General features: G+C 38.8%; 1 long non-coding RNA gene across 1 annotated transcript; it reads right to left on the bottom strand.

The window, feature by feature from the left end:
- Window positions 1-12790: 12790 nt before the first annotated feature.
- LOC309832359 lies at window positions 12791-64441 on the bottom strand. The gene is made up of 3 exons (XR_014297680.1): window positions 64319-64441; window positions 51328-51431; window positions 12791-13000 (listed from the first exon to the last, which is right to left on the bottom strand). It is a non-coding gene; the product is annotated as an uncharacterized lncRNA (long non-coding RNA).
- Window positions 64442-72089: the final 7648 nt, after the last annotated feature.

Raw genomic sequence — 72089 nt, 5'->3', positions numbered from 1 at the left:
TGGGGACTGGTTGCCAAGAGAATCAACCATGTGATTGATTGTAGGAACCTCTGATTTATAGCCAGTCAGCTAGAAGCACGGGTAGCAACCTGGACTTTTGATTGGCATCTGAAAGGGAGAGCAATCTTGTAGGTCTGAGCCCTTAACCTGTGGAATCTGATGGTATCTCTACATAGATGGTGTCAGAATTGAGTTGAATTGTCGGACACCCAGTTGTTGTATGAAAATTGCTTGGTGGTGTGGGGAAAAAAACACACTGAAATTGGTGACGAGAACTTTTATGTATAAACTCATGAGTAATAAAAGACGCTTATTGTTCTGAGCCCTTGAGTTTTGAGGTGGTTTGTTATACAGTAATACTTAATTAATACAAATATTTTAAAAAGGTATCATTTTCAGCATCACTGTTACATCCATGGAGGTAAGGAAGTGAAGACATCAGCATCCTTACTACGTAGATGAAGATACCAAGTGGAACACTGGTCAGTAATGGCCAAATGTGTAATGGAAACCTATGAAATTAGAGACAGTTATTCCAGGATCTGGGAACAAAGTAGGAAACCCAATAGACATGGTACTGGTCCTTGGAGATCTTAGAATCCAATAGAGATAGCAGATATTTCAAATTATTGAAATTGAAATGGCAGCGAGAAAAAAAAAGAACTGTGCTTCTCAATCCTTGCAGCACATTAGTATCATCTGGAGAGATGTAACAGTATCACCAACAGTGGGTCTGATCACAAACTAATTCAATCAGAATCTCTGTGCATAGTGCTTAGACATGAGGATTGAGAATTACTGGTCTGCAGTGCTTTTCAAAGAGCGGTCTGTAGACCAGCAGCATCAGCATCACGCAGGATCTTGTTAGAAAATGAGAATCTCAGGTCCCACCCCTGATATGCTGAATCAGAATCTGAGGATGAGACGTGGGAGAAGGAACCTGTCTTCTAACAAATCCTCTGTGTGATTCTCTTTTTTTTCCTCACATCTTTATTGGAGTATAATTGCTTTACAATGTTGTGTTAGTTTCTGCTTTACCACAAAGTGAATCAGCTATATGTATACATATATCACCATATATCCCCTCCCTCTTGCGTCTCCCTCCCACCCTCTCTATCCAAACCCTCTAGGTGGTCAAAAAACACCGAGCTGATCTCCCTGTGTGATGCAGCTGCTTCCCAGTAGCTATCTATTTTAAACTTGGTAGTGTATATATGTCAATGCTACTCTTTCACTTCATCCCAGTTTAACCTTCCGCCTCCCCGTGTCCTCAAGTTCATTCTCTATGTCTACATCTTTATTCCTGTCCTGCCCTAGGTTCATCAGAAACTTTTTTTTTTAGATTCCATATATACATGTTAGCATACAGTATTTGTTTTTCTCTTTCTGACTTCACTCTGTATGACAGAGGTCCATCCACCTCACTACAAATAACTCAATTTCTTTTTTTTATCGCTGAGTAATATTCCATTGTATATATGTGTCATATCTTCTTCATACATTCATCCATTGATGGACTCTTAGGTTGTTTCTATGCCCTGGTTATTGTAAATAGTGCTGCAATGAACATTATGGTACATGTCTCTCTTTTTTTTTTTTCGGTACACGGGTCTCTCAGTGTTGTGGCCTCTCCCGTTGTGGAACACAGGCTCCAGACGCACAGGCTCAGTGGCCATGGCTCACGGACACAGCCGCTCCACGGTATGGGGGATCTTCCCAGACCAGGGCACGAACCCGTGTCCCCTGCATCAGCAGGCGGACTCTCAACCACTGCACCACCAGGGAAGCCCCATGTCTCTTTTTGAATTATGGTTTTCTCAGGGTATATGCCCAGTAGTAGGACTGCTGGGTCATATGGTAGTTCTATTTTTAGTTTGTTAAGGAACCTCCATACTGTTCTCCATAGTGGCTGTATCAATTTACATTCCCACCAATGGTGTAAGAGGGTTCCCTTTTCTCCACACTCTCGCCAGCATTTATTGTTTGTAGATTTTTTCATGATGCCCATTATGACCGGTGTGAAGTGATACCTCATTGTAGTTTTGATTTGCATTTCTCTAATGATTAGGGATGTTGAGCATCCTTTCATGTGTTTGTTGGCCATCTGTATGACTTCTTTGGAGAAGTGTCTATTTAGGTCTTCTGCCCATTTATAGATTGGGTTGCTTTTTTTTTTGGACATTGAGCTGGATGAACTGCTTGTATATTTGGAGATTAATCCTTTGTCAGTTGCTTCATTTGCAAATATTTTCTCCCATTCTGAGGGTTGTCTTTTTGTCTTGTTTATGGTTTCTTTGCTGCGCAAAAGCTTTTAAGTTTAATTAGGTACCATTTGTTTATTTTTTATTTCCATTTCTCTCAGAGGTGGGTCAAAAAGGATCTTGCTGTGTTTTATGTCAAAGAGTGTTCTTCCTATGTTTTCTTCTAAGAGTTTTATAGTGTCTAGCCTTACATTTAGGCCTTTAATCCATTTTGAGTTTATTTTTGTGTATGGTGTTAGGGAGTGTTCTAATTTCATTCTTTTATATGTAGCTGTCCAGTTTTCACAGCACCACTTATTGAAGAGGCTGTCTTTTCTCCATTGTATATTGTTCCCTCTTTTATCAAAGATAAGGTGACCATATGTACGTGGGTTTATCTCTGGGCTTTTTATCCCATACCATTGATCTATGTTTCTGTTTTTGTGCCAGTACCATATTGTCTTGATTACCATAGCTTTGTAGTATAGTCTGAAGTCAGGGAGCCTGATTCCTCCAGCTGTGTTTTTCTTTCTCAAGATTGCTTTGGCTGTTTGGGGTCTTTTGTGTTTCCATACAAATTGTAAAATTTATTGTTCTAGTTCTGTGAAAAATGCCATTGGTAGTTTGATAGGGATTGCATCGAATCTGTAGATTGCTTTGGGTAGTATAGTCATTTTCACAATGTTGATTCTTCCAATCCAAGAACATGGTATATCTCTCCATCTGTTTATATCATCTTTAATTTCTTTCATCAGTGTCTTATAGTTTTCTGCATACAGGTCTTTTGTCTCCTTAGGCAGGTTTATTCCTAGGTATTTTATTCTTTTTGTGGCAATGGTAAATGGGAGTGCTTCCTGAATTTCTCTTTCAGATTTTTCGACATTAGTGCATAGGAATGCAAGAGATTTCTGTGCATTAATTTTGTATCCTGCTACTCTACCAAATTCCTTGATTAGCTCTAGTAGTCTTCTGGTAGCATCTATAGGATTCTATATGTTTAGTATTATGTCATCTGCAAACAGTGACAGTTTTACTTCTTCTTTCCCAGTCTGGATTCCTTTTATTTCTTTTTCTTCTCTGATTGCTGCGGCTAAAACTTCCAAAACTATGTTGAATAATAGTGGTGAGAGTGGGCAACCTTGTCTTTTTCCTGATCTTAGAGGAAATGGTTTCAGTTTTTCACCATTGAGAACGATGTTGGCTGTAGGTTTGTCATTTATGGCCTTTATTATGTTGAGGTAGGTTCCCTCTATGCCTACTTTCTGGAGAGTTTTTTTTATCATAAATGGGTGTTGAATTTTGTAGACAGGCTTTTCTGCATCTATTGAGATGATCATATGGTTTTTCTCCTTCAATTTGTTAATATGGTGTATCACATTGATTGATTTGCATATATTGAAGAATCCTTGCATTCCTGGGATAAACTCCACTTGATCATGGTGTATGATCCTTTTAATGTGCTGTTGGATTCTGTTTGCTAGTATTTTGTTGAGGATTTTTGCATCTATGTTCATCAGTGATATTGGCCTGTAGTTTTCTTTTTATGTGACATCTTTGTCTGGTTTTGGTATCAGGGTGATGGTGGCCTCATAGAATGAGTTTGGGAGTGTTCCTCACTCTGTTATATTGTAGAAGAGTTTGAGAAGGATGGGTGTTAGCTCTTCTCTAAATGTTTGATAGAATTCTCCTGTGAATCCATCTGGTCCTGGGCTTTTGTTTGTTGGAAGATTTTTAATCACAGTGTCAATTTCAGTGCTTGTTATTGGACTGTTTATATTTTCTCTTTCTTCCTCTTTCAGTCTCAGAAGGTTGTGCTTTTCTAAGAATTTGTCCATTTCTTCCAGGTTGTCCATTTTATTGGCATATAGTTGCCTATATTAATCTCTCATGATCCTTTGTATTTCTGCAGTGTCAGTTGTTACTTCTCATTTTTCATTTCTAATTCTGTTGATTTGAGTCTTCTCCTGTCTTTTCTTGATGAGGCTGACTAATATTTTATCAATTTTATCTTCTCAAAGAACCAGCTTTTACTTTTACTGATCTTTGATATTGTTTCCTTCATTTCTTTTTCATTTATTTCTCATCTGATCTTTATGATGTTTTTCTTCCTGCTAACTTTGGGGTTTCTTTGTTCTTCTTTCTCTAATTGCTTTAGGTATAAGTTTAGGTTGTTTGTTTGAGATTTTTCTTGTTTCTTGAGGTAGGATTATATTGCTGTAAACTTCCCTCTTAAAACTGCTTTTGCTGCATCCCATAGGTTTTGGGTCATTGTGCTATCATTGTTATTTGTTTCTCGGTATTTTTTTTTATTTCCTCTTTGATTTCTTCAGTGATCTCTTGGTTATTTAGAAATGTATTGTTTAGCCTCCATGTGTTGTATTTTTTACAGTTTTTTCCCTGTACTTAATATCTAGCCTCATAGCACTGTGGTTGGAAAAGATACTTGATACAATTTCAATTTTCTTAAATTTTCCAAGGCTTGATTTGTGTTCCAAGATATGATCTATCCTGGAGAATGTTCCACGAGTATTTGAGAAGAAAATGTAGTCTGTTGTTTTCGGATGGAATGTCCTATAAATATCAATTAAGTCCATCTTGTTTAATGTGTCATTTAAAGCTTGTGTTTCCTTATTTATTTCCATTTTGGATGATATGCCCATAGGTGAAAGTGGGGTGTTAAAATCCCCTACTATTATTGCGTTACTGTCGATTTCCCCTTTTATGGCTGTTAGGATTTGCCTTATGTGTTGAGGTGCTGCTATGTTGGATGCATAAATATTTACAATTGTTATATCTTCTTCTTGGATTGATTCCTTGATCATTATGTAGTGTCCTTCTTTGTCTCTTCTAATAGTCTTTATTTTAAAGTCTATTTTGTCTGATATGAGAATTGCTACTCCAGCCTTCTTTTAATTTCCATTTGCATGGTATATCTTTTTCTATCCCTTCATTTTCAGTCTGTATGTGTCCCTAGGTCTGAAGTGGGTCTCCTGTAGACAGCATATATACCGGGTCTTGTTTTTGTATCTATTCAGCCAGTCTATGTCATTTGGTTGGAGCACTGAATCCATTTACAGTTAAGGTAATTATCAATATGTATGTTCCTATTATCATTTTCTTAATTGTTTTGGGTTTGTTTTGTAGGTCTTTTCCTTCTCTTGTGTTTCCTGCCTAGAGAAGTTCCTTTGGCATTTGTTGTAAAGCTGGTTTGGTGGTGCTGAATTCTCTTCCCTTTTGCTTGTCTGTAAAGGTTTTAATTTCTCCATCAAATCTGAATGAGATCTTTGCTGGGTAGAGTAATCTTGGTTGTAGGTTTTTCCCTTTCATCACTTTAAATATGTCCTGCCACTCCCTTCTGTCTTGCAGAATTTCTGCTGAAAGATCAGCTGTTAACCCTATGAGGGATCCCTTGTATGTTATTTGTTTCTTTTCCCTTGCTGCTTTTAATATTTTTTCTTTGTATTTAATTTTTGATAGTTTGATTAATATGTGTTTTGGCATGTTTTTCCTTGGATTTATCCTGCATGGGAGTCTCGACTTGATTGACTATTTCCTTTCCCAAGTTAGGGAAGTTTTGAACAATAATCTCTTCAAATATTTTCTCAGACCATTCCTTTTTTCTCTTTTTCTTTTGAGATCCCTATACATCGAATGTTGGTGTGTTTAATGTTGTCCCAGAAGTCTCTGAGACCATCCTCAATTCTTTTCATTCTTTTTTCTTTATTCTGCTCTGTGGTAGTTATTTCCACTATTTTACCTTCCAGGTCATGTATCTGTTCTTCTGCCTCAGTTATTCTGTTATTGATTCCTTCTAGAAAATTTTTAATTTCATTTATGTGTTGTTAATTATTGTTTGTTTGCTCTTATTTCTTCTAGGTCCTTGTTAAATGTTTCTTGTATTTTCTGCATTCTATTTCCAAGATTTTGTAACATCTTTATTGTCATTACTCTGAATTCTTTTTCAGGTAGACTGCCTGTTTCCTCTTCATTTGTTTGGTCTGGTGGGTTTTTACCTTGCTCCGTCATCTGCTGCATATTTCTCTGTCTTCTCGTTTTGTTTAATTTACTGTGTTTGGGTTCTCCTTTACACAGGCTGCATGTTCGTACTTCCCACTGTTTTTGGTGTCTGCCCCCAGTGGGTAAGGTTGGTTCACTGGGTTGTGTAGGCTTCCTGGTAGAGGGGACTCATGCCTGTCTTCTGGTGGGTGGGGTTGGATCTTACCTTTCTGGTGGGCAGGGCCACATCTGGTGGTGTGTTTTGGGGTGTCTGTGAACTTACTAAGATTTTAGGTAGCCTCTCTGCTAATGGGTGGGGTTGTGGTCCTGTCTTGCTAGTTGTTTGGCATGGGGCATTCAGCACTGGAGATTACTGGCCATTGGGTGGAGCCAGGTCTTAGTGTTGAGATCTCTGGGAGAGTTCTCACCAATTGATATCATGTGGGGTCAGGAGGTCTCTGGTAGCCCAATGTCCTGAACTCGGCTCTCTCACCTCAGAGGCTCAGGCCTGACACCAGGCCGGAGCACCAAGACCCTGTCAGCCACACGGCTCAGAAGAAATGGGAGAAAAAAGGAAAGAAAAATAATGATAAATAAAAAAAAATTAATTACTAAAATAAAAAAATTAACAGAATTATTAAAATAAAAAAATTTTTTAAAGTAATAATAATTAAAAAAGAGAGCAACCAAACCAATAAACAAATCCACCAATGATAACAAGTGCTAAAATGTATACTAAGATAAACAAAAATCAGAAACAAGTCAGTCACAGACAGCAAACCCCAGGTCTACAGTTGCTCCCAAAGTCCACTGCCTCAATTTTGGGATGATTCGTTGTCTATTCAGGTATTCCACAGATGCAGGGTACATCAAGTTGATCGTGGGGATTTAATCCGCTGCTCCTGAGGCTGCATGGAAAAATTTCCTTTTCTCTTTTTTGTTCGCACAGTTCCTGGGGTTCAGCTTTGGTTTTGGCCCCACCTCTGCATGTAGGTCACCCTCAGGCCTCTGTTCCCGCCCAGAGAGGATAGGGTTAAAGCAGCAGCTGATTGCGGGCTCTGGCTCACACATGCTTGGCGGAGGGAGGGGTATGGTAGTTATAATTGGAATGCAGGGTAGCCTGTGGTGGCAGAGGCCAGTGTGATGTTGCAACAGCCTGAGGCGTGCTGTGTGTCCTCCTGGGGAAGTTGTCCCTGAATCACAGGACCCTCGCAGTGGCGGGCTGCACAGGCTCCCAGGGTTGGGGTGTGTGGATAGTGACCTGTGCTTGCACACAGGATTCTTGGTGGCTGCAGCAGCAGGGTTAGCGTTTCATGCCCATCTCTGTTGTCCAATCTGATAGCCGAGGCTTGTGTCAGTCTCTGGAGCTCATTTAGGTGGTGCTCTGCCTTCTGTGGGCACACAGGGAAGGAATCCCCTCTCCTCGTGCACCCCGAAACAACGGTCTCTTGCCTCTCCAACAGGTCCAGCGCTTTCCCCAGACTCCCTCCCAGCTAGCTGTGGTGTACTAGGCCCCCTCAGGCTGTGTTCACGCAGTCAACCCCTGTACTCTCCCTGGGATCTGACCTCCAAAGCCTAAGCCTCAGCTCCCAGCCCCTATACACCCCAGTGGGTGAGCAGACAAGCCTCTCAGGCTGCTGAGTGCTTGTCAGCACCGATCCTCTGTGTGGGAATCTCTTTGCTTTGTCCTCTGCACCCCTGTTGTTGCACTCTCCTCTGTGGCTCCAAAGCTTCCCCCCCCCCCACCCCTATCTCCACCTGCGAAGGGGCTTCCTAGTGTGTGGAAACTTTTCCTCCTTCACAGCTCCCTCCCAGAGTTGCAGGTCCCATCCCTATTCTTTTGTCTCTGTTTTTTCTTTTTTCTTTTGCCATACCCAGGTATGTGGGGATTTTCTTGCCTTTTGGGAAGTCTGAAGTCTTCTGCCAGCGTTCAGTAAGTGTTCTGTAGGAGTTGTTCCACATGTAGATGTATTTCTGATGTATTTGTGGGGAGGAAGGTGATCTCCACGTTTTACTCCTCTGCCATCTTGAAGGTCCCCTCCCCGTGTGATGCTTATACCAGCTAAATGTTGAGAGGCACCAGCTGAGAGTTGTAAGGCAGTAAAATCTGACATTAACCATTGACAACTTGGAGCAATTACACACAGCAACACACACACACAAATACTGTAAGAAGAAAGTAAATTGTTGGGGTTGTTTTCCTAGACCTAAAGGTGAGACTTTCACGTACGAAGATTTCAGCTCTTGATATGGGTGATCTATACAACAAAAGCTCATATGACACTTATTTTAACTTTGTTCATGATTGAAATATTCTATGACCTACTCTGTTTAAATTCCCAGAAATGTTTTTCCCTAATACCAGAGTCTATAACTTTATTTAGTACAGTAGCCTAAAGATGCTATGTCTATAGTTTTCAGTTCCATTTGTTATATAATATTTTAAGACTTGCCCTTGTTTCTGCAAAGACTTAGAGGCAAATTCAGATTCAGTTTTCTTTGAGAGGGTCTCTCGCCCAAATTAATGTGATCATATGCCCTTATTTCCCTGGGACAGTCCTAGTTTATGCCTGTTGTTCTAGCATCACCTTTCACTCTCAAAAGGGTCCCAATTTAGACAATAACTTATATGATCACTCGAGCTAAGAGCTGTAACAACACTTTCTTTTGGAAGAAAGTAAAGATGCCACCTGTTAGCTATGCCTTTCAGTGCTCCATCAAAGTTGCATTTTACTTCTGGTGCAGTTGCTGTAATTTCATTACCATATTTTATAATAGCTAAGATGCCTTTAATAATAAAAGTCATATGCATCCCAATGTTCATAGCAGCATTATTTACAACTGCCAGGATATGGAAGCAACCTAAGTGTCCATCGACAGATGAATGGGTAAAGAAGATGTGGTATATATATATATATATATATATATATATATATATATATATATATATATATATATATATATATATATATGATGGAGTACTACTCAGCCATAAAAAAGAATAAAATTTTGCCAAGTGAAATAAGTCAGAGAAAGACAAATACTATATTATATCACTTATAATGTGGAATCTAAAAAGTACAACTAGTGAATATAACAAAAAAGGATTAAGAAGTGCAAACTATTACGTATAAAATAAGCTACAAAGATATATCATATATACACAGAGAAGGTAGCCAATAATTTATAATAACTATAAATGGAATACATCCTTTAAAAATTGTGAATTACTATATTGTACACCTGTAACATATAATACTGTACCTCAACTATACTTCAATTAAAAAAAATTTTTAAAGTCAGTGGCCTCTCCCGTTGCGGAGCATAGGCTCTGGACGTGCAGGCTCAGCGGCCATGGCTCATGGGCCCAGCCGCTCCACGGCATGTGGGATCTTCCCAGACCGGGGCACGAACCCGTGTCCCCTGCATCAGCAGGCGGACTCTCAACCACTGCACCACCAGGGAAGCCCAGGAGAAACTACTTCTAATTAAGCTATAACACAATGATTTCTTATCTTTGATCTTGGTATGTAATAGGTAATTGCAGTAATAAAACTTTCTGTCATGTTCAATGATAAACTTAGCTATTGCTTTGTAAATACATAAGGAACTGGTAATTCCTCCAATAATGAATATTTATTATCAAATTTACATCCTGCTCTTCTATCTCCATGCCTTTGGGGGTATTTAATAACTTTTTTAAAATGATGAATCCTAGCTTAATCTTTTCTAAAGATATTTTAAAGAGCAGTTAAAGTCAACATTTGTAATCCAACAATGCAAAGAACTCGAGCAATGTAAAGACAACAGGACCTAGTTTAAACATTTGCAGGCAGGTACCATATGTACCCGTTGGCTGGCAAATAAATAAATAGATAGGTAAATAGAAACCATCAATTAAAACTGATGCAGTCCAATTTCAGTTATAGTAAAATATGAAAAAAATGTGTGCATTAGTCTAAATGAAAAATGACATTTAGGAAACCACCAATTCCAGTTTTCAAGAATTCAGCCAGGCTACCCTGGAATCTAAATGTTGTGGGAGAAAAAATAGACCACAGACTTTAAAAGTAAGGCTTTGTCATTATGAGACGTGCACCACAGGATGAATGAAGCGGGGTAGGCGGTCAGCAGCACTCAGGGGCTGATGATCGCACACAAACCCCATCCTTTCAAACACCAAAATTACATTCTTTTGTACCCAAGTGCAACCAAAGCCCTCTCCAAGCCCTGGTGTGTGGTCAGCGGGGTAAGACGGAGCACAGACCTCATAATAATGGAGCTGGGGGGAGCTTTTGAAAGTAGCAGATTTTATAAAAAGATTATGTGAAAGAGGCATTGGTAACATTTTTCAGAAAAGGGTCAGTGTTTGCACGGTAACATATTAAGAGTCTATATTTTATTGAGAATTTAACTTTCTCTAACCAAAGACCACAACACATCCTATTATAGGGGGTGTTATTTCCTCATCAAAATACAAAAAGAATATGCAAAGCACAAAGCAAACTGAGTATGGAGAAAGTGCGTTTCTCTCTGAAACAGGAAATCTCTTCTTGTGCTTATTGCAGGTGCTAAACGGTGAATATTAAACAGTGAAAATGTCCATTGTTTATTTAGAAATAAACTGTTCATTTCTATTATTTAAAAATGAACCCCAAGTAATAAGAGGGTACCTCTCCTTTCTGTGTCTGCCAGCAGAAATAATGGTGGGCATCTGAAAAAAATACAGCATAATTTCCTTAAAAATATTCTGTAACTTTTCGACTCTGACTGATCTTTTCTTGAATTACATAAAATAGTGCAGTTTCATCCTTTCTCTGCTTTACGTTCTTCCTCTCCCTTGCAAATTTTGCATTCTTACTTGTGGCTGGTTTCATTTTCTTTAGTCTGTTACTTTTTCTAACAGATTTTACTGTAACATCTCTGCAAAAATCAATCAATACTTCAAAATTCTCTGAGAGAACATTATGTCCTCTGAAGGAAAAGTCTAACTGTTTATATGGTTGCTAACATTGACTATCATGAGATTTTGGTTAGACATAATCTGTAAGTTTGCTTAATACCAGCCTCATTTTATGGATAAAATGTCCCTATATTTTTAAAAGTCTGGACTTCCCTGGTGGTCCAGAAGTTTAGACTCCACGTTCCCAATGTAGGGGGCCCAGGTTTGATCCATGGTCAGGGAACTAGATCCCGCATGCCTGCACCTAAAGATCCCACACGCTGCAACGAAGATGCCGTGTGTCGCAACGAGGATCCCTCGTGCTGCAACTAAGACTAGGCACAGCCAAATAAATTTTAAAAAAGGTCTGCATTTGCTGATTAAAATTGGCTTCCATTTTTCTTTTTATTGATCTTCATTAGCTTGTTTTGATCAGTACATGTTTAATTGGTATGAGTGGCAGCTGTGATTTTCATAGGTACTGTGGAAAGAAGTTAGACACACAATAATAATGCTGTTTGATTCTACCTATGTGACATTCTAGAAAACACAAACTAATATATGGTGACAGAGAGATCAGTGGTCTCATGGGGCCAAGAGTAAAGGTAGGGAGGGATTGCAAAGGACAAAGGAAACTTTTGGATATAATGGGAGCGTTCTGAATCTTGATTGTGGGGGTGGTTACAGGGTTTACACATTTGTCAAAACATAACAAATAGTATCATTTGAATGAGTACAGTTTGTTGTATTTAATTGTATCTTAAACTTGATAAAAATGTACTGTAGAATACTATAATAAGGATATGCTTAAATAATGTTTTCTTAACAGCTAGAAGCACAGTTGGAAAAGAATCATCTTCGACATATTGCATGAGATGAAACTAAGCCTTCATCCTCAGATTAAAAGCATCTCCTTTAAAATACCTTCATTTTAAAGCCCATCCATTATTCTGGAGATACCAGGGTGTCTAATAGGCTTGCTGGCAGCCATTCTATTCTATTTGGGAGTTAAGACTGAAGTGAGCAAATAATGCCTGGGTTTTCAGAGGTGATCGTTGTGGATGAACATGTTATCTCCTGTAGTAATCAGTCCTGTCTGAGGTTTAACCCGATTCAAGCAATGCCCCTTCCCCCTCCTTGCCCAGGTGAGCAGTTTCTCCATGTCAGCTGTTCAATGGATCAGGCTGAGTTGGGGTAAGGTGTCAGACAATTCCAGTGGGATTGGAACTCCTGACATTATAAAGCAAGAGGGCTCACAATCTCAAAAAACAACATCAAATAAAATACCACATATACTCACACACAAATGTGATGTTCAGCATCCCCAAACTAACACTTGTTTATAAATACAAGTGTCCCAAATGTTTAAAGACAAGTCATGCTCTCTTTTTAAACACCTTTACGTTTTAAATATGTTTTAAAGTTCATTTTGAGGTACAATATACGTACAGCAAAATGCAAAAATAGAATTGTTGCAGAACCAAACTTGGGTCTGCTCGCCCATGTGCAGTAAAGCCAATTTACCGACACTGGGTTGTGGTGAAGAAAATCACAGTGTTTATTGTAGGGCACCAAGCAAGGAGTCCAGGCAGCTAGTGCTTAAAAGACCCCAAATCCTCAAAGGCTTTCAGGGAAAGGTTTTTAAAGACAGGGTGAGGGAGGGGATTGTGAGGTGTGTGATCAGCTCGGGACAGTGATCTGATTGGTGGGTGGTGAGGTAATCAGGAATCAAAATCATCAGTTCTGGTTCCAGCTGGTCTGAGGTCTATGTGCCTGTGGTCATCATACAGTTAACTTTTTCCACCTGGTGGGTGTTCAGTATCTGCAAAACAGCACAATGGACATGGCTCAGAATATTACCTATAGCCCTTGAGGAGGAACTAAAGGCCCTTAACTTTGTTTAGTGGCTTAACTATTATTATTTGTTTTGCTTGACTGTTTTCCTTTCTGCATTTTCTCACTTCTTGATTAAATTTATTCTTTGGAACTCGGGGAAGGCCTAGGAGATCAAAGTTTTTCTATAGACAAGAGGCAGGTGGAAGACATGGGGGCAGGTGTCTGTCCTAGGAAGGCCCTATAGGACCTGTGTATTTACAGAAGTGTAGAATTTATTGATTTTTGACAAATGGAAATATTCATATAAACCATACCCCTATAGATTTAGGACTGTTTGATATGGTATAACTTTTACAATTACATTTTAACTGATTGCTCCTGGCTATAAAAGTGCATTTGGTTCCTGCCATTCTTTTGGTAGCCAACAACATGGCAAACCCTCCTATTTATTCTAAAAATGCATCCTTAAGCTGCTGAATTTTCTCAGTAGGCATTTATGTCATCTTCAATGACACTGTTTTGTTTCATTCCAAGTCCTAATTCCTTTTCTTTCTTTTTCTGGTATAACTACACCAATAGTGAACAGATGTAGTTCACCAAAGATGAAAAATGTCCATATTTTTCCAGAAATTGATCCAGTTAGTGGATCAATAACTTTTCACATTAGTTATAATATTTACTACAAGCTGTTTTTAAAGTTTTTTTTAAAGATATCATTTATCTGGCTAAGGAAACTCTTTTTTCCTATTATTAGTTTTTAAAGTTCCTTTTTTCAACCACAAATGGATATTGAATTTTATCCAATACTCTTTTCTGTATCTATTTAGATAATCCTATATAGTTTTTCTCCTTTTATATGTTAATAATGTGAGCAATGTAATCTTATTTTCTAATGTTAAATCAAATTTGTATCCTTGGGGTAAATCCAATTTGATCAAAATAGTTTACTTTTTAATTGTGGAATTTAGTTTGATAAAATATTTAATATTTTATATTACTGTTCATGAATGGTATTGGACTATAAATTTTCTATTTTATAACATCCTTAATTGGTTTTGGTATCAAGAGTATGTTATGCCCAAAAAATGAGTTGGAGGATGTTTCCTCTTTGTCTATATTCTGAAGTCATTCTTGTAGGACTGAAGTTATCAGTTTATGAAATTTGTAGTAGAATTTGTCCTTTAGTATTTAGTAAAACTTGTTACATTTTTGTTGTTTATTTTTGTTTTATAAATAAACTTTATCTTTAAAAAGTTCTTTTAAGTTGAAAATATAGTATAGAGTTGCCATAAGCTTCATACCCAGCTTCCCCTATTATTATTAACATCTTATAATAGTAAGGCATATTTGTTGCAACTAATGAACTGATATTAATACTTTATTGTTAATTAAGGTCCATAGTTTATTCAGATTATCTTAGCTTTTACCTAATGCCCTTTTTCTCTTCCATCCAGGATACCATATTTAGTCATCATGACTCCTTTGGCTGTGACAATTTCTCAGACTTTCCTTGTGACCTTGTCAGTTTGAGGAGTACTGCTTAGGCATTTTGTAGAATGTTTCTCAGGGGAAGTTGTGTGATGTTTTTTTCATGATTAGACCAGGGTTATGGGTTTGGGGGAGGAAGACCACAAGGTACAACACAGAGGTACAACGCTGTTCTAATAATGTCATAACAAGGGTACATGCTAGCCACATGATTTATTCACTGTTGACATTGATCTTCATCATCTGGCTGAGGTAGTGTTTATCAGCTGTGTTCTTTTCTTTCTTTAAAAAGTAGAAGGGTCCTTTACCTCCTTTACTACTCAAAGTGTGGACCACAGATCAGCAGCACTCACATCATCTGGTAGTTTGTTAGAATCACAGTATCTCAAATTCCATCCCAGAAAGAATGAATCAGGATCTGCTAGTTAAAAAGATTCCTAGGTGATTCATATTCTTCTCAACATTTGAAAGCACTGCTTTAAGATAATCTAGCACAGACTCCAGCAATTTTTTTTTTCTGTGAAGGGCCAAATAGTAAATATTTTCAGCTTTGTGGGCTATATAGTCTCTGTCACAATGACTCAACTCTGCCTTTGTAGCAGAAAGCAGTCATTGACAATACATAAACACATAGGTGTGTTGGCATATTTTTAAAATTTACTTATAGACACTGAAATGGAAAAAGGAAAGATGATCATACATTAGACTCAAGTGGTGGTGACGGTGGAGAATACAAAGAAAATTAGTGTATTCTGGAGATGTCAGGAAGTAAAATCAAGTGGATTTGGTGAAGGATTGGATGTGGGAGATGATGGAGAGGAGATGGTAGTTTCAAGAGTAAGTCTAAGGTTCTGGGTTACAAAACTGGAGGAAGAGCCCTGCTATTAATGGACACATGTCACTGGAAGAGGCCATCCAGGTGAGGAAGATCTTGATTTACTTATGGTCATGTTGAGTTTTAAGTGCCTTTAACATCCTTGGTTTTAACTAGTCAGTTAGCTCTGTAGGACTTGAACTTGAAAGAGAGATCAGTTAAGCAATCTGGGCTACAGCGTCTTCATCTTCTTGTAGGAATAATAAAATATTACTTACAGACCATTGTAAGAATAGAAAATATGTAGTAAAGGAATGCAAGATGCAACAGAATTCATAGTAGTAGTTGTTATAATGCACAAAAATAGCGTCAAGCTTTCTGCCACTGGCTTTTGGCTTGTTTGATTGACTAAACGTTTGCCAGCATTTTAATGGGCACTAAATTGTCCATGTGATATATTCCAGGCCATATAGTTTTGACAGGAAACCTTTGGAAGCAATAAATTGACCTCAAACCACTGCAAGTACAGGATTTTAGCCATAGTTATAAAATAATGAGTACGATTTCTTTACACAGGACTCTTTCAGACCATATCTTCAAAGCCTCCGGTTCTCAATTTTCCCTGCCCACTAGAATTATCTGGGGAGCTTCCAAGAATCCCAGTACATGGGCCAGTTAGATTATAATCCCGATACTCAGTCCTATTAAATCAGGATTTCTAGAGGGTGGCAACTAGATATTGTTATTTTTTTCAAGCCCCCAGATGGATCTGATATGCAGTCAAAATTGAAAACCACTGGTAGAGGTGACAGTCTTTGTGTGAGTCCAAGCTTGATGGCCAAGCCATCCAGGGAGACATTTAAAATTTTCTTCCATGGTTCAGGACTATGGACTATGGAACAGAATTAGTAGCTTTGAATTTTTCTTCTTTCTCTCTGTTGGGATCTAGTCATCAGGAAGAACGGAGGAACAGTTTCTTTGTTCATGCTGTTTTAGGCTGTCCCTGAAGAATCCTGCTAGACATAGCCGTTGGGGGTTGGCATTGCTCCAGACTCCAGCTAATATTTGAGGACACTCCTCTTTTCCTATATTCCTCACCTGAAGATTATGAATCAAGAGGATAAAGGTGGGAATCTGAAATCTGTGTTTTGAACAGAATGGGCAGATTCTTAAGACAAGGCAGGTTTGGGAAACAATGTCCTAACCATCGTTACTGCAAGTGTGGTACTTGGACCACCAGAAAAAGCATCACTGAGGAGGGAAACACAATCTCACGCATTCCAGGTCTATGAATCAGAATACATTTTAAGACAATCCTAAGGTAATTCATATGCCTATTAAAGTTTGAGAAGCACTGCCCTAAAACAGTGTTTCCCAAAGAGATCTTCCAGACCACCTACAACATAACAACTTGGAGTGCTAATTAACAATGGTCTACTCCAAACCTTACCAATCAGAATCTCTGGTTGGGGGAGGGGACTAGAAATCTTCATGTTTAACAAGATCAACTACTGACTCTTATGACAACAACTACAGTTTGAGAATCTTAGATCTAGAACTGGTTTAGTGAACATTTGCTCAGGCCACTCCAAGGAGCTGGACCAACATCACAGGGTAAAATGTTGTGAGTTGGGTTATTGGCTCCAATACTCAAATGTGGACTAGAGCTAGAAACAACTCACTATAGACTTTTATTTTTGTTACCATACCTACCACATATTGGTCAACATGTGTGGGCCCAGAAAGTCTTACTCATGGATCAACATGTTAAACATGCATGACTCAGAGGATGTGATCATAAAAGGAGCTTTATTTTTCTTTTCCACTGTCCCTTGAAACATGCTTGGGGATGGGGAGTGGTGAATACTTCCTCTGCCTTCAGGTGAAAATCCAGGTGACCATCATGATTTTATAGGTACAGTAATACAAACTCTGAGCTAGATAGAATATTAACATATGTTGAACTAGATTGAATATTAACATATGTTTCCTCCTTGGCTGGGGTTGGCTATAGATGGGCCACCTGCTTTTGGAGAGAAGATATGGTCTTCCTCATTTTCCCTTTTCCTTCTCTTACTCACTAGCTATGCCACTGACATCTTCTGGAATAAGCAAGGAGAGTCAAGAAGAAGAACAATGGGAGCAGACAATTATTATTTGACTGATAACTATCACAAATTCACTTTCTTTGGGCCTGGTGTAGATTTAAAGTATGGACACTTTCATAGGTTTTTGTTGGTTATCCTACTGGACTTCACTAACTCACCTCCCATGATGCGGATGACACATTCTATTCATCAAGCTGCCACTCTTCCCTCAGCCACTAGTTTTCTGGACACTCATTCAACACAGACACTCTTGGATTCCCAACAGCTGACAAAGTAGTCACCTTAGACGAGAATCAAAGTAGTTTTAGGCTCATATCCTTCAGTTTGATGCAAATACAGGTCATCAAAGACATGGGCATCCTTTGTCCCACTTTGTCCTTCTTCCATTGGAAGTATGGTAATTTCCTAAACTTGGCCCTCAACTCTCACTCCTTCTTACTCTGCCTTCTTGATCTGAAAGCCACAGACTCTTGACCTTGGAATACTCAAATGGAGGTCAGACTCCAGTCACTGTACTTGTCTTACCATGAGGACCAACACTTACCATGTTCTTCAAGTGGTCATGATGAAGCCACTCCCATTTGACTTGAGGAGCAGGAAAATGCATACTCTTCCTTCCTCAATAGGGCCTGGTCCTTACAGCACAACAACTCTCACTAAAGAAACTCTATCACCAAATCCAAACACCTGACTCTTTATCCTTTATTTTTGTGACACATTCAAAGTCATTGAAATGGTTCTCAGTCATTTCTTTTAAATTTTTTGCCTATAGTATGGCACCTCCATTGGAATCTGATATCTGCCATATATTGCTACATCAGATGAAACTTCCAATTTAACATCTTGTTACAGTATGAAGAATACACATTTTCCTTTTCTAAGCAAAGAAAAGTTGGATGAATTTTAAAGGAATGAGTTGTAAGATTAGTGGTAAATTCAGTCTATCAGCAAATTTTTATAGGAAGCTGATTAATACATTAAGATTGAGATAATCTTTGAAACCTTAGAAAGTATAAAAAATTGATTATCCTTTTCTGTTACTTACTATATGAATGACTACATAAAAACAAGCAAGTGTACAGTTTGGGAAGGAAGAAGTAAAACTGTCTTTGTTCATGGGAAGGAAGAAACAAAACTGTCTTTGTTCACAGATGACATGATTGTCTTTACAGAAAATCTGAAAGAATTGACAAAAAAAGAAAACTTCTTGGAACGAATTAGTGATATCGCAAAGTTGCAGGATACAAGGTTAACATAACAAAAGTCAATCACTTTCCTATGTACCAGCAATAAACAAGTAAATTTGAAATTAAAAGCAATATTATTTACATTAGCACCCCCCCCTTAAAAAATACTTAGTCTAACAAAATATGTACAAGATCTATATAGGAAAACTACAAAACTCTGATAAAAGAAATTTTTTAAAGAATTAAATAAGAGATATCCCATGTTCATGAATAGGAAGACTAAATATTGTCAAGATGTCAGTTCATCCCAACTTGATTTATAAATTCAATGCAATCCCAATCAACATCTCAGCAAGTTATTTTGAGGATATTGACAAACTGATTCCAAAGTTTATTTGGAGAGGCAAAAGACTCAGAATAGCTAACACAATATTGAAGGAAAAGAACAAAGTTAGAGGGCTGAAACTGTTTGACTTGAAGACTTTCTATACAGTTACAGTAATCAAGCCAAGTGTGGTATTGGCAAAAGAATAGACAGATAAATGAATGGAACTGTACAGAGAGCTTGGATATGGATCTACATAAACATAGTCAATTGATCTTTGACAAAGGAGTAAAGGGAATGCAATGGAGAAAAGATAATCTCTTTAGCAAATGGTGCTGGAACAATTGAAGGTGCACATGCAAAAATAAATAAATAAGAATCTAGACACAGACCTTACACATTTCACAAAAATTAACTCAAAATGGATCATAGACCTAAATGTGAAAGGCAAAACTATAAAATTCCTAGAAGCTAACATAACAGAAAACCTACATGACCTTGGGTATGGTGATGACTTTTTAGATAAAACACCAAAGGCATGATCCATGAAAGAAATAATTGATAATCTTGTCTTCTTTAAAGTTAAAAACTTTTGCTCAGCAAAAGACACTGTCAAGAGAATGAGAAGACAAGCCACAGACAGGTAGAAAATATTTGCAAAAAAACCACATCTAATAAAGGACTAGCATCCAAAATATACAAAAAACTCTGTAAAACTCAGCAATAAGAAAACTAACAACCTTATTTTAAAAATGGGCAAAAGACCTAAACAGATACATTACCAAAGAAGATATACAGATGGTAAATAAGCATATGAAAAGATGCTCCTCACCATATATCATCAGAGAAATGCAAATTGAAATAAGGAGATACCACTCTGCACCTATTAGAATGTCACCACCATTGCTGACAAGGATGTAGAACAAGAGGAGCTCTCATTCATTGCTGGTGGGGATGCAAGATAGTAAAGCCACTTTGGTAGACAGTTTGGAAATTTCTTACAAAACTATACCTACTCTTACAAGCAATCACACTCCTTGGTATTTACTCAAATGAGTTGAAAACTTATGTCCACACAAAAATGTGCACACAGATGTTTATAGCAGCTTTATTCATAATTGCAATAACTTAGAAGCAGCCAAGATGTCCTTCAGTAGGTGAATGAATAAACCATGGTATATCCAGACAATGGGATATTATTCAGCCCAAAAAGAAATGAACTATCAAGCCATGAAAAGACACAGAGGAGCCTTAAATATATACTATTCAGTAAAAGAAGCCAATCTGAAAAGGCTACATACTGAATGATTCAAGTTGACCCTTGAACAACTCAGAGGTTAATCCACATATAACTTAGAGTCAGCCCTCCATATCCAGGTTCTTCTGCATGTGCAGATTCAACCAACTGCAGACAGGGTAGTACTGTAGTATTTGCTATTGAAAAATATCTTATGTATAAATGGACCTGTGCAGTTCAAACTCTTGTTGTTCAGGGGTCAACTTGTATATACATTCTGGAAAAGGCAAAACCATGGAAACAGTAAAAATATTAGTAATTTATAAGTGTTAGGAGGGAGGGAGATGAATAGGCAAAACACAAAGGATTTTTAGGGCAATGAAACTATTCTAATGATACTATACAGTGGATACGTGTCATGCCATATTTGTCAGAACCCACAGAATGTACAACACCAAGAGTGACCCCTAATGTAATTTATGGACTTGGGGTGATAATGATGCAGATTCACTGACTATAACAAATGTACCACTCTGATATGGTTGTGGATAGTGAGGGTGGAGGGAAAACGTGTATATAGAAACTCTCTATACTTCGCATTCAATTTTGCTGTGAACCTAAAACCATTCTAAAAAAGAGTCTATTTAAAATATTTTTTAAAAAACCCAACAATATCAAGCAACTTGTCAATAAATAACAGAAGTTATACCAAGAAACACTCACAATCAAGTTCTCTGTTTGGCCATATCTCAGAAAATACTTTAGAGGATGCAGTTAATGATAAAAGCAAGCAATGGGAAACAAACTATAACAAAGTAGATACAATGACAAGGATCTATATCTCAACTGATTTTATTAGCATTGCTCAGGACTCCAGGTATTTGGCTCACATATACTTGGGCAATATTTTAAGACCGACTCAACTGTGTGCATTGACCATGCAGGGTCTGGATGAGGGACAATAAGCATTCCAAAGGGTCAGAAAATAATTTTGTTTTCATGATAATCAAATGACAGAAGGAATATAAAGCATTTAATATTGTCCTCAAAACTGTTTAAACATATTTTCACTGCCTCTTAAAACTTACAACCAGTTCTCCTTCAGCATTCTTGATCACCATTACCTATGCCATTTTTTTTGCCAAAGTACTGATTATCTTCTAACTACAACATAATTTACACATTACGTTGTTTATAATTTTTCCACCCTCCACCCCTTCCCCATTATCATATAAACACTATGTGAGCAGGATCTTTGTCATTTTTGTTCCCTGATCTATCCTAAGTACCTAGAACAATGCGTGGCACTTAGTAAATGCTCAATAAGTATATTTAATTGAATTTAAATGTGTGTGTTGACTATTTGCCTTGAAGGTGATAATTCTGCCGTTTCTTTCAAAGGAACACTTCTCCCTGCATTTATTTTATTCCTCCAAGTTGCCTTAACTTCCCTTACCTCCTGAACATTGAAAAGTAATGGAATTGAGGCAGAAAAAAAGAGGCAGGAGTTTGAAGTATTAACCTCATCACTGAGGAAGTCACTTTTCCTCTGTATTTTCTTTTTAAGCTTTAAACTGAAGAGTAAATAATGAAAAGAGTATACACTATATGCATAAAACTTAATGAATGCTCACATTCTGAACACCCCTGTGAACTCAGCTGTCAGACATTACCTGTTCCCAGAAGTAAATCCTATCTTGAATGTTATCACCAATGATTAGTACTGTCTGATTTAGGACTTGTAATACATGGAATCATATAGTTTGTGCTCTTTTGTGTCTGGTTTCTTTTACTCAACACTGTATTGTGGAAGCTATTCATACTACTGTGTGCAGTTGTAGTTTGTCTGTTCTCAGTGTACATAATACTCTATCATGTGAATATACCACAGTTAATTTACCTATTCCACTGCTGACCAGGTAGCCTTCTTCTCTACATTTTACACTTGAAGCATGTTGATTGGGATTCCCCTGACTCTTGCAGTTAGCGGTCAGTTAAGCTCAAAACTCAAATTAAACTTCATGATGAAGGCCAACTCCTTCCTCTGTCCCCATAAACAATGCAAAGTGGTAAAGATGGATTTAGGTGCAAAAAGAAAACTGGGATGAAAAACCAACACGCGTTAATTATAGATCATATCTCTTTGTTTCAGGTAGGAGGTGCGTCTGGTCTTGTCTGGTCCCATTCATGTGTCTGTGGTTGTCTGTGAGTTGGGGAGGGTGATTTTGGCTGGATTCTTCATTGTCCTGTGGTGCTGGTCTGGGCTTGTTCATGCAGTGGTGGAAAGATTATGAGAGAGCGTGGAAGTACACAAGCTTTCCGAGGTCTAGACTCAAAATAAAACATCACTTCCTCCACATTCTATTGGCCAAGGCAAGTCACAAGAACAGCCAAGACACGACTTGGGTCATGGTGTAGGGAGGGAGACAAGGTTTCAAACAATAAATTGTTTCCTGATGGAAGGGTTTCAAAGTCACGTTGCAAAGGGCATGAAGCACTGAGGACATTTTTGCTACTGTACTACCACACTATGTCTTAAGATAAGATTATCTCACAATAGATCAGATCATCTCATCTTTATGACAATTCTTGATATGCTTCTATTTCAAACCACGATTTTCTGTTTTCACTCATTCATATATTAACAAATATTTAAATGTCTTAACTATTCTAGACACTTGATCTACCTTTCTGGAGCTTACAATTTTATCTCATAATCACAAGTAAAATTGCTGGATTCCTTTTTTTTTTTTTTTTTGCAGTACGCGGGCCTCTCACTGTTGTGGCCTCTCCCGTTGCAGAGCACAGGCTCCAGACGCGCAGGCTCAGCGGCCATGGCTCACGGGCCCAGTCGCTCCACGGCATGTGGGATCTTCCCGGACCGGGGCATGAACCCTTGTCCCCTGCATCGGCAGGCGGACTCTTAACCACTGCGCCACCAGGGAAGCCCTGCTAGATTCCTTTAGCTTGAAAATCTGTATTTTTGAAGGCATATGTCTAGGGAGCCAGCCACAATTCATTAATTTTTTTTCTATGCCCCTTAAATCATACTAGATATTTTGGTATAAATTCCAACTAGTATAGCTTCAGAAATAGCTATAGAAAAAATTTAGTTACTAACCATCTGACATATGCACCATGTGAGTATTTGTAGGCCCACCACCTACAATGGGTGGGCCATGGACCATTAATAAGTTTTACCAGGGAGCTTGTGAGAAATGCAGAATATCAGACCCTGATTCAGACCTGCTGAATCAGAATCCCTAGTGGTGGAGCCCAGGAATCTGCCTATTTCCTAGTTTTTCAGGTGATATCAGGTGATGATAAGTGAAAGTTTGTGAACCATTGATTTAGGGGCCAGTTTTTCAAGGCTTTTCACCATTAAGAATAAAAGGAGTTTGATGTTTCTATATCATAGTTGGAATGAAGTAGTGACTTTGACATATCAAAGTCATATTTTTCAATCAAAATTTATTCTCATTCTATTGTATTCTGGATATTAGATTTTTGGTTTATTTTTTTTTCCTACAGAATATATTTGGTCTGGATGTTATACAATGGCTTTTGAGTGGAAGAAACAAAGATTTGACCTTGACTTTGACATACCATTAAAGTATAAAATTCATTGTGGATACTACTTTTTTCATATTATTAATGTTACTCCTTTTAAACTATTTGATAGATTCTTTTTCTAATTATTTATATTGTTTACTATTAATAATATGGAATTTTATTAGATTTTTTTCTTTTGGGCATTGATATTCATTCTTTCTCACTACATTCAATCAGCCTCATTTTTCCCTCCATCAGAATTCTCCATGAACATCCAATGCTTTTGACCCACTGTTTGTCCAACTTCACACTTTTCACCTTTTTTTTTTCTCTTTAATTAACTTAATTGCCCATATCTTTCTTCTTTTCCTTTTCCTACATGGATCAGGTCAAGATTTTCTTCTTTATCTTTTTAAAGTCAGACTATAAAAGTTCTCAAATTTCTTGCTTAGTCAAAATCCACTGTGGATGAGGTGACTCCTCAGGACAATTTTATTCCAAGTGGTAATTCAGGATCCCATATGTGTCCACCTTTGTTTCTGCCATCTTGTCAGCCATCTTGCAGGGTTGGGTTGCCAGGGAAAGAGAAGAGAGGGCTGCAACATCACTCAGTGTGGTGGACAGTGTCTAGGGTGGTTCCATGATCCCTGCCTCCTGTTTCACACCCTTGTGTGAGCCTCTCCCTTGGAGTGTAGGACGACTGTGACTTGCTTCCAACTAAGTGTATGGCAAAGGTGAAGGGATGTAGGTGTTTGTTTAACTCATCTTTGAAGCAGAGGCCTCAGGTAGTATCCAGACTCCTGACCCTTAGAAACTGTGAGATAATAAATGTGTGCTGGCTGACGCCACTAAGTTCATGGTCATTTGTTATGCAGTAATAAATAATTAATACCCTGCCTTAGCACCTCATGTGAACACATAGTAAATATTATGATTTTATTATGTGAATGACTGTAACCTTCACTGAGAACTTGTACTATGACCAAGCCTCTCAATCATAGGGCACACTAGAGGCGTTTTGTCTGGACTGCTGTAAAAATAAAAAATCTCTGTTTTCAAATGAAAATCAGATGAGAGAAGGACTATGACTCATTAGCTAGTCATGCTGTCTTCACTCCTTCATGGCTGTGGTGGTGGGTATCAGTTTACAATTCATCAGATCTTTCCGGTTTAGGAAAGTATGTTAGGAGATGGGTCAGATGTTTAGTGGGTTTGAAGACAGTGCTGCCAATGGTGATGAGGAATATGATTAGATAAACTTCCACTGCTTTTTAACATTCATGTTCTTCTTGCGAGATGGGGAATGAATATAAAATCAACTATAATAACAGCAAAACTTAACTTCCTAAGCTGGAGTTGCTCAAATAGGGAGGAAAATAAAAGAACAATTTCATTCCTAGCTAATCTAGAAATCAAATACTGTAATTCTTTGGTCCCAGAAATTTGGCAGTCTGATTCCTTCTGAACAAAGATGTATTAGCAATGTGAGTCTTTTGCTATGGAGACCTCATGACGCTCATAAAACATTCCATTGTGGTTTCTCAAGTGAGATAGGGAGTTGTTTCTTAAAAAATAAGAAATTGACATTATCTAAAGAAATGAAGAAATTACAGAAATTTGTTAACATCAGCTTTTCTGAGAACATGGGAAATGTCAAAATAGGTTCAAAGCAATAGGCTTTCTAACTGAGAATTCTGTTACATGGTAGCACCAAAGGCTATTTCTTGAACAACTAAAAGTTATCCACCATTCACTAAATACACATCACATACCTAAAATTTCCCCTAAGTTTTAGTTTATTAATTTATTCCTGAAGACTGAACTAAACCTTTCTTGAAATTGACTTAAAATTATGCCAAGTTAACATGCCACACTCATGGCCATATAGCATATATTTATATTCTGAACCTCAGATAATAAGATTCACAATTTTAAATATTATAGACTAAACGGAAAATTGGAGTGAATAAAGTCAAAACAATTTAAATTATGACTTTAAAAACTTGTCATCATATTTAATTTTAACTACACAAGTAGTAAGTGCAAAATGTGACTCCACGATACCACATTCTCACCACACTCAACCTTCATGTTTTGTGCTTCTGGTGTCCTATTTAATAAATCACTTAGCAAAAACTGTTCAAATGTTTGAATATAGTAACTACTGGAAGCCTTATTAATGTACTGTTTATATTTAGATCTATAATCCACCTGTAATTGTGAATATTATGGGGTACTTCTTCCCACCGAGGTCCTCTGATATCTTCTTTGCTGTAACAAATAAGTCTGTTTCTGGACTCTTTCTTCTATTCAAGTGGGATATTTGTTTGTCCTCATGCCAACATGACACTGTTTTAATATGTATGTTTTATAATATGTCTTGATATCTAATGATGTAAATCCTTCAGCTTGGTTCTTCTCGTTGAAGATTGCCATTGGTATTTCTGTTCTAATGTATTTTGCAGTCGACTGCATTGCTCGTGGTTCTCTTTCTCTCCCTGGTGGTAGGATTATACATCCACACCCTTGCCATGGCCTCATGGTTGGCAAGGTATATTTTCACTGACTTTGGGCTTGGGTATACGGCTTGATTTTATTGATAGGACATTGGCAGATATGAGACGAACAAAGGCTTCAGACATGCTTGTTTAGTTGGCTTCTTGCAGTCCTGATATAACGAGAAGAGCATAACCTGGGTAAATGGTGCCTCCCAGCCAGGGTTTCAAACAGACTAAAGCAGGTGAATCAAAACTGCCCCAGCTGAGCCATAAACCCAAGCCCAAAGCAGAACCACCCCAGACCTGCCAGTGTACATATGTGCTCCTTTTAAAAAATATGTTTGTTCCCAAATTTATTTATTTTTAATGAACTATTTTAAAATAAGTTTACAAGGAATTCCCTGGCAGTCCAGTGGTTAGGACTCCACACTTCCACTGCAGGGGGCACAGGTTTGATCCCTGGTTGGGGAACTAAGATCCATGCATGATGCGTGGCAAAAAAAAAAAAAAATAGTTTTACATTTTCAGAAAAATTGTGAAGCTGGAAACATTTATAGAGTTCCCATATATCCAATCCCCCCCTTATTGACATCTTATATTAGTACGAGTGAGACTAGGCAAAACCAGAACAGTCTCCTACCTGAAACAGAGAGATATGATATATAATAAATGCTTGTTGGTTTTTCACCCCAGTATTCTTTTCTCACCTAAATCCATCTTTACCACTTTCATTGTTTAAATAAAGTTTTTATTTTAGAACAATGTTGGATTTACAAAAATGTTGCAAAGCTAGTACAGAGACTTCTCATATACTTCACATCTGATTTTCCCTACTGTGAACATCTTATATTAGAATGGGACATTTGTCCCAAGTAACGAACCAATATTTTACAATATTTTTAAAGTCCATACTTCATTCAGATCACTTTAATTTCTACCTAATGTCCTTTTTCTGTACCAGAATCACATCTAATATACCAAATTACATGTCATCATGTCTCTTTAAGCTCCTTTTGACTGTGACAGTTTCTCAGACTGTCCTTGTTTTTGATGATCTTGACAATTTGGAGGTATATTGCTGAGGCATTCAGGAGTAGTACTCTTGTTAGAAGTTGTGTGATGTTCTTCTCAGGATTGGACTGAGGTTATCGGTTTTGGGAAGGAAGACCACAGAGGTAAAGTGTCATTCTCATCTCATCATATCCAAAGTATATATTATCAATATGACATCACTGCTGATGTTAATCCTGACAAACTGCCTGAGGTGGTATTTGTCAGCTATCTCCCGTGAAAACTTACTCTTTATTCCCCATCACCAAACTATACTCTCTGGAAGGAAGTCTCTATGCACTACCCACATTTAAGGACTAGGGAGTTATATTCCTCCTCTTTAAAGTATCTATATAAATAAATTGCAATTGTTTACACAAATCTATCCATTCTTCTCAATTTATTTATTTCTTAAACCGTTAATTTATATCAGAATAGACTCATGGATATTTACTTTATATTTTGGATTTTAATACAACTATAGTTTATGTATTATATTGCTCAATTTGTTAAAACTTCGGTCACTGGGAGCTCTTTCAGCTAGCTCCTGTGTCCCACTGACATAGTCTCATCATGGTTTTTAAATTTTTTTTTATTTTTATTTTTTAGCATTTCCTTACTTTATGGCACTACAAAATACAAAATGTACTGTGTGTTTTGGGTACTAGGGTCTACTCAGCTGACAGAACATGAAACTATGTGTGCATACTAACCTGTGTTCATATAAATAACTATAAATATTTCCATGTGTAACCATCCATATTTATATTAAGCACATGAGTTTATACCAATGTCTCCAACTCTAGCCCAGTTTCACATGGATCCTTCTAGGTTTCTCCTCTTGCTTATGAGTAACCTCCCAGCCCAACAGTGAAAACCCTGGCTCTCACTACCTGCCATACATTTACTTACTTTTCCAATTCCAGTATACATAAATGGTTATATCTGAACTATTAAACCATACCTCCACTGAATACACATTTATGAACTAGAGTACAGTACTTATATACAATTATTTTAATGTTTCCCTCTTAGCACTATTTTTGTTGCATCCCAAAGATTCTGAATAAGCTGTATTTTTATTTTCATTTAGTTCAAAATATTTTTATTTCTCTTGAGATTACTATTTTGGCCATGTATTATTTAGGTCAATTTCCAAATAATTTAGATTTTCCAGCTATCTTTCCATTATTGATTTCTTGTTTAACTCCACTGTGGTCTGGAATCATACTTTGTAGAATTCTTTGTATTTTTTTAAATAGATCCTTATTGGAGTATAATTGCTTCACAATACCATGTTAGTTTCTGTTGCACAACAAAGCAAATCAGCCATATGCATACACATGTCCCCATATTCCCTCCCTCTTGAGCCCCCCTTCCATCCTCCTTATCCCACACCTCTAGGTCATCACAAAGCACTGAGCCGATCTTCCTGTGCTATGCTGCTGCTTCCCACCAGCCAACTATTTTACATTCTGTAGTGTATATATGTCGACGCTACTCTCACTTTGCCCCAGCTTTGCCCTCCCACTCCATGTCATCAAGTCCATTCTCTATGTCTGCCTCTTTATTCCTGCCCTGCAACTAGGTTCAACAGTACCATGGGTTTTTTTTTAGATTCCATATATATGCGTTAGCATACAGTATTTGTATTTTTGACTTATTTCACTCTGTATGACAGACTCTAGGTCCATTCACCTCACGACAAATAACTCAGTTTCGTTTCTTTTTATGGCTGAGTAATATTCCATTGTATATGTGTGCCACATCTTCTTTATCCATTCATCTGTCTATGGACACTTAGGTTGGTTCCATGTCCTCGCTATTGTAAGTACTGCTACAATGAACACTATTGTGCATGTCTCTTTTTGAATTACGGTTTTCTCAAGGTATATGCCCAGTAGTGGGATTGCTGGGTCATATGGTAGTTCTATTTTTTGTTTTTGAGGGAAACTTCATACTGTTTTCCATAGTGGTTTTATCAATTTATATTCCCAACAACAGTGTAGGAGGGTTCCTTTTTCACCATACCCTTCCCAGAATTTATTGTTTCTAGCTTTTTTGATAATGGCCATTCTGACCGCATGAGGTGAAACTTCACTGTAGTTTTGATTTGCATTTCTCTAATAGTAATGTTGAGCATCTTTTCATGTGCCTCTTGGCCATCTGTATGTATTCCTTGGTGAAATGTCTATTTAGGTCATCTGCCCATTTTTTAACTGGATTATTTGTTTTTTTGATATTGAGCTCCATGAGCTATTTGTATATTTTGGAGATTAATCCTTTGTCTGTTGTTTCATTTGCAAATATTTTCTCCCATTCTGATGGTTGTCTTTTTGTCTTGTTTATGGTTTCTTTTACTGAGCAAAAGCTTTTAAGTTTAATTAAGTCCCATTTGTTTATTTTTGTTTTTATTTCTGTTACTCTAGGAGATGGATCAAAAAAGATCTTCCTGTGGTTTATGTCAAAGAGTGTTTTTCCTATGCTTTCGCCTAAAAGTTTTATACTGTCTGGCCCTACATTTAAGTCTTTAATCCATTTGGAGTTTATTTTTGTGTACAGTGTTAGGTAGTGTTCCAATTTCATTTTTTACATGTAGTTGTACAGTTTTCCCAGCACCACTTATTGAAGAGGCTGTCTTTTCTCCACTGTATGTTCTTGCCTCCTTTGTCATAAATTAGGTGACCACATGTGCATGGGTTTATCTCCGGGCACTCTATCCTGTACTGCTGATCTATATTTCTGTTTTTGTGCCAGTACCATACTGTCTTAATTATTGTAGCTTTGTGGTATAGTTTGAAGCTGGGGAGCCTGATTCCTCCAACTCCGTTTTTCTTTCTCAAGATTGCTTTGGCTTTCAGGGTCTTTTGTGTTTCCATATGAATTGTAAGACTTTTTTTCTAATTCTGTGAAGAATGCCACTGGTAGTTTGATAGGAATTGCACTGAATCCATAGACTGCTTTGGGTAGTATAGCCATTTTCACAATATTGATTCTTCCAACCCAAGAACATGGTATATTTCTCCATCTGTTTATGTCATCTTTGATTTTTTTCATCAGTGTTTTATAGTTTCCTGAGTATATGTCTTTCACCTCCTTAGGTAGGATTATTCCTAGGTATTTTATTCTTTTTGTTGCAATGGTAAATGGGAGTGTTTCCTTAATTTCTCTTTCTGAGTTTTCATTGTTGGTGTATAGGAATACCAAAGATTTCTGTGCACTAATTTTGCATCCTGCAACCTTATGAAATTCATTGATTAGTTCTAGTAGTTTTCTGGTGGCATTTTTAGGATTTTCTATGTATAGTATCATGCCATTGGCAAACAGTGACTGTTTTACTTCTTCTTTTCCAATTTGGATTCCTTTTGTTTCTTTTTCTTCTCTGACTGCTGTGGCTAGGGCTTCCAAAACTATGTTGAATAAGAGTGGCGAGAGTGGACATCCTTGTCTTCTTCCTGATCCTAGTGGAAATGCTTTCAGTTTTTCACCATTGAGTATGATGTTTGCTGTGGGTTTGTCATATATGACCTTTATTATGTTGAGGTAGTTTCCCTCTATCCCCATTTTCTGGAGAGTTTTTATCATAAATGGGTGTTGAATTTTGTCAAAAGCTTTTTCTGCATCTATTGAGATGATCATATGGTTTCTATTCCTCAATTTGTTAATATGGTGTATCACCTTGATTGATTTGCATATATTGAAGAATCATTGCATCCCTGGGATAAATCCCACTTGATCAATGTCCTTTTAATGTGTTGTTGGATTCTGTTTGCTAGAATTTTGTTCAGGATTTTTGCACCTATGTTCATCAGTGATACTGGTCTATAATTTTCTTTTCTTTTGGTATCTTTTTCTGGTTTTGGTATCAGGGTGATGGTGGCTTTTTAGAATGTATTTTGAAGTGTTTCTCCCTCTGCAATTTTTTTGGAAGAGTTTGAGAAGGACCGGTGTTAGCTCTTCTCTAAATGTTTGATAGAATGTGCCTGTGAAGCCATGTGGTCCTGGACTTTTGTTTGTTGGAAGATTTTTAATTAGGGTTTCATTACTTGTGATAGATCTGCTTAAATTTTATAATTCTTCCTGATTTAGTCTTGGAAAATTGTACATTTCCAAGAATTTGTCCATTTCTTCATGGTTGTCCATTTTATTGGCATATAGTTGTTTGTAGTAGTCTCTTATAATCCTTTGTATTTCTGCAGTGTCAGTTGTGATTTCTCCTTTTCCATTTATAATTTTATTGATTTGAATCCTCTCCCTTTTTTTCTTGATGAGTCTGGCTAAGGGTTTACAATTTTGTTTATCTTCTCAGAGAACAAGCTTTTAGTTTCATTGATCTTTGCTACTGTTTTCTTCATTTCTATTTCATTTATTTCTGCTCTGAACTTTATGATTTCTTTCCTTCTACTGACTTTGGGTTTTCTTTGTTCTTATTTCTCTAGTTGTTTTAAGTGTAGGCTTAGATTGTTTATTAGAGAATTTTATTGTTTCTTGAGGTGAGATTGAATTGCTATAAACTTCCCTCTTAGAACTGCTTTTGCTGAGTCCCGTAGGTTTTGAGTTGTCGTGTTTCCATTTTCATTTTTTACTATGTATTTTTTAATTTCTTCTTTGATTTCTTCAGTGATCTCTTGGTTATTTAGTAGTGCACTGTTTAGCCTCCATGTATTTTTGTTTTTTACAGTTTTTTTCCTGTAATTGATTTCCAATCTCATAGCCTTGTGGTCAGAAAATATGGTTGATATGATTTCAATTTTCTTAAATTTTCCGAGGCTTTATTTGTGATCCAAGATGTGATCCTGGAGAATGTTCCATGTGCACTTGAGAAGAAAGTGTATTCTGCCACTTTCAGGTGGAATGTTCTATAAATATCAATTAGATCTATCTGGTCTATTGCGTCATATAAAGCTTGTGTTTCCTTATGTATTTTCTGTTTGGATGATCTGTCCATTGGTGTAAGTGCGGTATTAATGTCCCCTACTATTACTGTGTTACTGTTGATTTCCCCTTTCATGGTTGTTAGCATTTGCCTTATGTATTGAGGTGCTCCTATGTTGGATGCATAAACATTTATAATTGTTATATCTTTTTCTTGGATTGATCCTTTGTTCATTATGTAGTGTCCCTCCTTATCTCCTGTAACAGTCTTTATTTTAAAGTCTATTTTATCTGATATGAGTATTGCTACTTCAGCTGTATTTTGATTTCCATTTGCATGGAATATCTTTTTCCATCCCCTCACTTTCTGCCTGTATGCTTCCCTAGGTCTGAAGTGGGTCTGTTGTATACAGCATATATATGGGTCTTGTTTTTGTATCCATTCAACCAGTCTGTGTCTTTTCATTGGGGTATTTAATCCATTTACATTCAAGGTAATTATCGATATGTATGTTCCTATTACCATTTTCTTCATTGGTTTGGGTTTGTTTTTGTGGGTCTTTTTCTTCTCCTGTGAGTCCCGCTTAGAGAAGTTTCTTTACTATTTGTTGTAAAGCTGGTTTGCTGGTGCTGAATTCTCTTAACTTTTGCTTGTCTGAAAAGCTTTTGATTTCTCCATCGAATCTGAATGAGATCCTTGCTGGGTAGTGTAATCTTGGTTGTAGGTTTTCCTCTTTCATCACTTTAAGTATATCCTGCCTCTCCCTTCTGGACTGCAGAGTTTCCACCAAAAAATCAGCTGATAACCTTATGGGGAATTCTTTGTATGTTATTTTTTGTTTTTCCCTTGCTGTTTTTCGTATTTTTTCTTTGTATTTAATTTTGTTAGTTTGATTAATATGTGTCTTGGTGTGTTTTTCCTAGGGTTTATCCTGTGTGGGACTCTCTGTGCTTCCTGGACTTGGGTGACTATTTCCTTTCCCATGTTAGGGAAGTTTTCCACTATAATCTCTTCAAATATGTTCTCAGACCCTTTCTTTTTCTCTTCTTCTTCTGGGACCCCTATAATTCGAATGTTGGTGCATTTAGTGTTGTCCGAGAGGTCTCTGAGATTGTCTTCTTTTCATTCTTTTTTCTTTATTCTGCTCCTCGGCAGTGAATTCTACCATTTTGTCTTCCAGCTCACTTATTTGTTCTTCTGCCTCCATTTTTCTGTTGTTAATTCCTTCTAGTGTATTTTTCATTTCAGTTATTGTGTTGTTATCTCTGTTTGTTTGTTCTTCAGTTCTTCTAGATCTTTGTTAAACATTTATGGTATCTTCTCAGTCCATGCTTCCATTCTATTTCTGAGATTCTGGATCATCTTTATTATCATTACTCTGAATTATTTTTCAGATAGATTGTCTATTTCCTCTTCATTTATTTGGTCTTGTAGGTTTTTACCTTGCTCCTTCATCTGTGACATATTGTTTTGCTGTCTCACTTTTTTTTTTTTTTATGAGTGGGACTCTGTTCCTGTTTTACTGGTCATTTGGCCTGAGGCTTCCAACACTGGAGTTTGTAGGCTATTGGGTAGAGCTGGGTCTTGGTGCTGAGATGTGGAACTCTGTGAGACCTCACTCTGATGAATATTCCCTGGGGCCTGAGGTTCTCTGTTAGCCCAGTGGTTTGGACTCAGAGTTCCCAGAGCAGGAGCTTCCACCTGACCCTGTGCTCACAAGTCAAGATCCCATAAGCTGAGTGGGGTGGCAAAAAAAGAAAAGCAGAGAGAGAGAACAATAACAAAGTAAAAAATAAAATTAGACTAGGAAACTACCAGATATGTTAGAAATAATGTAAAAATTAAAATATAGATGAATCAACAACAAGAAGGTACATCAGTACCACAATAGTAAAAAGGAGTAGGAGGGAAAGGAAAAAAAAGAAAGAAAAAAAAAAAGGAGGTGGGGAAAGGCCTTGGCTCTGGAGAGCAGGGCCTAAGCAAGGGCAAGGTTTGGGTAGTAGGTGGGGCCAATGCTCAGGACCCACAGGGCTGGAAAAGGCCCTGAGGGTTGTGGGGGGTGGGGCTTAGGCTCAAGGAACAGAAGGGGCCCAGGTGTGCCCCCCACCCCTGGTCTCAGAGGGCAGGGGACCTCACCTGGGAGCCCAGCAGGCTTCCTGGGCTCGAGTGGGTGGGGCAAACACCCTCATCTCCTCTCCTGCTCCTCCAGTCTTCAGTCTGGGAAGGCCCCTCCCGCCTACCCCTCCTATTCTCCCCGGCCTCTCTCCTATGCCCCCAGGACCAATGCGGGGGCAAAGGGGGGCCCTTGGAGGCAGGGGACCAGCCTGGGACTCAGCAGGCTCCCCGTGTCCAAGTGGGCAGGGCAATCACCCTCTGCTTCTCTCTGGCTCCTCCCAGAGGGCCCCTCCCACCAGCCTCTCCTGTTCTCTGACTGGCCTCCTTCCTATGTCCCCAAGGACCCACACAGCCTGGAAGGGGCTTGGAGGGCAGCACATTGGCCTGGGAGCTCAGCAGGCTCCCTGTGCCAGAGTGGGTGGGGCAATCGCCCTCCGCTCCTCAACCTCTCATCCTAGAGGGGCCCTCCCACCTGCCTCTCCTGATCCTCCCAGCCTCCCTCCTATGCCCTCAGGACCCATGTGCCTGGATGGGGTTTTGGAGGATGTGAGGGAACTAGCTTGGCAGCTCAGCAGGCTCCCCAGCCCCAGTGGGCCAGGTGATCACCCTCTGCTCCTCTCCAGCTCTTCCCAGAGAGTCCCTCCCACCTGCCTCTCCTGATCTCCCAGGCCTCAGGGGTGCAGATCTTGTCTGGCCTCTACTTCTCCTCCCCCCTTGGTCCCCCTATGTCATACTGGTTCACTGTGGGGTTCCTCCCATCTCCTTGGGGGTTAGAGTCCTCTACCAGCACCCGGCAGGTGCCCTATTGCAGTTATTCTCTTTTAAAAAATCCTATTTTTCTGTCCTCTCTGGTTTTAACTGAGCATTTAATATAATTTCATTTTATTTTCTCTCTTAGCATAGCAATTGTATTTTCTTTAAAAATTTTTTATAGTTGACCTAGTGTTGCAATACATATTTTTATCTAATATAAGTCCAGCTTCAAATAATTTCACATCACTTGATAAGTAGTGCAAGTACCTTACATCAGAGTACTTCCAATTCTTCCCTCCCATCCTTTGTGACATTGCTGTCACTTATGTTCCTTATAGCTATGCTAGAATCACCCATATACTATCACTATTATTGCTTTGAACAGTTATCTTTTACATCAATTAAGAATAAGAAAGGGGCTTCCCTGGTGGCGCAGTGGTTGAGAGTCCGCCTGCCGATGCAGGGGACATGGGTTCGTGCCCCAGTCCAGGAAGATCCCACATGCCGTGGAGCGGGTGGGCCTGTGAGCCATGGCCGCTGAGCCTGCGCGTCCAGAGCCTGTGCTCCGCAACTGGAGAGGCCGCAACAGTGAGAGGCCCGCGTACCACACACACACACAAAAGAATAAGAAAAATGAAATATTTCATTTTGGTGTTATTTATTTATTCTCCAAAGTTCTTCCTTTTTTTATATAGACCACAATTTCTGGCCTGCATTATAGTTTTCCTTCTGACTAAAGAACTTCTTTTAATATTCCTTTCAGGGAAGGTCTGCTGGTGATTAATTCTCTCAGTTTTGGTTTGTTTGAGAAAGCTTTATTTGTCCTTAATTTCTTTTTCTAAGCATAATTTCACTGGTATAGAATTATAAAGCCGAGTTTGTTTTTTCTTCAATTAATTCACTCCCCTCTCTTCTTGCTTGTGTGATCTCTGATGACAAGTCTGATGTTATCCTTATCCTTTTTCTTCTATAGTTAAGGTGATTTTTTTTCCTCCTTCTGACTTCAAGATTTTCTCTTTGTCTTTGATTTTCTGCAGTTTATATACGATATCCTTAGGTTTGGGCTGTGTGTGTGTGTGTGTGTGTGTGTGTGTGTGTGTGTGGTATTTTTCTACTTGGTGTTCTCTGAGTTTCCTTGCTACATGGTTTGGTGTCTGTTATTAATTTTGGAAAGTTCTTGACCACTATTAATTCAAATATTTTTTCTGCTACATTCTCTCTTTCTTTTCCTTTTGGTTTTCCAATTATGTGAATGTTACACCATTTGAAATTGTACCCCAATTCTTGCATGTTTGTTCAGTTTTTTTGTTGTTGTTGTTTCTGTTGTTTTTCATTCTTCTTTCTTTGTATTTTAGTTTGGGTAGTTTCTGTTGCACTATCTTCAAGCTCACTGATTCTATCCTCAGACATGTTGAGTCTATTGATGAGTACATCAAAGGCATTCTTCATTTCTGTTACAGCATTCCTAATTTCCAACATTTCCTTTAGATTACTTTTTTAGAGTTTTCATCTCTCTGTTTACATTGGTCATCTCTTCTCACATATTGTTCCCTTTTTCCTTTAGAATGCTTAGCTATTAGTATAGCTATTTTAAATTCCAAATCTGATAAACTTAAGATCTCTATTATATCAGAATCTGCTTGTCATGACTGCTTTGTCTCTTCAGAGTGTGTTTTCTCTTGCTTTTTTTCATGCCTTCTAGTTTTTTGATGAAAGCTGGACATTTTGTGTTGGGTAATAGGGGCTGAAGTAAAGAGGCCATTAGTGAGAGGATGTTATGTTAATCTGGCTAGAAGTATGCCTTTGGGTATTGCTTCTTGTATCTATAGGTGTCATAGTCTTCAAATTCCTCTGGTTTCCTTGTTTTTTTTCTCTTCTATTGACTTTTTTCTCTTCTCTTCTAATTAATCCTCTCAGAGGATCTGTGTCTTGAAGCTTTTTCAGTTGTAATCCACTGTTACACTTGGAGCCCTGCTGTTGTGGTACTGAGGTGTGAGGGCTGGGGGGCACTCTACAATTTTCCAATTAAATCTCAGGCTTTTTTGCGGACCTATGTTTCTTGACTTTTAACACCAAAGTATTTTTTAATGTTTATATACTTTTTAAATTAATGGAACCATACTGTATATATATTTTTTATTTCTGGCTTCTTTCTCTAAACATTATGTTTTTGAGATTCTACCAAATTGTTGTATATAGTTGAATTCATGGGGTTGCATTGCTATATAATATTCAATTCTGTGAATTTACCATCATTTATATATTCTTCCTACTCTTTTATGGGAAGTTGGGTAGTTTCCAGTTTTTTACTATTACAAAGAATGCAGCTGTAAACATCATGTACATATATTTTTGTGTGTGCATACACAATTCTTTCAGTTATATACATAATAGGTGAATTGCTGTACCACTACACATATTTATCATTGCTAGAAATTGTCAGTTTTCCAAAGTGGTTTTATCAATTTACATTCACAAGCTGTACATGAGAGTTCTGATTGATCAACATTCTCAACGACATTTGGCATTTTTCTCTAATTTTGGTTTTAATTGAATGTTCCCAATGACTAATGAAGTTTAGCACTTCTCCATGTGTTTACTGATCATTTGACTGTCTTTGTAGAGAAGAAACTGTTTGAATCTTTTTCCCATTTGTGTATTGTTTATCTACCAGTTTCTTATTAATTTGGAGATGTTATTCCTTGGACATGAGTTCCTTGTTAGAAATATGTCTTAAAAATAATTTTTCTCAGTCTTCACATTGTCTTTTCACTCTTTTAAGCTATAAAATGAATAAGTTATGGGAATGTAATGTACAACATGGTAACTATAGTTAACAATACTGTACTGTATACTTGAATGTTGCTAAGAGAGTAGCCCTTAAATGTTCTCACCACACACACACACACACACACACACACAGACAAATTGTAACTATCTCACACACACACAATTGTGAGATAATGTGTTAGCTAATCTTATTGTGGTAATCATTTCACAATATATGTGTGTACCAAACCATCATGTTGTACACTTTAAACTTACACTATGTTATATGTCAATTATATCTCCAAAACACTGGAGGGAAAAGTAGCTTTCTATTCCTAGTTTTTAATGGTTTCTTTTTCATCATGAATAGATATTAAATTTTATTTAATGCTTTTTATGCAATGAGATAATTATTCTTTTTTTCTGTTATTGTGGTGAATAGCCTTGGTTGAATTTTAAATGTTAGGCCAAATTTGCATTTCTGGAATAAATCCAATGTCATCATGATATAATATCCTAGTCAAATATAACTGATATTTCTTTTAAATGCCTAGAGTTAATCCATTTCCATGCTCTCCCCATGAATAAGTTAAAAACCTTCTTTCAACTCTCCATCCTTCTATCCATACTAGCACCTGTATGATAATAACTAATTTTTTATTGCTCACACTCTGTTAGGTATTCTTCTAGCTACCTAATCTATAATACATTAATATATTTAATTCTCATGGAAAAGTATGGGAAAAAATCCTATCCCTATTTTACAGATGAGAAAATTGAGGTATGGAGAGGTTAAGTAATGTGCCCAACTTCAACCCAGACTGAGTTTTGTTCCTGGAAGTCTCATTCTAGCACCAATGTCTTCAATGACTCTACCAGTACTGCATATTACAGAGAACGCCTAGGTGTGATAAGATTTGTGAATCGACACATGTCTGAAAGTGTATTTCTTTACTTTCCCATTTGAATAATAGCACTGTGAGATATAGCAATCTATTTACTTCTCCAGTTCCTCCCTGCACAAATCTGTTCCAAATTTCCAAACACTAGAAGCCATCATCTTTTTTTCTCTCTTCATTGTTCTGAGATTTCACCACAATACATTAACAGATACATCTTTTACAATTCATCCTGCTCAGTAGACCCTTTCATCCTGATGAGTAATGGCTTATTTAATCGTGAGACATTTTCTTTCATTGCTTTGAGAATTTCAGATTATATGTTGAACGTTCTTGTGGCTTCAGGCTTAATTATTAATTTTATAACATTCAAAGACATTTATAAATGGAATACTCCATAATTCTGTCACCTAGATATATCAGCTGTTAGCACTACTGTTTGAGCATCTCTTATAGGCAGTGTCTGTGAAATTTCTAACCAATTTAAATGACTTTATATTTAATGTTGTATTTTGTTTTCAGCTCATTACATGTTATAAATCTTTTACACGTCACAGAGCATTAGTAACCATTTAAAAGCTTATTATATTCCATTTAGTTGTCAAAACATTCTTAACCTGCATAAAAGTAGATTCTGGAGAGATAATCCCTGCCTTCTATTATAAGTGATTTTACAAACCACATCTCTCCCTACTAAACCTGATTTGAGTCTACAGCCAATTAAGAAACATACATGGATATAAGATAGATGAAAAACGAAATATTAACTTTACAACTTCTAAAATTAAGTTAAAAAGAATCACTTTAACGAGCAGCCAGAGCCAGCTTCTTGGACATGGGAACTGCACAAGGTCTTGCTGCTGTGCCGTCAACACTTTCAAATTATTAATCATTTTTTAAAAGGGAGCCCTGTAGATTATAGAGCTGGTCCTTCCAGTAGTCATAGCCCAAGCTCCTAGCATTTCTCTTTAAATATAGACCTCGGAATGACCCCCTCGAAACGGAATATGCAGAGCTTACCTTTGCTCATCAGCTCAGATGGGATCCCTCCCTCATACCCATCAAGCCCCAATACCAGGAACAGAGAGAGGCGGGCCTCCCCACTAACCTCTAGAAGTGTTTACACATGGACAGGGAGCTGGGAGAGAGTATCACTGCTCATCCCACTGCTTTATGAGCTGCTATGACTTCCTACAGAGGGAGGAAAATGTTTCTCCTATCACTTCAAATATGGGAAGGGTTGTCAGTGGAAAAAAGCTTAGATTTATTCAGTATTGTTAACGGGTATGAAGCTGGGTTAGAAGGGTAGAAGTGAGAGGTAGGCTTATTTGGAGAGAATATAAGATTAACCTATTTTAAAATAAGAGTTACTGAAAAATAGAATGTGATGATTTGAGATGTAATGAGTTCCATGTCAGTGGAAATATACAGCCGGGCAATGACTGGATAAATGTCTACTAGGAAGAGGTCTTTAAATAGGGAGTTGAAAATACCACTTGATGAAGAATCGAAAAACCAACTTTCCTTTGTGATTTATTTGGTTTTCCTTCTTCAAGGGATAACTTATGGCTCTATTACTGTGAGGTATTTTCTATAGTTTTGCTTAATTTGAAACACCCTTTCGACACTCAGTACAGCTCTGAAGCTGTGCTTTACATCCATACTCAAACGTCTTTCAACAGTAAATATATGTATATATATATATATATATATATATATATACACACACACATATAGATGTAGCTATATACATCTATATAGATATAAAATAAAAAGTTATTGAGCAATCCAGCAAGTCACTGGGCCGAAATTTCAACTGTGTAGGTAACATCTTCTTTATTTCTATTAGATACCATCCTTATCCCATTTTACCAAGAAGGAAACTGAGGCTTAGATAAGCTTATCACCTTGTTCAAAGTTACACGGATGGTAAGGTTCAGAATTTGATTCAAAACCAAGCCCATGTGATTTTTGAACTAGGTTTCTTCACCACCACAATATAGTATCTAACAAGTCCTAATATTTTTGCCCTAGATTTATACACTTTCAAGTTTTTTAACAAATTGCCATTTTCCCCACCAATCTGGCAAAGTTGTCATTAGAAAGTTCTTGGTATTTACTGTGACAAATAAAACGTCACATGCGTCTAGCTGTTGAGGTAGGACACCTCATTTAGTCATCACAGCAATCCTGTCAGATGCGTAAAGTTTATTATTCCCACCAGGGATGAAACAACGGTGTCTCAGGGAGGTTAAACAATTTGCCTAGGAAGCCAAGACTGGTAGGCATCTCGGCACAGACACAGGAACAGGAATGGATACATAGAATCACAGGAAGGAAAACGTTAAGGCTTCAAATCCAGATGGAGATGCTGAAAGTTCGGCAGGGTCAGCAATCCTTGTGTCTTCCTTGCATCCTTGCTTCACTTAGTTTGTGAATTCGCGATTCAGAGACTTGTCATTTTCCTTCCTTGTCTTCTGGTCTCAGACTTGGAGCTAACTCATAACCCCACAAGCAGCAACAGTACGAAAGGATAACAATCACATACCAGCTTGGTTGTCTTTTCTGTGTCTCACTCATATGACTTATTTCCTCTCCATCCTCAGGGCCACAGTTTTAAGTGCCTTTGCTGAGTCGTTGTTCGAGAAGTTGCCCAGCTTTGCATTGTTCTTACATGTATATGAATGTTCAGGGACCATTGCCCCCTTCTTTCTGTATTTCAATGTAGGAATATGTATCTCTCTCAATTAAATCACCTTTTTTTCTTTTCGACTTTCTAATTCCACTGAGCAATTCTATACTGAGTCTTTGAATTAAGACAACTGGCTCTGCCTTTTTCCCGCAGTATTGCATGGTATAAAACAGATTCTCTAATACTTGAGTTTATTACTGAACAGATGATTATTTTAAATGAATGACTGGTACTTCTTTACTTCTGCATGAGGCAAATGCCACAGAGGACTGTTGAAGCCTGCTGGGTTTGGCGAACAATCCCTGTTCCCGAGGGGTTAATGACCAGTTTCCTCAACTGACAAAAACTTAACGTTTCACTTCTTCATCATGGAGCACGTGAGGCAGAGGAGGGATTTCCCAGCCCCAGAATGAAGCTGTTTATACTGTTTATTATACTTGCTGCCCCTCATTCCAACCAGGGGGAGAGGACTTTTTAAGAGCCCTGTCAAAACTGCAGGTGTGCGAAGGCTCCTGCTAACAGCAGGGGCAGCCTTTATAGGGTTTCCTCGAGACTGCCTCAGATCACTTTTCAGTGTGTAAAACCGGATTTTCATGAACGGCACTAATGACAGGCTAATGGGCACAGGGCGGTGGCACGCCCAATGCCAGAGGCAGGGCAAGGGAGGCTGGAAACAGGCCAGCCTGAGCTCCTAGAAGATGAAATACCACGGAGTGGTGATGCTCTGCATTTCTTCTCAAATATCTGGCAGGCCCAGGGCCGACTTGTCAAATGGGTCACCATTAAGGCCAAACAGGAATAGATCCAGTTACAATTTTTCACACAAGGATAAAACAAGGAGGCAGGAAAAGCTCAGGGTTCAGACATTTGCAAGCTGCAGCTGGTTTGCGTGGCAGGAGGTTCTGAAGACTTATGAGCTGACACATTACCCTGGACACCACCGAGCACTGACCTCTCTGCTCCTTTTCCTCCCCAGAGTGGGGTTCAAGGCTACCGATTGACACAAGGGCCACAGAGGACCATATCAAAGCAGCAGCCCCATCACAACTCGTCATTTTTAAAACACACACAATCTGCTTGAGCTGGAAATGCATAGGAGCAAATCTGAGTTGCTGGCCTTGCCTCCAGGGAGCTCAGGTGGTCGGTAGTTCCTGATTCTTACAGCAGTTCTTCGTGGTAGGTCAGCATAGTTTCTAAATAAATGGTGTGAGAGCAGAGGAAAGAGAGAAGCTGATGGAGATGGATTACTTTGACTTTCTTTTCACTGTATAATCCATCAGCACAGGAAAATACTTTCTTTGCGCTATCCTCCCTGGCTTTGATCTTCTCAGTGGAATGCTGGGAGAAATTATGGCCTTTAAAGTGTGCCTGTGTAATTGTAATATTAAAAACTATGAAGAGGCTACAGTACAAAGAGGCTAGTTCATCACAAAACTAGAAATATGCCTCAAAAATCAGCTCTATAAGGCACGGCAAAGGCAAGACACCCACACCATCACGTTCTGGCTTCGCTGAAGCAGAAGTCAGCACCCAAGGAAAAGCCTACTATTTATCATTCCAGCTCCTAGTCAATGTTCTCATTTTGAAGTCAAGAAAAAAAGATATACAGGGAAGTTGAATCACCCAGCATCACACAGCACTTGGGATGGAGCCAGAGCTAGAAACTTGGTCTCTGAAACTTTCTATCCAGTTCTCTCTCTTCTGTTTCATACTGCCTCTTAGAAAATCCCCTTTGAATCATATTTTCTCCATGAGTTCTGTGGCCGCCACAGCCTCTTAGTTGGGCTAGCTGTGGCAGGGCCAGCCTTCCTGCTGGTCAGTAGCTGATGGTCCTGCCTCTATTGCATTTGAAATAGGTACATTCTCTTGGGTGTCGTATTTGTCCCTTATGCAGGTTCAAAGCCAAAGCTAAGGTTTTGTTCCCTTTAATTTCTCCAGCTCGATAATTCCCCCAAGTTTTATATTGTGGCTCTATAATCAATGTAATTTTCTTATGCCCATATTTATCTCATCAAACTACCAAGAATTTTTGCTATTTATTTGTACATAGTGGCCATTTTTATGTTGGTACAAGGGACTGTGAATGTACTATGCTGAAATGATACACATTATGGAGCAATAGGAGTTATTAATCCATGTCAGCATTCCTGTGTGTGTGTGTGTGTGTGTGTGTGTGTGTGTGTGTGTTCATCCAGATTTTGGGTTGACTGGTACAGAAGTGTGAAAAGATGGACCACCTAAAATATGCACATTTGTAAGATTTCTCTCTGTGTTAGGTGAATACTTGATGTCTCGTACCAGTGTGATGATATAAAGCTGCTTTGAATATTCTTGCTAAGGCTGGTGGAATTAGGTCATAATATAGAGGGAATAAATGTATCTTAAGGAGTCAGGATAAAATAGTTGAAAAACCAAAGACATAAGTTACTAATCTTTGGGGAGGGAGGAGAGGGCTTCAAAACTACCCTGGCTGCTACTTTGAGTTGAGGGGATTAAATAAGATAATAAGACTGTAAACACTTTGTAAACTACAACAGGTTATATATATCTATTACATATTAAATCACATTGGAAAAACAAATATGAATATTATATGTTGCTTTACCTTGGAATCCATTGGTTAGCCTCCCCATACTTGAGAGCCTGAACTCAAAATCAGCAAGAGAGTATAGATTTTCATAGTACACTGTATCAGTTAGCTATTGCCACAGTAGTGCTACATAACAACCACAAAATGTCAGCCGCATACATTTGTTTCTACTTCTGTGGGGCTCATTTGATATAAGCTGGGCTTGCCCATCCACCCACAGGCCAACTGGCTTAATCAGATATTTTCAGGTTGGCTCTGTTTCATGTGTCTCTCATCCTCTTCTTGGGACCAGCAGGTTAACCTGAGCATGTCTTTTTATTGTAATGGCAGGGGCTCAAGAGCAAGTGGAAACACATGCATGTTTTTTCAAACTTCTGTTTCTATCAAGTCAGCAAGTATCCCAAAGCAAATCACATGGCTGAGACTAATGTCAAGGGGTAGGGCAGGTCACCCTGTCTATGTGAGAGGACACTGCAAATTTGCATAGCAAAGAGCATAAATACAAGGAAGGATAGGGACTTCCCTGGTGGTGCAGTGGTTGGGAGTCCGCCTGCCAATGCAGGGGACACTGATTTGAGGCCTGCTCCAGGAGGATCCCACATGCCACGGAGCAACTAAGCCCGTGCACCACAACTACTGAGGCTCCACTCTAGACCCCAAGAGCTACAACTACTGAGCCCATGTGCCACAACTACTGAAGCCTGCACACCCAGAGCCAGTGCTCCGCAACAAGAGGCGCCACTGCAATGAGAAGGCCACTCACCGTAAGGAAGAGTAGCCCCAGCTCGCCACAACTAGAGAAAGCCTGTGCGCAGCAACAAAGACCCATTGCAGCCAAAAATAAATAAATAAATTTATTTTAAAAAAAATACAAGGAAGGATAAAGATTCGGACCAACTAATGCAATTTACCATATATACATGCTATTGAAATCATTAGTAGAAGCAATGGATTAACTGAATATAAAGCAGTATGAATGAATCTTAACAACATAATATTTAGTGAAAAAGATTGGAAGAAGAGTAAGAAATATAGTAACCCCACATATAAAAATTTAAAATGCATACACTCAAGCAGTAACACATTCAAATTGAAAAATAAACTCACTAAGCATACTAAAAGAGTTGTCTTTGTCTCCAAAGTGTGATGGAAGGGGGTATGGCACAGACAGAAGGAACTACATTTAAAAAATCATTGCTATATATACACTCTGACCACTAAAGACATGGTTGCAATCATGATTCACAGCTTGTTTATCAATTCTGATTTTAGACCAACAAAAGACATAGTCCTTCTTCTAAAAGAGACTATTTTTCCGTTGATTTTTCATTTTATTCATGGAAATCAATAACAAATTAGTTTATTTAGGGGTGTTAGACTGTAAGATCATGTTGCCCATAAAATATTTATAAATTGGGTCCAGATTTTTTCTGTTTTTTAACCATTATACAGTGTTTCACAGACTGTAAATTATTTTCATATTTTTTAACTCATCTAATCCCATAACAAATGCTGTGTGAATAGCAAGGTACCTTATGGACTCAGAAACCAAAGTTGTGAGCTGCTAAGTGGTGCCTCAGGTGACACAACCTCTATTTCTCACGATTCTTATTAAAATGGTTCCTCAAAATTACTTGGCCACAAAAGTATACATACTTGGGTCCCACTACCAGAAATTCTAAGTCAGTAGAACTAGAGTAGACCCCAGACACCTGTTTTACAAAACTTCCTTAAGGGATTTTGATGTACCCTGAAGGCAAGAACTCTTTAACCCAGGTATGCTTTCTTGGCAAAGATATGGTTAATTTGCAAGAGATTGGACACATTTTGTCAGTCTTTTCCATTTTCTCTTTTCTATACCCTTTCAGTTGGCTAGGTGCTTCCAAGCCTAGAAATTATTATCTTCTTTTGCTAGTTCTCCCCATTTCCCTATTGCACTAAAGTTTAGTTGATTTGTTTCTGCCCACTTGATTCCTAGAAGATTAAGCCCAGTTATTTTCAAAGAGGAATAGGGCAGAGACATTGCTCTCTTGACATTGAAAACAAAATAAAGGACTCACAGCATTTCTAGTTACATATTACACTGAGCACTTTGTACCTTTCAAAGCATGCTCAGGTTCTGCACTTTACTACTTGAATTCACAAAGAGATGATATTTTGGTGACCTGGTAAGATAATTCAACTACTGGTCTAGAGAGCTAGGTTACAACCTTCACTTTGCCAATAGCCAGCTGGGTGACTTGGAATAAATATAGTGAGGGGTTCACGACTTGGCCTTTCCATAAATAGCCACGAGTAGGTATACAGTCAGTTTTGCTCTAAGGCTTGTTTTGAAAACATGAATTTGTGCCAATGCAATGAACATATTATGTAAGCATTTGAGCATAATATATTTCAAATGCAGGATTTCATCCTTGAGAAACACTATGTGAACACAGAAAACTGCACCCAACTAAACCAAACTGTGTAGGAATACACAAAATGCACACAAGCATATACCTCAAATATCTACCCACTCCCTCAGTTCACCACATGTGCTGTAAGACACACCCATCCACATCGAGGGTTACAACTTTCTGGTTTCAAAGAACTCTCCTTCCACTCTTCACAATAATTAATAAGCTGCAACCATTCCGACATCCCCACCCACAAGCAAACTTTAGATCACTTTCAAAGTAAAGCACCATATTCACTGTAGCATGTAAGAGACTGCAAATATTACCATGGTAGCCAAGTTTTGGAGTGCTTCTCCAGGGGAGACCTGGGGCACTCCGCCCACCTGCCTGCATCCTCGCAGCATACCTCCTTTAGTTATTCATGCTTTAGGAATAAACCAAGGTGAAATCAACACTGAACTTAGTAAAGCTCTCCAGTTGTACCCATTTTTGAAACAAGAACAGTCTCTGAGGGATAGCCTAGCACCACCTTCAAACTGTTTGGATTTTATTTTTTTTAAATGAAAGAAGTGGGTTAGATGAGTTCCAAAACATTTCCAGTTTGGGATCACAACGGGCCCCACTGTAGTCACGTGGGGCTTGGTATTAATATTGAAAATGCTGAGATTTAAAGTTTCTTTTGTTTCCTGAGCTCTGTCAGGTAACAAAAGAAAAAAATAAACTTTATCCCAAGTTAGTGTTTAGTTGACTTGGTCACATAGAACAAAGGTGGTAAACCTCCATAGTTAAATGGAGCTTAATGCTTGAAACATCCTCAGGGAATATGGAAAGAAACAAAAGAATAATTGCAAAGATTGATACATGTTGACCATGATTATTAACTTTAGTTTCTGAAGACTGCTATAAAATTTGAAATTAAATTTCTATATTAATCCTCACTAGAAGCTCCAAGGGTTTTTTGGGTTTTCTGTTATTGAGTTGTATGAGTTCCTTGTATATTTTATCCGATTAACCCCTTAATAGATATATGGTTTGCAAATATTTTCTCGCATTCCATAGATTGCCTTTTCATTTTGTTCATGGTTTCTTTTGTTGAGCAGAAGTTTTGTAGTTTGATGTAGTGCCATATGTTTATGTTTGCTTTTGTTGCCTTTGCTTTTGCTGTCAAATCTAAAAAATTATTGCCAAGGCCAATGTCAAGGAATTCCCTACGAATTCTTCTAGGATAGACTAACTCTTCTTAAGAGCCAAAAGACCTGAACACATTATTTCATCTTGAGTTCTTCGTTAGCCTTCAACTATTCTTACCACCAACTTAACTGCAGTGTCCTCCAATCATATGGGTTATCTGTAATTTTGAGTATAGTATTTTCTGTCTATTTTATAGAAGCAACCTTTTGAGAAAGAGCTGGGTCCACTCCTTGAGGTAATCAAGGGGTATATGCCTTGTCATATTATACATAAGGGCTTTGTTGAATCCAGGCAAAAAGATACAGCAATGATCTTCTCAGACTTTGCAAAACACTACGGCAGACTTGAGAGCATAGCAGACACCAGACTTCAAGGGCAGAGGGTTAGGCAGAAATCAGTGCTGCAAGAAAAACCAAGAAGCACTTTTCAGGAGTTCCATATTGCCACATAAGAGCAGCGAGTCCATAGAGACTGTGCAAAGTGGACAATGAGGAGGTGAGAACATTCCAACCTCAGGGCCGAAGGTAAAAGCTCAGCTGTGAGGCCAGAGAGCAAACCTGGCAGTGTGGACTGGCAGGGCCATCTTTGACCAGCCATGCCCTGGAGGGAATGGGCTGAAAAGAAAAATGTCATTTGGATCCAAAATCTCTGCCTTTGGAGTTCTGGCATGATAACTACCAAAAAGTTCTATGAAACAGAAGGGGAGTACCTCTTCTCCAGGATTTGTTAACCAGGTGAGGTTTTGTCTGGGAGCATTAAAAAAACAGCACAGTACAACACATAAAAGTTTACTTTTCTCTCCTTAGGCAAAAATTAATAGAAGGGATATCTCAGATGTATGTAGAGAAATAGTTTAAGTAAAAGTTGGTTTGGTTTGGCAATATTTTTGCATGCTTTGGTGAACATACTCCAAACATCTGTATGTTCAGAATGTCATGTGGCTTTAATTTCTTAGCAGGATCTTGAATAATCTTTAAGCCTGCGAACACAGGAAGTAATTTATAATGATATGGTATTTAGATCATGTTCATGCACTTAAGTGCTTTATTTTTATTAGTAAAGTGTGTTGGTAAAATAGTAAAAATTGTTGCATATTTGGACTTTTCTAGAGATTTTTATCTCTTTTATTTGATGTATCTCTTCTTACTGTTTATATAATTTAAAATAGTCACAAATTGATGATGGCCAAGATCTTAATAATAGTAATTAAAACACAATGTGTAGAAGGCAGGTCCATAAGTCACATGGGGCCCCAGCTGTCTAAATTGAAGTATCTAATGGTTCAAATTTTCAAGAGTTAGATTTCCTTGGACATTTCCCACCCAGTGCAGTGCAACTGTCACCATGGCCATAGATATTTTCCTCATTTCTATAAAATAATTAATTCACATGCAGTAAGAGAGTATAAACTATAGGAATTTTATTATATTATTGAGCTCATAACTACTGCATAGTAATTCTCATAGCAATTTTCATAAGACTTTTCGACTACTGACACTCAAATTCTGTTTGAAATGTCATTCAGGAAAACCACCAATGGCAACCTGTCCATTAATCTGATCTCTCTGGATACCTACTTAGCTCTCTTTATTTCCTTCATTCATTTTGGTAGATATCAACTCATTTTTCAAATGAGAAAGTAACTGAAGGACTCACTGACCATTAAAAATCATCAGTAGTACAGGGAGAAATGAAATAGAACATCTTGAGTTCTGCTTCAGGGGATTCAAAAATTGCTCTTTTTTGGAAATGTGATCTTTCCATACTGGACTTGTACTTCAGCCATGACACGAAGCCTCATTTTAGCACTGAATTTCATTCTCCAGGGTCCTGGGCCAGCTAGATCAGCTACACATTATTCTTGATATTCAATTAATGCAGTGTCAATTTAACTAAACGAGCAAACTTACTCTATGGAATGTAAAAAACAGAAGCAAACAACCATCAAATACACCTAACCTGGCAATCCTCGCTCATCTACTGTTACGGTAGTTGATTTATCTGAATAACTGAAATTGACTCAGTTATTACACAGTTTTGTTCTTATCTATTCCTCATGTGTCCAGCTTTACTGTGGAAGCAGTCTTTCCATTAAACAAATGAGTATTCTAAATATTATCGTAGACATTAGAATTACGAAGATGACTTAGGCTAAATCCCTCCTTCAAGAAGTTCAATTCAAAGAGAAAGATGTGTGAAGACTAAATGTCATTATTATATGGTAAGTAGATTAACAGAAGCAGGCACAGAGTGTTATGGGAGACCAGAAGGGTGTAACATACTTTAGTAAGGGAAGTTACACATGGCTTCCTTAAAAACTGGAGCTTGAGTTAATTGTTAAAGGTTACACAGAATTGATTCCAGAAGAACAAAGGAAAAGGAGCAGGCCAGGCAACATGAGAAAGGCATGGCATGGGACTGGGGAGGGGGATAATTATAAGCACGTAATTTAAACCAGACCATAAAATTCAGGGCAAGGAGTGACAGCAGATAAAGCCAGAGAGATGATGACACCTTGTTTCTTGGTACAACGGGAAATGTAGTCATTATTTTTGGAGTTTTCTCTGACTCTCTAACCTGCCTGAAGAGCTCCTAACTCATACATTCTTTCCTAATTCCTTTACCAGAGTGAGTTGTAAGGTCTTTCGAGCTAGAGGGCTCTTACAACAGGAGGTTTCTGGATCTTTCCTCCTGTTCCATAATGTCCTTTTTTTCTCCAGAGGAATGTGGTCTTTCCACCCCAGCCTGGGAGCATGGCTCTATTCAGGGAAAGCCCTCCTAATTCTACTACCTAAACCTAATCAAATTGTTCCTATTACTAACTGTTCCTGCAGTAATTGGCCCAACTGTACTCTGAGTCCAGTAAGATGTGATTTCCAACTCTTAAAGATTCAATTGTGAAAAAATGCATATGTACATGACATACGTACCCACATCCCCACACATCTTCTCCCCATTTCTCCTGCTTATTGTTGGATATTGCACAGAAATTTAGTTGCAAAGACAGTCACTGGAGTGTTATTAATTTTGTGGAGAATTAGAAACAACCTGAGGAGAATGAATATATATATATATATATATATATATATATATATATACACACACAGAGTTAACCATTCATACCTATACACACACACACATAGATTACAATAAACTCATATTTATAAACTCATAAATATAGGCTCATAAACTCATATTTAATAAAAAGTTAAATCAAGTTTTCTAATAATGTATAAACATGAAAATTATCCATGATGTGTATTTATCGAACAAGTTATACTACAAAACTGCTTTCTCCTAATTTTGCTTCTGGGAAGTTTCACACACACACACTCAAGTACACAGAGAGCCAAAGAGTAGAAGGTAGAAGACTGTATTTCCAATTTTTACATGCGTTGTCTGAATAGCTGTATTAGTGATAGTTTTTGTTTTCTTTTCTCTTTGTACTTTTCTTATATTTTACAACTTTTTAAGATGAATATACATTACATTTATTTGCTTTAATTTCTAATAATATTGTAAACCTGCAGAAAACTCTAAAGAATAATCTAATTAACAGCTTGATAACCTTAGGGATGTGGTCTACCTCAAGTGAATGACTTGGCCACAGGTTTCAGAAAAGACATCTTAGAATCCAAGGCCTCTCACTTCAAGGCCAGTTTTCCCTTCCATACTCTGCTCCTCCCCTTTCTATCATAAACAGCTTATTCCTTTATCAAACTTTGTCTTCCTCTTTGTGCTCTATGTAGAAAAAGTAATTGCTTTAAACTCACCTTCTGGTCATAGATGAGTATCTCATACATTTTAATGGCAGGACAATTAGTTCAAGTCTCCTTTTATTCTTAAGCCAAAGTTCCAAAGTGCTGCAGAGATTTACCTAGAATTTAAGTGTTAGAACAGAATAGATGAACTATAAATAAATCAACATATAAATAAAATTATTTTAGGCTTTTGTAAAATGTTACTGGGTTTATAAGAGTGGCATCAATCCAAATAAAATGGAAGGCACTTAAAAATGTTCAATTTGCCTCACTTCAAAAGGCATGGTGTACTAATATCACTAATTGAAATAACAGATTTAATAACTACAGTGATTTTTTTTTCCATTCAATATTGAGGCCAATAACAATTCAGTTTGGTTTTACATTGGAGACCAATACATTCTTGGATCATTTACCTAAGACTAAGCTCCTCTGGGCTATGAACTTTGGAACTTAATAAGTGACATTTAGTCCTGGAAATACATCGGCAGACGAGAGGAGATCTGCCACAGAAGGTAGTCAGAGCTGGGATCTTGTTTTCCTTTCAACTTGGGTAGATGGAAGCCTCCAGTCTCAGTGTTCTTTGTCTGAAGACTTTGTTTCTGCCTGCCAGTGCCCAATCTTGACACCATTTCAGCCACTCTCTTAGCTGGGGGCCAGCTCTTTCCTTTCGCAGTATTTTCTCTGTTCTAACATTGCTTCCTTGAATCACTTTGTCCTTCTCTATTCCCTGACTCTCTGAACTTCAGGACTGTAAGGAATGGAGATCATCTAGCCAAAGTTCCCCAGTGTATTCCCACTTGAGCCCCCCTTTAATAAATACACATGGTGTTCCATTTTTTGACCTGGAAATTCTGCCAGGATGCCCCACCTCCCTTTAGGAAGGTTGATTCTTCTGACCACTAGTGGAATTCAGGAAATTTTTTCTTTATAGCTACATGTTTTTTCTAACCCATATCAAAAATTCTGATATACACCCTCTCTCCAAAATGGTATGCTACCAATGCTGATTAAGAATCATTAACATGGGGTTGGCCAAAGTGTTTGTCCGGGTTTTTCCATAACATATTATGGACAAACTTTTTGGCCAACCCCATATAATACAATTCTCTAATTTTACAGATTTTTAAAAAAATGACCCAAAGTTAGTAATTTGCCCAAGATTAAATCATTACTTATGAAAGGTACAGAGCTAGAACCTGGGTTTGTTTTTTTTTTTTAATTCCTATACTGGACTTCTGAAACAGAACTGAATCCAGAACTCAGGCCTCTTTGCTTCTAATTCAATTTCTCCATAGAGCTCTTGAATATTGCCTCCAACTTTTACATCTTAATCATCTCCAAAACTGCTATCCCACTAATGAGACCACCAAATAGGAACTACAGAAGTCAACTAGTCCCTGCGACGCGTTTACAAATAGGGATGACAAAATAACTGAATACGAAATTCACCCATATCTGGATGACATTACATGATCATCCTCTATTTACTTAGCACCTGCTGTGTCTGATTCACCTGTAGTTAGAGGCCATTAAGATCAGCACCTGTTTACTAAACACCTCTTGTGTTGGGCTAGTTCCTGGAAATACAGGAGTTAGCTAAAAAGTATTATTTGAAAAAGGTTTTCCAACCTCTACTGATTTCTTTTTCATATTATGACAAAGAAAGTAAGGCCGTTTTTTCTCTCGCTGACTTCCGAATTCCTGTACCCCTGGTGGAGGCGGCAGTCTAGTGTAGGTCAAGCAGTGAATTAGCAGTTTTGGTTTATTCTCAGCTCTGGCCTGTCTCCTTATCCATAAAATGAAGGCGTTAAGGCAACTGATCACAAAGGTCCTTCTGAACCCTAACGTTCTATGATGCTCTTTAATCTAAATTCAACAAGGTCAAAGCCCTTTTTGGAATTAATCGTCTGGTAAAATGTTGTCAGGAAGCCAATATGTTAGGAAAACAATATGCCTTTTGATCTAAGCTCTTGCCATTTTTCCAAAATAAGTCCCTATTAACCATGATTATAAAATGACTCATGAAACTATTTGTTTGTATTGAGAGTCAATACAGTACACCCACACAGATAGTAAATCTTTCACTACAGTGTGAAGAGCATGTAGCATCAGTGTGACATAAGTAATATAGCTCTTTCTAGAGGTGACTCCACTTTATCCTGACTCTTCTCATTTAGGCAAAGTTTACCAAAGGAATGTCTCATAGCCAAGCCCATTCTGCAGGTGAATAAAATGAGAAACTTGTACCCAGTCTCCCATGAGAGCTAAGGATTCTAGTTGACACAGCTCTCTAAATAGTACCATAACCTCCCATCACCTCCATGCTAGCCAGCTCATTATCACCAACACAAGACGATGTATTGAGTGAAGACTATGATCCACATGGTCATCCAGAGTTTCTTTTCAAAACAAGTATTTCATATCATGGCAACAGTCTTCATAGTATTGAAGGGAGGTAAAAAATCTTGGCATCCATAAGTGAAAAATATGGTCACTAACTGGCAGGCAACCTTTAAGATAGCCACCAATGATTCTTGCCTCCTGGTATGCATACTCTCATGTAATCCACTCCCCTTGTGTGTGGGCTCAACTCCTTGTCTTCTAATGGACAGAACACAGTAGAGTGATGGTATGTCAGTTCCAAAATGAGGTTATAAAAGGGCTGTGGCTTCTGCCCCCTCATGTCCCTCTCTCTCTCTCTCTCTCTCTCTCTCTCTCTCTCCTCTCTCTCCCTCTTTCCATCTTGAAGCCCTTTTCTTGGAGAAGCAGGCTGTCATTTTGTGAGCGACCCGATGGAAAAGGCGATGTGTCAAGGAGCTGATAACTCCAGCAACAGCTAGCAAGGACCTCTTCCCTGCCAAAAGCTATGTGAGTGATCCCAGAGGCAGATTCTCCCCAAGTTGAGTCTGGTGTTGAAGGCAGCCTCAGAGAACACCTTCACTGTAGCCTGTGATGGACTCCGAGCCAGAGGCACCCAGCTAAGTTGCAACTGGATTTCTGACCCATAGAAACTGTGAGATAATACACATTTTTAGGATGCTAATTTGGGGGTAATTTGTTATGCAGCAACAGACAACTAAATCTCCACCGAAGTCATCAGTGTGACCACACAATGTCACTAGGATTGGCTTGGTCTAAGTGTCCTCTTGATCTAAGAGGAACTCCTACTTCCTGCTTTCATACTTGCCATCTTCTTTTTGGCAACAATGGAGCTTTGTGAATGGTTCACAGCTTTCCCAGTGTATCTCTTCCATCGAAACACCCTGGCACCATCTGCCAGCAGGGAGCTAGCCAGCTCATTGTCAGCTATGGTAACAGAAATCTCATCTCAAGTATTTTCACTTCCTCAAACTAATGTTCAAGCAGAGCTTCTGAAATTCCTTTTTGGCAAGTGTTTCTCCTACTGCTTCTTTAGTCAAATAATCTCATTTTCAAACCCTTTGCCCTGGTATATGCCATGCTGTGCCAGCTTCCCAGCTTGCTTCTCTGGAGCCAGTGCCCACCTAATAGCTGAAATATTTGCCTTGTTCCTTTAGTTTGTCCCTGGCTTCTCACACGGTATCCATATTTAAAAAAAAAAATACAGCTTATTTCACCACTGGTCAGCATTTCAAGAACAAAGAAATACCACTTTCCTTGTAAAATTTTCACAGAAGAAAAGGAAAATGATAAAATGAATTTTGGGGAATGCAAAGGCACACAGACCCAGGAGAGGCAAACTCTACTTGTTCAGGGCATGGTCAAAAAAAAAAAAAGAAAAAGAGAGAGAGAGAGAATTAGGGCTCTGGAAGAATCTAAAGAAACATTTGAGCATTTTATCAGGATGATGAGTTGGAGCTCAACTATCTAAACTACTGAAATAGTCTACTAGAAAGAAGACCTTGTATTACAGTGTCCAATAAGTCACTATATTCATTTATATATTTATAAATGACTTACACTTATCTATTCCTCTGTGTGGACAGGTACAAGCGGCAAAAGCTTTTAAGAGCAGAGTTCAAGTGTGACAAGAAGACTGAGGGTTTGGACTCAGAAGAGCAGGGGAAAACAACCTCTCAGCACTGAAGATGTGACTTTAATGATGAAAAATTACAGGGGGAGGGGGTTGGAGAATTGCCTTGCTCATTCACCTGATTTTACCTAACTTGGGCTAATGTTGGCTCAAAAATGTTTACATTCCATATTCCATGTTGTTTGAATAAAAAAAAACATGTTTTCCATCTTCTTCAACTGACTCTGGCCTATACTTCAGAACACATTAGAGTCATGGCAGGATTCAAGCTATGAAAGCAGCACACATGGCATCGCTACTGGTGTGGCGATGACCTTGACAGTAGTTACGTTCCTAAGCAGAACTAGACCTGATGGGGAAAAATTGAGGTTCACCCCCACAGGCACTGACTGGTTAATACAGCTTTCCCCATATCTGGATTTGTCTGAATCTTAAGACAGAGATAGTCATGGAGAGAATCAGGAACTCAGACAAATGAAATTATATTGGATGAACCTACCATCTCTAAAATTAGTATAAATTTATATAAACCTTCCAGTCTCTCTCCAGAATCCTGATGCTGGACTATAAGAAATCAGATAATTTGTCCTTGTCCATTCTGACTTCATTTGTCAGTTTGAGGAGTGGCCGTGGGAAGGAGTGTATGACTGAAGACTGGCCCCCGTGGCCATGCTAGGCAGGTGGCCCTGAGCAAATTTAGCAGGAAAAGAAATAAGTCAAGTCATAGGACAGGCATAGATTCTGCTTTTCTTACTATCAATCCTTTTTCTGGTATATTACAGGTTTCTTAGGAAGGGGAACATTTTATAATCCTCTTCCAAATAAAATTTGATATAAATGATTAGTTTAAATAGAATCAGCCTGATAAAGCAGAGAGGGCCCTGAACTATAACTCTGGGGAACGGAGGGGTCTGTCTCAGCTGTGCTCCTCGAAATGTGCTACCCTGAGTTTCTGAACATCAATGTTAAGATATAAAAGGTGAAAATCTTAAATAATGTATGTCTGTAGCACAAAGTGTTGGCATGAAGATTAATATCAAAAGTGCATGGAAAGCCAAGAAGATACTCAATTGTATGATCACAGTATTATTATTCTTTTGTTTTTATTGTTGTTTGAAAAATGATGGTTTCCCATAATATGAGGTAATGATACACCTCATCATTAACGTTTAGAAGCGACCTACATGAGTAACGACGGGACAAGGGTGTGTTGGTGCTTCTAATCTTACCTGTTTTGGTGATTTCTCATTTAGTTCTATTTTCAGAGTCAGTCTGATTTACATCCAGGCAAATCCTAGATATAAATCAGGGGCTCAGAAAGGCTCTTGAAACACTCCACTCTCACAAGTATTCTGTACCTTTTTCTTGATGCCTGATAGAAATCCCCAGCAATGTCCTTCATTCCCCAGTAAGCACTGGGCTTCAAAAAGTATTGCCTCTGGGTGAGTTCATGCAATGACTTAAGTCCACTAGAAGTCGGGAAGGACTGATGGCTACTGCTTCTTGAGAGGGAGCATTGGTGGTGGGTGGGGAAAGAACAGGACACCAGGGGCCTGGAGGGTCACCTGTGTGGGAAGGTGAGGACTTAGGCTGATGGGAAACTTGTGGCTAATTTACCCAAGAATGTCATGCTTTAGTAAAACCAGAATTTGACACCAAACCTTCTCTTAGAGGTACTAATATGTTTCCATTTCAAGGTTTAACAGAGCAAAGAAGACACATTCCAAATATGTTATATTCAGTTTTGTGGCTATAAAGCAAATTTGACCCAGAAGGTTTATAACTAGGAATCTGATTATGCAGAATTTTCCAGCAAATCCTGAAGGACCATGAAAGTAAATATTAAATTCAGGGAGGTAAAATTTGGCCAGTAAAAATAGACCTATTTTCAATTGGCTCAGTAGTTAAGAATCCAGATTCCAGAAGATCAGAGGTTCAGAAGATCTGCACTTACTTGTAACCACAAATTGGATTCTAGTGGAAGATGAACCATTTTTGCAAAATTTTTGTCCCGCACGGAGCCCCAGGAGTTAATGGTAGTGGGAAAGACAATGGGGGTTTGAGATAAATCCTCTCCCAACTAGAGGCACGAATTTAGAGGCAGGATTGCAACAAACTTTCTCTCTGTCAAACCCTGCATGATGGAAAATTTTGAGTGAAGATATGAACAAAGACAGTGGGACTGAGATAATCCCTTTCTACCTGTGAAAGCACATCTGCGCCTGTCAGTTTGGGGAGGTTGCCCAGGCTGCAACTGTGGGGATCCAGCCTCGGTAGGATTAGTTCTGAGTTTCCAGGCAGACCAGATAATTCCCTCTTGAACAGCTTGAGGCCCAGAAGTCGCATTTCCTATTGGACGCAAAGCTCTCCAGGGTGGAACCAAACCTTTGGTCTCCCAGGAGTCTATGTCCTTGAACATTACCAGCTTTTACTGTGGGGGGAAGATCTCGGTTGTGAGTGTGCCCCACAGCATAGTCTGCTGGAGAGGAAGAGGCTCGTCTTTCAAGTCCTTCTGCCACTCCCTTTGAAACACGGCTGGTTTGAAAGGGCCTGAGGATTTTCCTGGCTGTGACTTCAAAGCATAGATGAATGCTTGATGTAGAGCTCCAAAGCCTACATGTCTTATTTTATTGTTATAAAATAAGGGCAAGTCAGCCACGTGTTTCTAAACATCCTGTGACAGCAAACTCACTGGCCTGAGGATGTAACAGGAGGTTATGCCTGCACAGGAGGTGAGGGTGTGGGGTGGGCTTTGCCCCAGGGCCCCAAGCCCAATTGGGGTGGATTCAATCCCACTGAGGAAGTGCTTCCACGGCACCTGAGGGGCAGCAACATTTCCTCATTTCTGGTAGGCGGTGCATTTGTTTAGTAGGAAAGGGTTGCTGGCAGCACGTTTACCATGTCGACACATTCTGAGAATGTAGGACAAACTTGCAATTCAGAGGGTTCAGGGGAAGCCGCAAGGAGCTGGGGAAAGGGGTCAATATTACCCTTAATGGCACCAAGGGCTCTGGCTTTCATCGGTCCACCAGGCGGTCAGATAGCAGGGTGGAAGTCGAAGGTGATATGTCTGCAGGTCTGATCCCCAGAATGAGCTAACTTGGTGCATTTGTTAAAAATGAAAACAGAAATTGCTGCTTTATTTTCTATGTTTTCTTCAAAGATGAAGTGCAACAGGTAAGTATAAGGTAATGAGCAGCAGAAAAGAAAAAGGGCAAACAGAAGTAACAGAACAGAAAGTAGAGAAAAAGATAAAATAGTGATAAAATGAGCAAAGAGTGGACTTGGTTTAAGTTCCCTAGAGGCATGGCTTAAAGCAGGGCATCAGGTGCAGTTGATATTTTGATGCCAGACTCCCAGGAGAAGGGAAGTGAGGGAAGCAGGAAGGCGGGGGGATTGGGCTGAGATTGAGTCCAGCCTCAGCCTGATTCCCTGGGGAGCACTGCAGCATGAATTGAACCACAGAATTGAGGCAGGTGGACCAGCTCTTTATACTCCAGTTTCAGTCAGTCTTAAGCTGAGCTTACTGGAGGGAGGAGGGGCAAAGAGGTCACAACCTTCAGGCTGATGATTCCTGCTGAAGGCAGTTCTTTGGAGATGGGCAGCTGGGAGCCCTCAGAAGCCAACACTCCCAGCAGCTGGCCGATGGGTACACAAGCCCGGAAAGCGTATCTGGGAGGACACCAACAGCAGCCTCTCCTGGGGCCCAATGGAGGGACACACAAAGATTATTCTCATTGCCAGGAAGAGCGTATTCATCTCTCATTCTTTACTAATCCATGTGTGAGATGGATTCATGTGGGCTAGAGTAATGGGTTCCAAAACATGGGTCCCTTGGAAGATTGTATCTGAATTTCCCAAAGAGCTTTTTAAGAAATACAGATGCCCAAGACCTGCTGTCAGATATTGTGATTCAGGACATCTGGGATGGGATTTGGCAGTCTGCATTAAAAAAAAAATTCCCCTTCCCTGTAACCTAGTAATTCTACCTCTACATATATACCCAGAGAAAATGTTCCACATGTACACAAGGAGACAGGCTCAAGGAAGCTTGTTAAGGCACTGCTTGTGACAGTGAGAAGTAAAAACACCCAGAGGTCCACCAATGGGGAAAGAGAGAAATGAATTATGATTCAATCATTCTATAGAATACTATACATCAGTTAATATGAATGAAGTATTCAGCAATGTAGATCACACTGATATAGAAAAGCTAAAGTGGAATGAAAAAAGCAAGATGCAGAACAATGAGCAATAGAGTGTATGTAGATAAAATTTTAAAATATATACACAAAAATTATGTATTCTTCACATATATATGTATATACGTAAAAATGTTTCCACTATATCTACACTAATGCATTTAAGTTTTAAAAATACCTTCAAAAGAGACTATAACAAAATAATCATCAAATAATCATCACCTGAAATGTGATCTTATCAGATATGGTTTTCTTGAACATTTTTTCTAACATAGGACAGTCCTTTTCTCCATCTCTCTTCTCTCCTAAACTTGCTTTGTCATATGTGTGTGTGTGTGTGTGTGTATGTGTGTGTGTGTGTATACATATATATAAAGTCCATCAGCTGTCTATATTCTTCCATCTCCTCCACCAGTATATCAGGTCCTGGATGGCTGGAATTTTGCTTCTTTTACTGCTGTCTACAATTGAGTCTGTCACATAGCAGCTTCTCAGTAAATGTTTGCTTAACCATTTGAGTAGCTTAATGAATTATCAATCTGGTGGTGGAAACTCAGTTACTTTACATTATTCTCAAGGATTTTATTTCACTTCATTTATTTTTTTGGCTGCACCACGTGGCATGCAGGATCTTACTTCCCCAACCAGGGATGGAACCCACGCCCCCCGCAGTGGAAGCTCAGAGTTTTAACTACTGGATTGCCAGGGAAGTCCTGATTTTCTGTAATTTAAAAAGTTCTCCTTCTCCCCCATCCCAGCTTCCTGGAAAAGTTCCTCGGGCAAATCGCATGTTTTGTGATTATCAGCAAGTTTTGAGGACCACAGGTCTGTGGCAGAGGACATACTGCAGAATTCAGTCTGACCTAAAGTTTAGCCTCAAGAGAACTATGTTAAACCAGTTGATTAGTTGAGTTTTAAATTTGTTCCTTCATAATTAAACAGCTTCAGCTAAAAAGCAAATCAAGCAAATTAAAACACTTTCTCTCTCTCTGTCTCTGTCTGTCTCTGTCTCTGTCTCTGTCTCTGTCTCTCTCTCTCTCTCTCTCTCACACACACACACACACACACACACACACACACACACACACACACACACACACACGCACCAAGAGTTGAGTCAGCTTGGGCCTTATCTTAACACCCTCAATTTGGATGAGCAGATGCAGACCCTCCTCTATCCCAAGTTCTAAAGCTAATCTTCTCAGTAAGTGGATCCAGCAGTGGATTGAAAGCGATTCTCATTGAGCCAGAGACGGCACTGGATTGAAGTGTTTACCGCTGAGCCATTTAGAATGGATTATTTAAAAGGGAAAAAGCATTCTACAGAGTCCACCTGTATTGGAAGGACTTATGGAGCAGTGAAGGAACACAAAATAACAACAAAAACCAATTTATGAAGAACACTTTAAAAAAGAAATTGCTCTGCTCAATGTTATGTGGCAGCCTGGATGGGAGGGGAGTTTGGCGGAGAATGGATACACGTATATGTATGGCTGGGTCTCTTTGCTGTGCACCTGAAACTGTCACAACATTGTTAATCAGCTATGCTCCAATATAAGATAAAAAGTTAAAAAAAAAAAAGAAATTTGTGGTGAAAGTTGAGATTTCCCACAATACAGAGCAGAGATGATTCTGGGTTTATAACTTGCTGGAGACAAAATTCAAAAAATCTGAATGAGACCACTCCTCCAACTACTACTCTTTTTTTTTCACTTAAAAGAAAACTTTTCATACACAAGTCTCGCCAATTTCTACAGCACAATTAAATGCCTCAATTTAACTAACCCAACAGAAAATCAGATACATGTATGCAATTAATGATAGGCTCTTTGCTTATTCACCTTGATGTGTAGGGGAGAAACCAGTTACGGTCCAGTCCTAAATTTGAGGAATATTTCTATTAAACATTTTTTTAAATGTAAAGAAAAGTTAGAAATGCCAGCTATTTAAAAACAGCATTGGGCGGAGTCAAGATGGCAGCACTGGAAGACATGGAGTATCCGTCTCCCCACAACTAGGGTGCCTGCCAGATGCTGGTGGGGGACCTCGATGCCCAAGGAGATGGGATTAACCCCCAAGTGACCTGGTAGGATGTGGGGGGGACTGAGGAGGGAGGAGAAGTGGAGGCCAGACAAGACAGGAGCCCATGAGGGCTGGCTGGGAGGGGTTCCCACACCTGGAGGGACCCTTGGGGGCTCAGATCAGGGGGGAGTACGCCTAGCATTTCCCCTGCCCTATGGGCCAAGGAAGGCTACCCAGCTCTTGGCCCGGGTCCTATGCCCTTAGAGGCCCCCTCCAGGCCATATTGGTCCTGGGGATGTAGCAGGGAGGCTGGGGTAGAACAGGAGAGGTAGGTGGGAGGGGCCCTCCAGGAACAGAGGAGAAGAGGGCATTTGCCCTGACCACTTGGGCCAGGAAGCCTGCTGGGCTCCCAAGCCAGGTCCCCTGCCCTCCAAGGCCCCTCCAGGCCATGTTGGTCCTGGGGGCATAGGATGGAGGCCAGGGGAGAACAGGAGAGGTAGGCGGGAGGGGCCCTCCAGGACCAGAGGAGCAGGAGAGGAACGGAGGGCATTTGCAGGCTTCCTGGGCTCCTAGGCCAGGTCCCCAGCTCTCAGAGACGAAAGGTATGCCTGGGCCCTTTCTGTTGTATTGAGCCTAAGCCCCACCACCAACACCTCCAGGGCCTTTTCCAGCCCTGTGGATCCTAAGCATAGGCCCTGCCCACCACCTAAACCCCGCCCATGCCTAAGCCCCCCCACACACAGCCAAGGCATTTTCCGCCTTTTTTTTTCTCTCCTCTTTTTTACTATTGTGGTTCTGTTTTACCTTCCAGTTGTTATCTCATCTATATTTTAATATTTATATTCTTTCTAACATATCTGTTAGTTTCCTCGTCTAATTTTATTTTTTACTCTTTGTTATTGGTCTTCTCCTTTTCTTCTTTTTTTTTTGCCACACTGCATGGCTTATGGGATCTTGGTTCATGAGCCAGGGGTTGGGCCAAAGCTCCTGCAGTGGGAGCGCCAAGTCCGAACAGCAGGACTAACAGAGAACTGCAGATTCCAAGGAATATTTATTGGAATGAGGTCTCTGGGAGGTCCTCATCACGGCACCAAGACCCAGCTCTATCCAACAGCCTACAAACTCCAGTGCTAGAAGCCTCAGGCCAAACAGTCAGTAAGACAGGAACACAATCCCACCCATCAAAAAAAAAAAAGAGAGAGATGGCAAAAAAAATACGTCACAGGTGAAGGAGCAAGGTAAAAACCTACAAGACCATATAAATGAAGAGGAAATAGGCGATCTACCTGAAAAAGAATTCAAAGTAATGATAGTAAAGTTGATCCAGAATCTTGGAAATAGAATGGAGGCATGGATTGAGAAAACGCAAGAAATGTTTAACAAAGATCTAGAAGAACTAAAGAACAAACAGAGATGAACAACACAATAACTGAAATGAAAAATACACTAGAAGGAATCAATAACAAAATAACTGAGGAAGAAGAATGAATAAGTAACTGGAAGACAGAATGGTAGAAATAATTGCCGAGGAGCAGAATAAAGAAAAAAGAATGAAAAGAATAGAAGACAATCTCAGAGACCACTGGGACAACACTAAATGCACCAACATTTGAATTATAGGGGTCCCAGAAGAAGAAGAGAAAAAGAAAGGGTCTGAGAAAATATTTGAAGAGATTATAGTGGAAAACTTCCCTAACATGGGAAAGGAAATAGTCACCCAAGTCCAGGAGGCACAGAGAGTCCCACACAGGGTAAACCCTAGGAGAAACATACCAAGACACATATTAATTAAACTATCAAAAATTAAATTCAAAGAAAAATATTAAAAGCAGCAAGGGAAAAGCAAAAAATAACATACAAAAAAATCCCCATAAGGTTATCAGCTGATTTTTTAGGAGAAACTCTGCAGGCCAGAAGGGACTGTCAGGATACACTTAAAGAGCTGAAAGGAAAAAAAAACGACAACCAAGATTACTCAACCCAGCAAGGATCTCATTCGGATTTGATGGAGAAATCAAAATCTTTTCAGACAAGCCAAAGCTAAGAGAATTCAGCACCACCAAAACAGCTTTACGACAAATGCTAAAGAAAATTCTCTAGGTGGGAAACACAGAGAAGAAAAAGATGCACAAAAACAAACCCAAAACAATTAAGAAAATGGTAATAGGAACATACATAACAATAATAACCTTGAATGTAAATGGATTAAATGCCCCAACCAAAAGACACAGACTGGCTGAAAGGATACAAAAAAAAGACACAGAGGCAAAGCTGGCCCTGAACCAAGATGGTGGAGTAGAAGTACGTGCTGTCACTCCCTCTTGTGAGAACACCAGAATCACAATTAGCTGCTGGACAAGCATTGAAAGAAAGACACTGGAACTCACCAAAAAAGGTACCCCACATCCAAAGACAAAGGAGAAGCCACAATGAGACAGTAGGAGGGGTGCAATCACAGTAATTTCAAATCCCACAACTGCTGGGTAGGTGACTCACAGACTGGAGAACACATACACCACAGAAGTCCACCCACTGGAGTGAAGGTTCTGAGCCCCACATCAGGCTTCCCAATCTGGGGGTCCGGCAACAGGAGGAGGAATTCCTAGAGAATCAGACTTTGAAGGCTACTGGGATTTGATTGCACGACTTTGACAGGACTGGGGGAAACAGAGACTCCACTCTTGGAGGACACACACAAAGTACTGTGTGCATCAGGACCCAGGGAAAGGAGCAGTGACCCCAGGGAAGCCTGAATCAGACCTACCTGCTAGTGTTGGAGGGTCTCCTGCAGAGGCAGGGGGTGGCTGTGGCTCACCGTGTGGACAAGGACACTGGCAGCAAAAGTTCTGGGAAGTACTCCTTGGCGTGAGCCCTCCCAGAGTCTGCCATTAGCCCCAACAAAGAGCTCAGGTAGGCTCCAGTGTTGGGTTGCCTCAGGCCAAACAAACAACAGGGAGGGAACCCAGCCCCACCAATCAGCAGTCAAGCAGATTAAAGTTTTACTGAGTTCTACTCACCAGAGCAACAGTCAGCTCACCCACCACCAGTCCCTCCCATCAAGAAACTTGCACAACCCTCTTAGATAGCCTCATCCACCAGATGGCAGACAGCAGAATCAAGAAGAACTACAATCCTACAGCCTGTAGAACAAATACCACATTCACAGAAAGATAGACAAGATGAAAAGGCAGAGGGCTACGTACCAGATGAAGGAAAAAGATAAAACCCCAGAAAAACAAGTAAATGAAGTGGAGATAGGCAACCTTCCAGAAAAAGAATTGAGAATAATGATAGTGAAGATGATCCAGGACCTCGGAAAAAGAATGGAGGCAAAGATTGAGAAGATGTAAGAAATGTTTAACAAAGACCTAGAAGAATTAAAGAACACACAAAAAGAGATGAACAATACACTAACTGAAATGAAAACTACACTAGAAGGAATCAATAGCAGAATAACTGAGGCAGAAGAACGGATAAGTGACCTGGAAGACAGAATGGTGGAATTCACTGCTGTGGAACAGACTAAAGAAAAAAGAATGAAAAGAAATGAAGACAGCCTAAGAGACCTCTGGGACAACGTTAAACACAACAACATTCGCATTATAGGGGTCCCAAAAGGAGAAGAGAGAGAGAAAGGACCAGAGAAAACATATGAAGAGATTATACTCGAAAACTTCCCTCACATGGGAAAGGAAATAGCCACCCCAGTCCAGGAAGTGCAACGAGTCCCATACAGGATAAACCTAAGGAGAAACACGCTGAGACACACAGTAATCAAAATGGTAAAAATTAAAGACAAAGAAAAATTACTGAAAGCAGCAAGGGAAAAACGACAAATAACATACAAGGGAACTCCCATAAGGTTAACAGCTGATTTCTCAGCAGAAACTCTACAAGCCAGAAGGGAGTGGCATGATATACTTAAAGTGATGAAAGGGAAGAACCTACAACCAAGATTGCTCTACCCGGCAAGGATCTCATTCAGATTCAATGGAGGAGAAATCAGAAGCTTTACAGACAAGCAAAAGCTAAGAGAATTCAGCACCACCAAACAAGCTCTACAACAAATGCTAAAGGAACTTCTCTAAGTGGGAAACACAAGAGAAGAAAAGGACCTACAAAATCAAACACAAAACAATGAAGAAAATGGTCATAGGAACATACATATTGATAATTACCTTAAACGTGAATGGATTAAATGCTCCAACCAAAAGACACAGGCTTGCTGAATGGATACAAAAACAAGACCCATCTTTATGCTGTCTACAAGAGACCCACTTCAGACCTAGGAACACACAGAGACTGAAAGTAAGGTGATGGAAAAAGATATTGCATGCAAATGGAAATCAAAACAAAGCTGGAGTAGCAATATTCATATCAGATAAAATAGACTTCAAAATAAAGAATGTTGGGCTTCCCTGGTGGCGCAGTGGTTGAGAGTCCACCTGCCGATGCAGGGGACAGGGTTCGTGACCCGGTCTGGGAGGATCTCACATGCCACGGAGCGGCTGGGCCCATGAGCCATGGCCACTGAGCCTGCACGTCCGGAGCCTGTGCTCCACAACGGGAGAGGCCACAACAGTGAGAGGCCTGCCTACAGCAAAAAAAAAAATAAAATAATACAAAAAATAAAGAATGTTACATGAGACAAGGAAGGACACTACATAATGATCAAGGGATCAATCCAAGAAGAAGATATAACAATTATAAATATATATGTACCCAATATAGAAGCACCTCAATACATAAGGCAACTGCTAACAGCTATTAAAGAGGAAATCAACAGTAACACAATAATAGTGGGGGACCTTAACACCTCACTTACACGAATGGACAGATCATCCAAACAGAAAATAAATAAGGAAACAAAAGCTTTAAATGACACAATAGACCAGATAGATTTAATTGATATTTATAGGACATTCCATCCAAAAACAGCAGATTACACTTTCTTCTGAAGTGCGCACAGAACGTTCTCCAGGATAGATCACATCTTGGGTCACAAATCAAGCCTCAGTAAATTTAAGAAAATTGAAATCATATCAAGCATCTTTTCTGACCACAACACTACGAGATTAGAAATGATTTACAGGGAAAAAAAAACATAACAAACACATGGAGGCTAAAAAATACATTACTAAATAACCAAGAGATCACTGAAGAAATCAAAGAGGAAATCAAAAAATACCTAGAGACAAATGACAATGAAAACATGACAATCCAAAATCTATGGAAGAAAGCAAAAGCAGTCCTAAGAGGGAAGTTTATAGCTATACAAGCCTACCTCAAGAAAAAGGAAAAATCTCAAATAAACAATCTAACCTTACACCTAAAGGAACTAGAGAAAGAAGAACAAACAAAACCCAAAGTTAGCAGAAGGAAATAAATCATAAAGATCAGAGCAGAAATAAAGGAAATAGAAACAAAGAAAACAACACCAAAGATCAATAAAATTAAAAGTCGGTTCTTTGAGAAGATAAACAAAATTAATAAACCATTAGCCAGACTCATCAAGACAAAGAGAGAGAGAACTCAAATCAATAAAATTATAAATGAAAAAAGAGAAGTTACAGCAGACACTGCAGAAATACAAGGCATCCTAAGAGACTACTACAAGCAACTCGATGCCAATAAAATGAACAACCTGGAAGAAATGGACAAATCCTTACAAAGGTATAACCTTCCAAGACTGAAGCAGGAAGAAAGAAAATATGAACAGGCCAATCACAAGTAATGAAGTTGAAACTGTGATTTAAAATCTTCCAACAAACCAAAGTCCAGGACCAGATGGCTTCATAGGTGAATTCTATCAAAGATTTAGAGACGAGCTAACACCGATCCTTCTCAAACTCTTCCAAAAAATTGCTGAGGAAGGAACACTCCCAAATTCTTTCTACAAAGCCACCATCACCCTGATACCAAAACCAGAAAAAGATATCACAAAATAAGAAAACTATAGATCAATATCACTGATGAACACAGATGCAAAAATCTTGAACAAAATACTAGTAAACAGAATCCAACAACGTATTAAAAGGATCACACACCGTGATCAAGTGGGATTTATCCCAGGAATGAAAGGATTCTTCAATATACACAAATCAATCAATGTGATACACCATATTAACAAATTAAGGAATAAAAACCATGTGATCACCTCAATAGATGCAGAAAAAGACTTCAACAAAATTTAACAGCAATTTATGATAAAAACTCTCCAGAAAATGGGGTTAGAGGGAACCTACCTCAACATAATAAAGGCCATATATGAGAAACCCACGGCAAACATCATACTCAATGGTGAAAAATTGAAAGCATTTCCACTAAGATCAGGAAAAAGACAAGGATGTCCACTCTCACCATTCGTATTCAACATAGTTTTGGAAGTCCTAGCCACAGCAATCAGAGAATAAAAAGAAATAAAAGGAACCCAAATTGTAAAAGAAGACATAAAATTGTCACTGTTTGCAGATGTCATGATACATAGAAAATCCTAAATATGCCCCCATAAAACTACTAGAACTAATCAATGAATTTGGTAAGGTTGCAGGATACAAAATTAGTGCACAGAAGTCTCTAGCATTCCTATATACTAACAACGAAAAATCAGAAAGAGAAATTAAGGAAACAATCCCATTTAGCATCACAACAAAAAGAATAAAGTACCTAGGAATAAACCTACCTAAGGAGGCGAAAGATTTGTACTCAGAAAACTATAAAACACTGATGAAAGAAATCAAAGATGACATAAACAGATGGAGAAATATACCATGTACTTGGATTGGAAGAATCAATATGGTAAAAATGACTATACTACTCAAAGCAATCTACAGATTCAACGCAATCCTTATCAAACCACCAATGGCATTCATCACAGAATTAGAACAAAACATTTTACAAATTGTACGGAAACACAGAAGACCCCGAATAGCCAAAGCAATCTTGAGAAAGAAAAATGGAGCTGGAGGAATCAGGCTCCCCAACTTCAAACTATACTACAAAGCTACAGTAATCAAGACAGTATGGTACTGGCACAAAAACAGAAATATAGATCAATGGTACAGGATAGAATGCCCAGAGATAAACCCACACATATGGTCACCTAATTTATGACAAAGGAGGCAAGAACATACAATGGAGAAAAGACAGCCTCTTCAATAAGTGTTGCTGGGAAAACTGGACAACTACATGTAAAAGAATAAAATTAGAACACTGCCTAACACCATACACAAAAATAAACTCCAAATGGATTAAAGACCTAAATGTAAGAGCAGACACTTTAAAACTCTTACAGGAAAACACAGGAAAAACACTCTTTGATATAAACCACTGCAAGATCTTTTTTGACCCACCTAGATTAATGAAAATAAAAACATAACTAAACAAATGGGACCTAATTAAACCTAAAAGCTTTTGCTCAGCAAAGGAAACCATAAACAAGACGAAAAGACAAGTCTCAGAATGGGAGAAATTATTTGCAAATGAAACAATGGACAAAGGATTAATCTCTAAAATATACAAACAGCTCATGGAGCTCAATATCAGAAAAACAAAAAACCCAATCCAAAAATGGGCCAAAGACCTAAATAGACATTTCACCAAAGAAGACATACAGATGGCCAAGAGGCACATGAAAAGATGCTCAACATCACTAATTATTAGAGAAATGGAAATCAACACTACAGTGAGGTATCACCTTATACAGGTCAGAATGGCCATTAACAAAAAATCTAGAAACAGTAAATGCTGGAGAGAGCGTGGTGAAAAGGGAACCCTCCTGCACCGTTGGTGGGAATGTAGATTGATACAGCCACTATGGAGGTTCCTTAAAAAACTAAAAATAGAACTACCATATGACCCAGCAATCCCACTACTGGGCATATATCCTGAGAAACTGGAATTCAAAAAGAGACATGTACCATAATGTTCATTGCAGGACTATTTACAATAGCCAGGACATGGAAGCAACCTAAATGCCCATCGACAGATGAATGGAAAAAGAAGATGTGGCATATATATATATATATATACACAATGGAATATTACTCAGCCATAAAAATAAATGAAATTGAGTTTTTTGTAGTGAGGTGGATGGACCTAGAGTCTATCATACAGAATGAAGTAAGTCAGAAAGCGAAAAAGAAATATTGTATGGTAACGCATACATATGGAATCTAAAAAAAATAAAATGGTACTGATGAACCTAGTGGCAGGGCAAGAATAAAGACGCAGACATAGAGAATGTACTTGAGGACACAGGGGGCTGAGGGGAAGCTGGGACGAAATGAGAGAGTGGCATGGGCATATATACACTACCAAATGTAAAATAGCTAGCTAGTGGGAAGCAGCCACATAGCACAGGGAGATCAGCTCGGTGCTTTGTGACCACCTAGAGGGGTGGGAGGGAGGCTCAAGAGGGAGGGGATATGGGGATATATGTATGCGTATGGCTGATTCATTTGTTGTACAGCATAAACTAAAACAGCATTGTGAAGCAATTATACTTCAATAAAGATGTATAAAATAAATAAATAGGGCATTGTTTCCATTGCTGAGTTGGTCTCAGTGTTGACAGCACCATGTAAGAGTAACCAGATACAGAGCCTGACTTTTGTTCTAGAAAATAAATGCCAGAGTCAGGTGAAATAAAATTTAGGTCAACAGAGTCTTTAGCGGGCAACATATAGGGCTACATTGTTCTTTATATACTGTATTGGGAAGCCGAGGGATAAAATATACTATAGAGGGGATCAGGTGAAAGAGAAAGGTGGGGGAGTGTTGTTTACTAACCTTTGACCATCCGAAGACTGCTCCGTTATCGCCAAATCCCCATCACCAACATCGATCCCATGTTTTTGAAAAAGAACTTTTGCCTATTAATTTTTCTATTTTCCTTATTTTAAAAATAACACATATAAATCCCAGTCAGTGCTTATAATCAAAATGAGATGACATGATCATATTTCAGCCCAAAGCAAAGAAACCTGAGTGAAATCTCCTCAACCACATCACAGACAAACGTGTGATCCCCTTTAGGTTTTTCTGCTTGCTTGTTTGTTTAATTGAAAACTTTAGCAAGAAGCAGAATCCGTCTTGAGGACCTTAGGAGTACAAGGCAAAGGAATACCAGGAAGAATGGCAAAGGCATTTGAGTACTAACTTTGAATCCGTCCAGGTCGACTGCATATGCCCATGCTGCAGAATGACAAAGTAGATGTCTGGAACAGCAAAGGTCCAGTAAGAGAGATAATAAGACAAGTTGAATAAGGAACAAGGGAGATCATAGGGAAGAATCCCCTTTCATAGATATTTCTAGAACCACTGGTGGCCCCAGTATCAGAATTTACCTGCCTTCAATTGTAGCAATGCTATACCCTAGGTATACGTACCTTAATCTTATTAGTAATTTGTTTCAGACATTTCTTCCTTAAACTTATTTCCAATGCATTGTTTAGACTTATTCCGATTCAAACAGAAGGCCCACATTATAAAACAACTTACAACTAAGAGTCTGAAACTATGAAAGTCATCTAACTGTTGTGCCTAGCATTTTCCAAAGACGCTGAATTGTGTGAAATACCTACAACAGCTTGCTCCAAAGTATGTTATGGTCATCTGATTTACTCATACTGTAGTGGTGATCACTCAAAGTCTACTTGATCTCTCTCAAGACGTTTAAGTTCACGTAATTAAAATAGAAAACAAAGGTTATACATCTTCTGGAAACGTTGGGTTGGTATAAAACATGTTTCTATATTGCCTGACTTCTCTAAAACTTCAACAGACCAAAGTGCACTGTGAATGCACAAGAGTGAAACACAGTATGCAGTGTTTCTCCAACCTATTTGCACAGAGAGCTACTTGTTTTTGGAGCCTGCCTCAAGACATGTGTGCCACAGACTACACTTTAGGAAACACAGATGTAGAATTTAATCAGTAGGTTGAATCAAACTTTGAGCAGAAGATATACTTCTCCGATCATATAAACAGATGCTTTTCTCTTTGAATTGAGACTCCCCCACCTAATCTGTATAGAAGTTAATGCTTAATGGGGAAGGATGCTGAAGACAACCCATCCTTGGGCTTTCCAAATAGTGAATCCCTCTGTAGTTGGCAAAGGGTTTCCCTCAATATCTGAATTGCTTTTCCCTCTAGAGTAGTACAGTCTGTGTTGCCAAATCACAGGGAAACATTGCTTAGTAATAGCTGATGCTATAACGGCTAAATCTTCTAAGCATTTTTAACTATATAAATGCATCTCCCCCCAACAACAATGATCAAGCCAGGAAGCTTCCTTTGAACTTTAAATTGACTTACATTTCAAAGAGTTCAAGAGCACCTCCCAACCCCACATCCCTGAGGTTTGGGCTCTAAATGGGGCCAGTGACTCGCTAAAAGCGCCCTCTGACCCAGAGCTCTGTTTCCTTTAGATACTGAAGTCCAATAAAGCCACTTTATAGCCATGGAGGAAATGAACAGGCTGTTGTTCTCAAAGAATGTGAAGGCCTCACCTGTGCCCTGGAGATAGGAGCTTT

The sequence above is a fragment of the Grampus griseus genome (genome assembly GCF_964374135.1).
Source record: "Grampus griseus genome assembly, chromosome: 14".
Lineage (NCBI taxonomy): Eukaryota > Metazoa > Chordata > Mammalia > Artiodactyla > Delphinidae > Grampus > Grampus griseus.
Note: the sequence above shows the minus strand (reverse complement) of the source record. Positions and strands in the feature narration are given on the sequence as shown.